At 59.7% G+C, this 59,143-nt stretch overlaps 3 protein-coding genes across 3 annotated transcripts; 2 read left to right on the top strand and 1 right to left on the bottom strand.

Moving 5' to 3' along the window:
- Positions 1 to 533: 533 nt before the first annotated feature.
- Positions 534 to 7,973, bottom strand: PLP2 (proteolipid protein 2). The gene is made up of 5 exons (XM_090126811.1): positions 7,857 to 7,973; positions 4,956 to 5,111; positions 2,882 to 2,977; positions 2,685 to 2,772; positions 534 to 571 (listed from the first exon to the last, which is right to left on the bottom strand). The coding sequence occupies exons 1-5, from the start codon at positions 7,962 to 7,964 to the stop codon at positions 552 to 554; spliced, it is 468 nt and encodes a 155-aa protein (XP_089982937.1). The 5' UTR covers positions 7,965 to 7,973; the 3' UTR covers positions 534 to 551.
- GPKOW (G-patch domain and KOW motifs) lies at positions 7,847 to 23,129 on the top strand. Its single transcript, XM_090126805.1, has 12 exons — positions 7,847 to 7,944; positions 8,993 to 9,299; positions 9,603 to 9,850; positions 9,945 to 10,042; positions 12,406 to 12,509; positions 13,870 to 14,077; positions 14,223 to 14,319; positions 16,423 to 16,537; positions 18,362 to 18,464; positions 19,350 to 19,419; positions 22,451 to 22,536; positions 22,629 to 23,129. The coding sequence occupies exons 2-12, from the start codon at positions 9,124 to 9,126 to the stop codon at positions 22,749 to 22,751; spliced, it is 1,428 nt and encodes a 475-aa protein (XP_089982931.1). The 5' UTR covers positions 7,847 to 7,944; positions 8,993 to 9,123; the 3' UTR covers positions 22,752 to 23,129.
- An 863-nt stretch (positions 23,130 to 23,992) lies between these two features.
- WDR45 (WD repeat domain 45) lies at positions 23,993 to 58,132 on the top strand. The gene is made up of 10 exons (XM_090126806.1): positions 23,993 to 24,258; positions 25,145 to 25,219; positions 26,955 to 27,059; positions 28,912 to 29,011; positions 30,553 to 30,647; positions 32,559 to 32,638; positions 33,563 to 33,771; positions 37,779 to 37,880; positions 39,798 to 39,937; positions 57,968 to 58,132. Exons 1-10 carry the CDS (start codon positions 24,210 to 24,212, stop codon positions 58,075 to 58,077), a joined length of 1,065 nt encoding a protein of 354 aa, XP_089982932.1. The 5' UTR covers positions 23,993 to 24,209; the 3' UTR covers positions 58,078 to 58,132.
- Positions 58,133 to 59,143: the final 1,011 nt, after the last annotated feature.

Raw genomic sequence — 59,143 nt, 5'->3', positions numbered from 1 at the left:
GCGCTACAGGAACCCTATAGGGACCATACATGGACCTCAGAGCCATATTCCCCCTTCCTCAGCCCTTATATGGTCCCTATAGAGACCCCCAGCGCCATACCCACCCCCTCCCCATTTCCCATGCCCTATAGGGACGCCCAGAGCCACATCTCCATGGAGTTTATAGGTTCTATAGGGTCATGCCGCAGAGGAATAATAGCAGTAAGAATAACAATAATAACAATATTAATAATAAAATTTCTTTATTTATTTCCCAAATATTTCGCTCTCCCCCTTGAACCCCCCCTCCCACCCCCCCAAAAAAATAGGTTTTCCCCTGCGCTATAGGGGAACCCTAAAGCAAAAAGTGGGGGTGGGGGTCCCACAGGGGAAAACTGAGGCACAGGGGGCTATGTTGGGGGGGGGGGGGGAGAAGACCCCCACCCCAATAATTTAAACACTCCCCCAAAATTTGGGGGGGGTCTGAGGCAGATCAGGAGGTGAAGCCCCCCCTTCCCACCCCACATTACCCCCTGGGGGTGTCTCTGTTTATGTGTGTGGGGGGGGGGTGATCAGGGGCCTTCCGGGGTCTCTGAGGGGAGAAATGGGGAGAGGTTAGGGGAGGAGCTCCCAGTGCCCCCCAGTCCATCCCAGTGCCCCCCCCCAGGGCTCCCAGTGCCCCCCAGTCCATCCCAGTGCCCCCCAGTTCCTCTCCCAGTGCTCCCCATATATCCCAGTGCTCCCCAGTAACCCCCAGTCCATCCCAGTGCCCTCCCAGTGCCCCACTCCATCCCAGTCCTCCCCCAGTGTCCTCTCACTGCCGCTCCCTTGCCCCATAGCTCCCTTTCTGGCCCCCCAGTGCCTCCCAGTCCATCCCAGTGCCCCCCCAGTAACCCATGTGCCTTCCCAGTACCCCCCAGTCTCTCTCCCAGTGCCCCCCAGTCCATTCCAATCCTCCCCATCCCCCCCAGCCCCCTTACTGCCCCCCAATACCTCCAGTCCCTCTCCCAGTGTCCCCCAGTCCATCCCAGTGACCCCCCATCCTCCTCAGTACCCCTAGTCCCTCTCCCAGTACTTCCCAGTCCCTCTCCCAGTACCCCCCCAGCTCCCTTGCTGTCCCCCTAAGACCTCCCAGTCCATCCCAGTGCCCCCCCCAGTACCCCCATGTGCCCTCCCAGTACCTCCCAGACCCTCTCCCAGTGCCCCCCAGTCCATCCCAGTCCTCTCCCAGCACCCCCCATCCTCCTCACTGCCCCCCAGTACCCCCCATGTCCCCCCCAGACCATCCCAACCCTCTCCTAGTACCCCCCCACTCCCCCTAATGCCCCCCAGTCTCCCTATGCACCCTCCCAGTACCCCTCCAGTCCATCCCACTGCCCCCCAGTCCCTCTCCCAGTACCCCCCAGTACCTCCCACTCCATCCCAGTACCCCCCACTGCCTCCCCAGCCCCCTTACTGCCCCCCCAGTGCCCCCAGTCCCTCTCCCACTACCCCCCCACTCCCCCCTAACACTCCCTCAATCTACCCCTACTGCCCCCCACCCCCTCCCTGCGGCCCCCCCAGTCCCCCTATGCAACCTTCCAGTGACACCAGTCCATCCCAGTGCCCCACAGCCCCTCTCCCAGTACCCCCCAGTACCTCCCACTCCATCCCAGTACCCCCCACTGCCTCCCCAGCCCCCTTACTGCCCCCCCAGTGCCCCCAGTCCCTCTCCCACTACCCCTCCACTCCCCCCTAACGCTCCCTCAAACTACCCCACTGCCCCCCACCCCCTCCCTGCGGCCCCCCCAGTCCCCCTTATGCACCCTCCCAGTGACACCAGTCCATCCCAGTGCCCCCCAGTCCCTCTCCCAGTACCCCCCACTGCCTCCCCAGCCCCCTTACTGCCCCCCCAGTGCCCCCAGTCCCTCTCCCACTACCCCCCCACTCCCCCCTAACACTCCCTCAATCTACCCCTACTGCCCCCCACCCCCTCCCTGCGGCCCCCCCAGTCCCCCTATGCAACCTTCCAGTGACACCAGTCCATCCCAGTGCCCCACAGCCCCTCTCCCAGTACCCCCCAGTACCTCCCACTCCATCCCAGTACCCCCCACTGCCTCCCCAGCCCCCTTACTGCCCCCCCAGTGCCCCCAGTCCCTCTCCCACTACCCCTCCACTCCCCCCTAACGCTCCCTCAAACTACCCCACTGCCCCCCACCCCCTCCCTGCGGCCCCCCCAGTCCCCCTTATGCACCCTCCCAGTGACACCAGTCCATCCCAGTGCCCCCCAGTCCCTCTCCCAGTACCCCCCACTGCCTCCCCAGCCCCCTTACTGCCCCCCCAGTGCCCCCAGTCCCTCTCCCACTACCCCCCCACTCCCCCCTAACACTCCCTCAATCTACCCCTACTGCCCCCCACCCCCTCCCTGCGGCCCCCCCAGTCCCCCTATGCAACCTTCCAGTGACACCAGTCCATCCCAGTGCCCCACAGCCCCTCTCCCAGTACCCCCCAGTACCTCCCACTCCATCCCAGTACCCCCCACTGCCTCCCCAGCCCCCTTACTGCCCCCCCAGTGCCCCCAGTCCCTCTCCCACTACCCCCCCACTCCCCCCTAACGCTCCCTCAATCTACCCCACTGCCCCCCACCCCCTCCCTGCGGCCCCCCCAGTCCCCCTTCACACCCTCCCAGTGACACCAGTCCCTCCCAGTGCCCCCCCCATACCCACCGGTGGGCGCGGCGCTGTGCCCCCCCCGGGTGGGCAGGCTGATGTAGGCATCGTAGCCCAGCAGGAGCCCTGCCAGCAACCCAAACACCTGGGGAATGAGGGGGGGGGGACACAAAGGAACGTCAGTGACCCCTCCCCAAATACACCCACCCCCCCCATTCTCCCCCAGGACCCCCCCAGGATCCCCCCCCCCTCACCCCCGCAGCGGTTCCGGCACCGTCGCGATGCCCGATGATGACGATGAGGGAGGTGATGAGGAAGAGCAGGCAGCCCACCACGCAGCGGAGGAAGTCCTAATTGGGGAGGGGGATCCCATTAATAATCCCACCCCCCATCAACGATTTCCCCCCCCCCCCCCCAAATGTATAGGGACCCCCCCAAGCCCATAGAGACACCTCAACCCCATAGGGAGACACAGGAGACTCATCATGATACCCCCAGATCCCCCCCCCCCAAATCCCCATTGATCCCCTCAGATCCCAATTAAACCCCCTTGAAGACCCTCCTCCCACCTCCCTAATTCCTATTAACTCTCCAAATCCCCATTAACACCCCCCCCCCCCAACACCTCCCAGATCACCATGAACACCCCCCAGTGACCCCCAGATCCCCCCCCAGGGACCCCAAACCCCCCCTCTTAACCCCAGATAGCCCCCCCCAGCCCCCACTAGCTCCCCATTAACCCTCCCACATCTCTGTAAATCCTCTATTAACTCTCCACCCCCCCCAAATGCCCTATTAACCCCCCCCAAACCATCTTAAGCCCCCCATTAAGCCCCCCATCCCCCGAAACACCCCATTAAACCCCTCCCAATCCCCATTAAGTCCCCATTAAGCCTCTCAAACTCCCACCAAGCCCCCATTAAATCCCTCTAAACCCCCATTAGCCCCCCCAAAACCCCATTAATGCTCCCCAAACCCCACTAATCCCCCATTAAACCCCTTCCAAACTCCCCATTAAACCCCTCCAAACCCCCCATTAGCCTACCCCCCCCAAATCCCCTTTAAGCCCCCCTTTAACTCCCCCACCCTCCCCATAAGCCCCCCAAATCCCCCTGAAGCCCCCCATTAACCCCCCCAAACACCCCATAAACCCCCCAAATCTCCCTTAAGTCCCCCATTAATGCCCCAAAACACCCCATAAGCCCCCCAAATCCCCCTTAAGCTCCCCATTAACCCCCCCAAACACCCCATAAAACCCCCAAATCCCCCTTAAGAGCCCCATAGAGCCCCCAAATCCCCCTTAAGCCTGCATTAACCCCTCCCAAACACCCCATAAAACCCCCAAATCCCCCTTAAGTCCCCCATAATCCCCCACAAACACCCAAACACCCCCCAAATCCCCCTTAAGAACCCCATAGAGCCCCCAAATCCCCCTTAAGCCCCCCATTGACCCCCCAAACACCCCCCAAATTCCCCTTAAGTCCCCCATTAACGCCCCCAAAACACCCCATAAACCCCCAAATCCCCCTTAAGCCCCCCATTAACTCCCACAAACACCCCATAAAACCCCCAAACCCTCCTTAAGCCCCCCATTGACCCCCAATCATCCCATAAACCCCTCCAGTTCCCCCTTAAGCCCCCCATTGACCCCCCAAACTCCCCCCAAATCCCCCTTAAGAGCCCCATTGACCCCCCAAACACCCCATAAACCCCCCAAATCCCCCTTAAGCCCCCCATTGACCCCCAATCATCCCATAAACCCCTCCAGTTCCCCCTTAAGCCCCCCATTGACCCCCCAAACTCCCCCCAAATCCCCCTTAAGAGCCCCATTGACCCCCCCAAACACCCCATAAACCCCCCAAACCCCCCTTAAGCCCCCCATTGACCCCCAATCATCCCATAAACCCCTCCAGTTCCCCCTTAAGCCCCCCATTGACCCCCCAAACTCCCCCCAAATCCCCCTTAAGAGCCCCATTGACCCCCCCAAACACCCCATAAACCCCCAAACCCCCCTTAAGCCCCCCATTGACCCCCAATCATCCCATAAACCCCTCCAGTTCCCCCTTAAGCCCCCCATTGACCCCCCAAACTCCCCCCAAATCCCCCTTAAGAGCCCCATTGACCCCCCAAACACCCCATAAACCCCCCAAATCCCCCTTAAGCCCCCATTGACCCCCCAAACACCCCATAAACCCCCCAAATCCCCCTTAAGCCCCCATTGACCCCCAAACACCCCATAAACCCCCCAAACCCCCTTAAGCCCCCCATTGACCCCCCAAACTCCCCATTAGCCCCCCTCCCCGACCCCCCCCCCCCCCCCCCACTCACCGTCCAGCCCCAGTGCACCAAAGCCACGCGCAGGTGCAGCCCGGTGATGCAGAAGACGACGGCGATGCTGGCGAAGATGAGCTCACACACAGCCAGCCCCACATAGCCGGGGGTCCGGGAGGCCCCATAGCACAGCAGGGCCACCGTGCACAGCGCCTATGGGGGACGTATAGGGGCTGTAGGAGGCTACAGCCCCCTATATAGCCTATACAGTGGGGCCCAGACAGGTTAGGGGGGGCTGGGAGCCGCAGCACCCATAGCACATCGCCTATGGGGGATGTATAGGGGTGGGCTGTGGGGCCCAGACAGGTTAGGGGGGGCTGGGAGCCACAGCACCCATAGCACATCACCTATGGGGGATGTATAGGGGTGGGCTGTGGGGCCCAGACAGGTTAGGGGGGGCTGGGAGCCGCAGCACCCATAGCACATCACCTATGGGGGATGTATAGGGGTGGGCTGTGGGGCCCAGACAGGTTAGGGGGGGCTGGGAGCTGCAGCACCCATAGCACATCGCCTATGGGGGATGTATGGGGACTGTAGGGGGGGGCTGTGGGTCCCAGACAGGTTAGGGGGGGCTGGGAGCCACAGCACCCATAGCACATCACCTATGGGGGATGTATAGGGGTGGGCTGTGGGGCCCAGACAGGTTAGGGGGGGCTGGGAGCCACAGCACCCATAGCACATCACCTATGGGGGATGTATAGGGGTGGGCTGTGGGGCCCAGTCAGGTTAGGGGGGGCTGGGAGCTGCAGCACACCACAACACAGCACCTATGGGGGACTTATAGGGACTATAGGGGGTGGCTGTGGGACCCAGTCAGGTTAGGGGGGGCTGGGAGCTGCAGCACCCCGTAACATAGCGCCTATGGGGGATGTATAGGGGCTATGGGGGGGGCTGTGGGGCCAGACAGGTTAGGGGGGGCTGGGAGCTGCAGCACCCCGTAACACTGCACCTACGTGGGATGTATAGGATCTATGGGGGGGGCTGGGAGCCACAGCACCCCGTAGCACAGTGTCTATGGGGGACGTATAGGGGCTATAGGGGGGGGGCTGTGGGGCCCAGTCAGGGGGGGGAGGACTGGGGGCCGCAGCACCCCATGGCACAGTATTTATGGGGGACGTATAGGGGTTGTGGTGGGGGCTGTGTTGCCCAGTCAGGTGTAGGGGCCCCCAGGCAGCTGGCCCCATATAGACCCTATAGAAAGTTCATACAGCTACCTTTGTAACAGCCCCATAGCAGATCCTATATAGCCTTGCAATAGACCCTATGCAGCCCCTATAGAGCCCCACAGAGCCCCCGTATGGTTCCCATTGAGCCCTAATATAGGAACCCCTAAACAGCCCCAGAGGGACCCTATAGGAACACCTATATGGCCCCATAGAGCCCCTATATGGCCCCATACGGGAACCCCATATAGCAAGCACTACATCGCCCTTATGTAGTCCCTATGGAGTCTATGGAAGTAATATAGGATCCTATAGGACACCGCTGTAAGATCCCTATAGCGTTCCCTATAGGGTTTCCCATAGAGCGCCCTATAGTGCTCTCGTGACGTCACTCTCAGGCCACGCCCCCCAGCCCCACCTCACGTGGGCGGTGGGGCGCTCCTTAAAGGGGCAGTGGCACGCGGGGTGCGGGGGAGGGGCCCACCTCTGCCTCCTCGGGGGGCTCTTAAAGGGGCAACGGCCCGAAGTGGGGGACGTGGAAATACGGGGGGGAGGGGGAGTCTCTTAAAGGGACAGCGCCCATCTCGTGCGTGCAGCACGTGGCGGGGAGGGTGGAGGGGGGGGCACGGGCCCCGCCCGAGCTGGTGCAATAACGGCTGGCACGGGAAACGCTGGGCACCGCCCTGCCCTCCCCGTGTGCCCCCCCCCGGGTTTATTTCAAACCCTAACTCTGCACCAATCAGAGCCGAGATTCCTCCGCTAAGCCCCGCCTCCCTTTTAACCCTTTATCTTTCGCTTGTTTCCTAAGGGCGTTGCCCCAAAGGTCCACGCCCGGATGCTGGGGAGGGGGGCCCTGAAATGGGGCGGGGGGGGACCTAAAACGGGGCCAGTGGGGAAACAGAGCTTGTGCCCCCTCCATGAGGGTCCCAAGCATCCCAGTGCCCCCACCCCAAATAAAGGGGATTTCCAGTATCTGGGTAGCCCCTTCCATGCCCCATGCCCATCCCTCAGGGCTCTTCCTGCCCCCAAAATGGGGAATTTGGACCCCCCTCACCCCCCCCATTGGCTCCTGCCCCACAGTGTACGGTCCGAGGTCCATAGTGCTCCCACCGACCTCAAAATGGGGACATCCACCCACCTGGTAACCCCCCCCAACCCCAAATGGGGGCACTCAGACCACACCCATAGGGTTCCAGACCCTCCCAACCCCACAGGGGAGCGCTCAGACCCCCCCCCCAACCCCAAAAAAGGGGCACCCAGACCACACCCATAGAATACCAGACCCCCCCCCAACCCCAAAGGGGGCCGCTCAGACCCCACCCATCTGTTCCAGACCCCCCCAACCCCAAAAGGGGGCACTCAGATTCCACCCACGGGTTTCAGACCCTCCCAACCCCAAATAGGGGCACTCAGCCACCCCCCTCCCCCCCCCATTGACTCCCACCTTCCTGGTGCCCCACCCAACCCCAAAAAAGAACCTCCTAAGCCCCCCAAAAACCTCCCCCAGCCCCCCCAAAAAGGGGCACTCAGAAACCCCACCATAGGACCCTGTTCCCCCGTACCCCCCCACCCCCTAAAAACAGGCACTCAAACCTCTCCCATAGACTCCTACCCCCCCAAGCCCCCCCCTTACATCCCCCCCAAATTGGCACCCAGCCTCTCCCCACTGGGCTGCCACCCCCCGATTTTGACTCCCACCCCCCCCTTTGGGGTCCCCCCTCCCCCCTCAACTCACGATCTCCCCCAGCAGCACCAGCCCTTTTCGGGACCTCAGGAAGGCAGCGCAGCCCCCCGCACACCCCCGGTTCCCGCTGGACTCCATGGTACGGGCAGAGGGTGGCATGAAGTGGGGGGGGCCGAGGGGGGGGGGGGGCCGGGGGCGCGGGAAACACGCGGCGGGGCGGGGCCTGGAGGCTGAGAAACCACGCGATTGGTTGGCAAAGAGAAGGGGGCGGGGCCAATAGGGGGTTTCCCCGTCGGGAGGGGGCGTGGTTTAATGGTCGAAGGGAAACCCAGCGTTGATTGGTCAGTGGGCGGGGCTTGGAGAGCAGGGGGAATCCCTTTCGTTGATTGGTTGAGGGGCGGGGTTTAGCGAGTAGTCCCGCGGTGATTGGTTAAGGGGCGGGGTTTGGGTGGTTGAAATAGGGGGAGGGGGAAGCGCCGCTCTGATTGGTTGAGGTAGTGGGGGAAGCCCCGCAGTGATTGGTGGAAGAGATGGGGGAAACCCCTTGGGAGGGGGGGAAGTGGGGAAGCCCCTGGGGGCGTGGCTTCTGGCTGGTTTGGCGCGAAAAGAAGGAAGAGGTCCTGGGGTGGGTAGAAGGCGTATCGAGGGGCTCCAAACCCATCTAGGGACCCCCTATAGAATAAAAGGGGGACTCATAGAACTACGTAAGACTCATATAAGGACCCCTCAAGCCCATAAAGGGCTTCTATAAACCCTCATAGGGAGCTTTCAGGTTCATAGAGAGCCCCCAGACCCATTTAGGGACCCCTCCCCCCTATATATATTTCCCCGGATCTATAGAAGCACCTCATATACCTATATGGCGCCTAACCAAACCCATATGGATTCGTTCCAGAACCATATAGAAACCCCACAGACCTTTCTAGGGTCCCCACGCCCGTATAGGTCCCCCATGTGCTTCTTGGGGGGGCTCAGAGCTGGATTTTGGGGGACCCTGGACTGTACCAATTATTTGGGGGTGCGACCTGATGCAATGTAGGACTGTGTTCTGTACAGGAGGGCCCTGGGCTGCACCACAGCACGGGGGGGCGAGGGGGGAGGGCGCAATGGGGGGGGGTCCCTGTTCGGTTTCGGGGGTTTATGGGCCGTTCTCTTCCTTTCATTCTTTTCCCCTCCCGTCGCTTCAGGCTCAGCGCAATCTGATTGGCCGCCGCTCCACCAATCAGCGTCCGAGTCTCCGCGCAAAGCCTGCTGGGAGCTGTAGTAGTCGGCACCGGAAGTGCCCTCCCCTTTCCCACAAGACTCCGCAGCCAGGAAGATGGCGGCGAGCAGCGGTAGCGCCGGTTCCACAGGCCCAGCGGGTCCGGTGTCGTTCGGCTTCAGCCGAAAAGCGGAGCGGAGGCGGCTGCTGGCGGCCGGGCCTTGCTCCGAACCGGAGAGCGACGGTGCGGACATCGATTACCTCAAGGCGGTAGAAGACCGCGAGTTATTGAGGTACGCATGCGCGGGGTGCCCGGGAGCGCAGAGGGCGCATGCGCTGGGTTGGAACGTTAATTGTGCGCATGCGTGATTTGAGAAGAGCGCGTTCTACGAATGTATGTTATTTTGCGCATGCGTGGACTGTATGTTGCGTAACGCGCATGCGCTGCGCCCTTAGCTGAGAAGCATGAGTGATTGCGCATGCGCAATAGGGCGGTTTTGCGTGAAGGCGCCGTGGTATGGGAGGTTGACCGCGCTTTTTGATTGGTCGGTTGGTGATGATGAGGGTGTGGTTAACTCGTTGGCCACGCCCATCAGTGCCAAGCCGGCCCCGCCCCCTCCGAAGGAACTCGTGATCCCCCTTCGCCCCGCCCACCGCTGGAGGAACCCGGAAGCGCCAAGCTCCGCCCCCTCCTCGCCAGGCCACGCCCCAACCGCAACAAACCACGCCTCCTCGCCAGACCCCGCCCCCTCTGCAACAAACCACGCCCCCGATGCCGCAGGCCACGCCCCCGAGGGGGGCCCCGTTACCTTGGAAACGGCGGCAGTGCAGGAGCTGCTGCGGGGTGAGGGCTTTTGGGGTGAATCTGGGGGGATTTGGGGGCATTCTGGGGGACGGGGTTTGGGGAGGGGGTCTCAGCCCCGTCGTTTCCCCCACAGAGGCACGGCAGAGCCAGGAGCAGGGCCAGGAGACCCCCAGTGCAGCCCCCATCCCCATGAGGATGAAGGAGGAGAACGTGGGCAGCGGTGCTCTGCCCGTGAGTTGGGGGTCTGGAACCCCCAGCGACCCCCCTAAGACCCCCTATGACCCCCCCCAGCACTCCCAACCCTCCCCACAAGACCCCCAGAACCCCCCTCAGGATCCAAAACCTCCCATAACTCCCTCAGGACCTCCCAGGAACCCTCCAAGATCCCCAAAGGACCCTCAAAACCCCCCAGGACCCCTCAACCCCCCCTATAACCCCTCCAAGATCCCCTCAGGACCCACAAAATTCCCCATAGCGCCCCTAGAACCCCCTCAGAACCCCTCCAGAACCCCTCAAAATCCCCCAGGACGCTCCCAAGACTCCCCAAAGATCCCCCCAAGTCTCTCAAAGCCCCCCAAGACCCTCCCAGGACCCTGAAAACCCCCCATAACCCCTCCAGGTTCTCCCCAGGACCCCCAAAACCCCCCAGGACCACCCCCAGCACCCTTCAAACCTCCCATAACTTCCCCAAAATCTCCCCAGACCCCCCCAAACCCCACAAGATCACTCTGCAGGACCCTCACAATCCACAGTGACCCCTCCAAGATCTCTCCAGACTCCCCAAAACCCCCCAAGACCACCCTGCAGGACCCTCAAAACTCCCCATAACCCCTCCAAGATCCCCCAGGACCCCCAAGACTACCCCGCAGGACCCTTCAAAGCCCCTGTAACTCCTCCAAAATCCCCCCAGGACCCCCAAAACCTCCCCAAGACCACCCCCAGGACCCTTCAAACCCCCCATAACTCCCCCAAAATCCCCCCAGGACCCCCAAAGTCCCCCAAGACCACCCCCAGGACCCTTCAAACCCCCCGTAACTCCCCCTAAATCCCCCCAGGACTCCCCAAAACCCCCCCAAGACCACCCCCAGGACCCTTCAAACCCCCCATAACTCCCCCAAAATCCCCCCAGGACCCCCAAAGTCCCCCAAGACCACCCCCAGGACCCTTCAACCCCCCCGTAACTCCCCATAAATCCCCCCAGGACCCCCAAAACCCCCCAAGACCACCCCCAGGACCCTTCAACCCCCCCGTAACTCCCCCAAATCCCCCCAGGACCCCCAAAACCCCCCCAAGACCACCCCCAGGACCCTTCAACCCCCCGTAACTCCCCCAAAATCCCCCCAGGACCCCCAAAACCCCCCAAGACCACCCCCAGGACCCTTCAAACCCCCCATAACTCCCCCAAAATCCCCCCAGGACCCCCAAAGTCCCCCAAGACCACCCCCAGGACCCTTCAAACCCCCCTAACTCCCCCAAAATCCCCCTAGGACCCCCAAAACCCCCCAAGACCACCCCCAGGACCCTTCAAACCCCCCTAACTCCCCCAAAATCTCCCCAGGACCCCCAAAACCCCCAAAGATCCCCCCAGGACCCTTCAAACTCCCCATAACTCCCCCTAAATCCCCCCAGGACCCCAAAAACCCCCCAAGACCACCCCCAGGACCCTTCAAACCCCCCGTAACTCCCCCTAAATCCCCCCAGGACCCCCAAAACCCCCCCAAGACCACCCCCAGGACCCTTCAACCCCCCGTAACTCCCCCAAAATCCCCCCAGGACCCCCAAAACCCCCCAAGACCACCCCCAGGACCCTTCAAACCCCCCTAACTCCCCCTAAATCCCCCCAGGACCCCCAAAACCCCCCAAGACCACCTCCAGGACCCTTCAAACCCCCCGTAACTCCCCCAAATCCCCCCAGGGCCCCCAAAACCCCTCAAGACCACTCCCAGGATTCTTCAACCCCCCCGTAACTTCCCCTAAATCCCCCCAGGACCCCCAAAACCCCCCCAAGACCACCCCCAGGACCCTTCAAACCCCCCGTAACTCCCCCTAAATCCCCCCAGGACTCCCCAAAACCCCCCCAAGACCACCCCCAGGACCCTTCAAACCCCCCGTAACTCCCCCTAAATCCCCCCAGGACCCCCAAAACCCCCCCAAGACCACCCCCAGGACCCTTCAACCCCCCGTAACTCCCCCAAAATCCCCCCAGGACCCCCAAAACCCCCCAAGACCACCCCCAGGACCCTTCAAACCCCCCGTAACTCCCCCAAAATCCCCCCAGGACCCCCAAAACCCCCCCAAGACCACCCCCAGGACCCTTCAAACCCCCCTAACTCCCCCTAAATCCCCCCAGGACCCCCAAAGTCCCCCAAGACCACCCCCAGGACCCTTCAAACCCCCCATAACTCCCCCCAAAACCCCCCCAGGACCCCCAAAACCCCCCAGGACCCTTCAAACCCCCCATAACTCCCCCCAAAACCCCCCAGGACCCTTCAAACCCCCCGTAATTCCCCCCAAATCCCCTCAGGACCCCCCTAGTCCTGCTCCCCACCCCTTTGTGACCCCCAAATCACCCCCCAAGCCCCCCCCATTTGCAGACCCCCGAGGACTACGCAGCGGTGCCTGTGGCTGCCTTTGGGATGGCGATGCTGCGGGGGATGGGCTGGAAACAGGGGGAGGGCATCGGGCGCACCTTTAAGAGGTAACCCCCACATTTTGGGGGGGGGGCAGGGGGGGTCACGGGTCCCATTCCCCCTCAAATAACCCCTCTTTGGGGATAGGAAGGGATTAGTAATCCTAGTATTCTAGGAGGATACTTCAGGGGTCTTGAGGAGGTTCTGGGGGAGTTAAAGGTGGTTTTGGGGGTCCTGGGGGGGGAGTTATGGAAAATTTGGGGGGGTCCTGAGGGAGTTATGGGGAGTTGTTGGGGTTTTGAGGGGTGGTCTTGGGGGAGTTATTGAGGATTTGAGGGATTCTGAGTGGGTCCTGGGGAGGCTGTGGGGGGTTTTAGAGGTCCTGGGGGGATCCTGGGGGGGGGGGGGGGGTGTTTGACTGGTTGTGGGGGAATTATGGGAGTTTCGGGGGGGTCCTGAGGGGGTCCTGGGTGAGTTATGGGGGGTTTTGAGGGTCCCAGGGGGAGGTTGTTGGGATCTTTGGTTGTTGGGAGTTATTTGGGGTCTTTGGGGGGGAGTATGGGGGAGTTAAGGGGGGTTTTGTGGGTCCTAGGGGGTCTTGGGGGGCAGTTGGGGGTCTTTGGAGGGTTTTGGGGGGTTTATTGAGGATTTAGGGGGTCCTGCGAGGGTCTTTGGGGGTTTTGGGGGTTGTGGGATGGAGTTATGGGGAGTTTGGGGGGGGCTCCTGGGGGTACTATTGAGGATCTGGGGGGTTCTGGGGGTATTCTGGGGAGGTTGTGGGGGGCTTTGGGGGTCCTGGAGGGATTCAGGGGGGGACTTGATGGTCCTGGTGGGATTTTGGGGGGGGTTATGGGGGAGTTAAGGGGGGTTTTGTGGGTCCTGGGGGGGGGTTGGGGGTCCTTGGAGGGTTTTGGGGGGTTTATTGAGGATTTGGGGGGTCCTGGGAGGGTCTTTGGGGTTTTTGGGGTCATGGGAGGGTCTTGCTGGAGTTATGGGGAGTTTGGGGGGGTCCTGGGGGGGTTATTGAGGATCTGGGGGGTCCTGAGGGTATTCTGGGGAGGTTGTGGGGGGCTTTGGGGGTCCTGGGGGGATCCAGGGGGGGACTTGAGGGTCCTGGTGGGATTTTGGGGGGGATTATGGGAGAGTTAAGGGGGGTTTTGTGGGATATGGGGGGATCCTGGGGGGGGGGTTGGGGGTCCTTGGAGGGTTTTGGGGGGTTTATTGAGGATTTGGGGGATCCTGGAAGAGTCTTTGGGGGTTTTGGGGGTCATGGGAGGGTCTTGCTGGAGTTATGGGGAGTTTGGGGGGGTCCTGGGGGAGTTATTGAGGATCTGGGGGGTCCTGGGGGGGGGAATCTTGGGGAATTTTAGGGGTTCTTGGGCGAATTATGGGGGATTTGAGCTTTTCAATTTGGGGGGGGGTCCGCAGGGTGGTGAAGCCTTTGGAGCACCGCCTCCGCCCGCGTGGTTTGGGGCTGGGGGCCGAACCCGCCCCCCCTTCCTCCTCCGGCCCCCCAAATTCGAGTGGGGGGGTGGGGGGGCGGCGAGAAGACCCCCACTCAGCCACGGGGGGGGGACTGAAGGTGGGGGACGACGTCCGCATCGAATCCGGCCCCCACCGCGGCGTCTGCGGAAAGGTAAGCAGGACCCCCCCCAAAATCCTTACTCCCACCCCCCAAAATCCCAATTTTTCACCCCAAAACATCCCACGGAGGGGGAGCCTAAATTGAGGGGGGGGTCTCTAAGTGATGTTGGGGGTCTTTTTCCCCCCTCCCCCCCCAGGTGGAGGCTTTGGACCCCGAGACGGCGCGGGCGGTGGTGCGGCTGCAGCTGGGGGGGCAGGCGGTCACCGTCAGCCAGCACAGCCTCACGGCGCAGCGTGAGTGCTCCCAGTAACACCAGTAACACCAGTAACACCAGTAACGCCCACCACGACCCCCCCCAGCACCTCAAACGACACCAGGGTCCCCCCCTCCCACTCTGTCTCCCCCTCCCCGGTATTTTCTGCCTAACTCCCAGTGCCTCCCAGTCATCCCAGTGCTTCCCAGTTGCCTTCTAGGTGTTCTTCAGTAGTATCCCCCCAGTACCTCCCAGTTACCCCCCAGTACCTCCCAGTATCCCCCCAGTTCCTCCCAGTTACCCCTCAGTGCCTCCCAGTTACCCCCAGTTCCTCCCAGTATCCTCCAGTACTTCCCAGTTACCCCTCAGTACCTCCCAGTATCCTCCAGTATCTCCCAGTATCCCCCCAGTACCTCCCAGTTTCCCCTCAGTGCCTCCCAGTATCCTCCAGTATCTCCCAGTTACCCCTCAGTGCCTCCCAGTTACCCCCAGTTCCTCCCAGTTACCCCTCAGTGCCTCCCAGTTACCCCCAGTTCCTCCCAGTATCCTCCAGTACTTCCCAGTTACCCCTCAGTACCTCCCAGTATTCTCCAGTATCTCCCAGTATCCCCCCAGTACCTCCCAGTTTCCCCTCAGTGCCTCCCAGTTACCCCCAGTTCCTCCCAGTTTCCCCTCAGTGCCTCCCAGTTACCCCCAGTTCCTCCCAGTATCCTCCAGTATCTCCCAGTTACCCCTCAGTACCTCCCAGTATTCTCCAGTACCTCCCAGTTACCCCCAGTACCTCCCAGTTCCTCCCAGTGCCCCCAGTTACCCCCGATTCCTTCCCAGTGCTCCCAGTTACCCCCCAGTACCTCCCAGTTACCCCCATTGCCCCCCAGTTACCCCCAATTCCTTCCCAGTTCCCCCCCCAGTTCCTTCCCAGTGCTCCCAGTTACCCCCCATTCCCCCCCAGTTACCTCTTAGTGCCCCCCATTGCCCCCCAGTTCCTCCCAGTGCTCCCAGTTACTCCCCATTGCCCCCCATTGCCTCCCAGTTCCTCCCAGTGCTCCCAGTTACCCCCCCAGTTCATTCACAGTACCTCCCAGTGCCCCCCAGTTCCTCCCCAGTGCTCCCAGTTACCCCCCATTCCCCCCCAGTTACCTCTTAGTGCCCCCCAGTGCCCCCCAGTTCCTTCCCAGTGCTCCCAGTTACCCCTCAGTGCCCCCCAGTTACCTCCCAGTGCCCCCAGTTCCTTCCCAGTGCTCCCAGTTACCCCCAGTTCCTTCCCAGTTACCCCCCCATAGCCCCCCAGTTACCTCTTAGTGCCCCCCATTGCCCCCAAGTTCCTTCCCAGTGCTCCCAGTTACCCCCCAGTACCTCCCAGTTACCCCCATTGCCCCCCAGTTACCTCTTAGTGCCCCTCATTGCCCCCCAGTTCCTTCCCAGTGCTCCCAGTTACCCCCCAGTACCTCCCAGTTACCCCCATTGCCCCCCAGTTACCTCTTAGTGCCCCTCATTGCCCCCCAGTTACCCCCAATTCCTTCCCAGTTCCCCCCCCTAGTTCCTTCCCAGTGCTCCCAGTTACCCCTCAGTGCCCCCCAGTTACCTCTGAGTGCCCCCCAGTGCCCCCCAGTTCCTCCCAGTGCGCCCAGTTAACCCTCATGCCCCCCAGTGCTTCCCAGTTACCCCCAATTCCTTCCCAGTTACCCCCCCAGTTGCTCCAGTGCCCCCCAGTTACCCCTTAGTGCCCCCCCAGTGCCCCCCAGTTCCTTCCCAGTGCTCCCAGTTACCCCTCAGTGCCCCCCAGTTACCTCCCAGTGCCCCCCCAGTGCCCCCAGTTCCTTCCCAGTGCTCCCAGTTACCCCCAGTTCATTCCCAGTACCTCCCAGTGCCCCCCAGTTCCTCCCCAGTGCTCCCAGTTACCCCCCATTGCCCCCCAGTTATCTCTTAGTGCCCCCCCAGTGCCCCCCAGTTCCTCCCCAGTGCTCCCAGTTACCCCCAGTTCATTCCCAGTACCTCCCAGTGCCCCCCAGTTCCTTCCCAGTGCTCCCAGTTACGCCCCATTGCCCCCCAGTTGCCTCTTAGTGCCCCCCAGTGCCCCCCAGTTCCTTCCCAGTGCTCCCAGTTCCCCCCAGTTCCCCTCAGTGCCCCTCTCCCCCCACAGGCACCCCCAGTGCCCCCCCCCAGCGCCCCCCCGGAGCGGAGGAGGGGCCGCAGCCCCCACCCCCCCCCACCCCCAACAGCGGCACTGGGAAACGGAGGCGGAGCCCCGAGGAGAGGTGAGGGGGGGGGTCCAAAATCCTATGGGGGGGGGGGTCCTAAATCCTATAAGGAGGGGGCCAAAATCCTATGGGGGGGGGGCAAAATCCTATGGGGGAGCCAAAATCCTATGGGGGGGGGGAAATCCTTTGGGGGGGGTCCTAAATCCTATAGGGAGGGGGCCAAAATCCTATGGGGGGGGGCAAAATCCTATAGGGGGGGTCCTAAATCCTATAGGGAGGGGGCCAAAATCCTATGGGGGGGGGCAAAATCCTATAGGGGGGGTCCTAAATCCTATAGGGAGGGGGCCAAAATCCTATGGGGGGGGGCAAAATCCTATAGGGGGGGTCCTAAATCCTATGGGGGGTGGGCAAAATCCTATGGGGGGTGGGCAAAGTCCTATAGGGGGAGCCAAAATCCTAATGGGGGGGGGGCAAAATCCTATAGGGGGGGTCCTAAATCCTATAGGGAGGGGGCAAAATCCTATGGGGGGGTCCTAAATCCTATAGGGAGGGGTCCTAAATCCTATGGGGGACAGGTCCTAAATTCTATAGGGGGGAGTCGTTAATCCTATAGAGGGGGGGGGTCATTAATCCTATAGAGAGGGGACCAAAATCCTATGGGGGGGGTCCTAAATCCTATAGGGGGGCCAAAATCCTATGGGGGGGTTCCTAAATACTATAGGGGGGAGTTCTAAATGCTATGGGGGAGAGTCCTAAATTCTATAGGGGGGGGTCCTAAATCCTATAGGGGGGGTCCTAAATCCTATAGGGGGGGGCAAAATTCTATAGGGGGGTCCTATATTGTATAGGGGGGAGTCGTTAATCCTATAGAGGGGGGGGTCATTAATCCTATAGAGAGGGGGCCAAAATCCTATGGGGGGGGGCAAGATCCTATAGGGGGGGGTCCTAAATCCTATAGGGAGGGGGCAAAATCCTATGGGGGGGTTCCTAAATACTATAGGGGGGGGTCCTAAATCCTATGGGGGAGAGGTCCTAAATTCTATAGGGGGGAGTCGTTAATCCTATAAAGGGGGGGGGTTATTAATCCTATAGAGAGGGGACCAAAATCCTATGGGGGGGGTCCTAAATCCTATAGGGGGGCCAAAATCCTATAGGGGGGGTCCTAAATCCAAGGGGAGGGGGAGAGGTCTTTGATCCTATATGGGGGGTGGGGGGGAGTTTAAAATCCTGCGTGGGGGGTCCTAAATTGTATGGGGGGGGGGGGGGTGCTTCAATCCTATATGGGGGGGCTGAAATCTTATAGGGGAGGGCTGAAATCCTATAGCGGCACTGGGGGGGGGGTCCTTAACCCTAAATGGGGGGGGGAACGGGGTCTTAAGTTCTATGGGGATATGGGGTGGGGGCCTCAATTTTATAGGGCTGAGGGGGGGTCTCTGTGTTTTATGGGTAGTGGTAATGGGGGGGGGGGGTCTTAAAACCTGTAGGGATGGGGTGGGGGTCCTTATTATGGGGGGGGGGGTCTCTGCTCTATGGGGATATGGGGGGGGTCCCTATTAGGGCAGGGGTCTTTGTGCCCTATAGGGATATGGGGGGGGGGTGATTCCTATTATGGGGGGGGAATTCCTATTGTGGGGGGGGGATTCCTATTATGGGGTGGGGTCTCCCTTCCCTATAGGGATATTGCATTCTATAGGGAGATTTCGGGGGGGGGGGGTGCACCTATCGAGGGGGGGTCCCTAAATCCTATAGGACAACGGGGACGCCCACACTCCCTCTATAAGATATTATGGGATGGGGGGGAGGGGAAGGGGGGGTTGGGGGGGTTTTGTATCCTTTTGGGGGGGGGGTCTGTAACCCTGTGCTCTCCCCCCCCCCCCCCAGGACAACGAAGCAGAGCCGCGCCCCCCCCCATTGGCTGCGGAGGGACCTGAGGGTGCGATGCGTCGATCGTGGCTTCCGGGGGGGCCGCTTCTACAACTGCAAGGTGGGGGGCTGTGCCCCATAAGTGGGGGTCTGTGCCCCATAAGTGGTTCTGTGGGGCGGGATGGGGGGTTCTGTGCCCCATAAGTGGGGTTCTGTGCCATATAAGGGGGGGTCTGTGCTCCATAAGGGGGGTTCTGTGCCCCATAAGGGGGGGTTTGTGCCATATAAGGGGAGGGTCTGTGCCCCATAAGTGGTTCTGTGGGGTGGAATGGGGGATTTCATGCCCCATAAGGGGGGGTCTGTGCCCCATAAGTGGGGGTTTGTGCCATATAAGGGGGGGTCTGTGCCCCATAAGTGGTTCTGTGGGGCGGGATGGGGGTTTCCGTGCCCCATAAGTGGGGTTCTGTGCCCCATAAGGGGGGGTCTGTGGGGCAGGATGGGGGGTTCTGTGCCCCATAAGTGGGGTTCTGTGCCCCATAAGTGGGGATCTGTTCCCCATAACTGGTTCTGTGGGGTGGGATGGGGGGTTCCGTGCCCCATAAGTGGGGATCTGTGCCCCATAAGTGTGGGCCTGTGCCCCATAAGTGGTTCTGTGAGGCAGGATGGGGGGTTCCGTGCCCCATCAGTGGTGTTATGGGACAGAATTGGGGTTCCTTGTGCCCCATAAGTGGTTCCACAGGGCAGGGTGGGGGTCCCAGTGCCCCATAAGTGGTCCCTTGTGCCCCATAAGTGATTCCGTGGGGCAGGATGGGGGGTCCCTGTGCCCCATAAGTGGTTCCTTGTGACCTGTGAGGAGTGATATGGGACAAAATTGGGGTTCCTGTGCCCCGTAAGTGGTTCCTTCTGCCCCATAAATGGTTCCGTGGGGCAGGGTGGGGGTCCCAGTGCCCCATAAGTGGTTCATGTGGGGCAGCCCCCCCTGACCCGACGCACCCCGGCCCCACAGATGCAGGTGGAGGATCTCCTGTCCACAGACAGCTGCGTGTGTCGCACCGACGACGGCCGCCTGGTAGAGGGTGAGTGTGGGAACGGCACCGCAACACCCCAGAAACAGCCCTATAACACCCCAAAAACAGCCCTGCAGCACCCCAAAAACACCCCAAAAACAGCCCTGCAGCACCCCAAAAACAGCCCGATAACAGCCCTACAGCACCCCGAAAACAGCCCGATAACAGCCCTACAGCACCCCAAGAACACCCCAAAAACAGCCCTGCAGCACCCCAAGAACAGCCTGATAACAGCCCTACAACACCCCAATAACAGCCCTGCAGCACCCCAAAAACACCCCAAAAACAGCCCTACAGCACCCCAAAAACAACCTGATAACAGCCCTACAGCACCCCAATAACACCCCAAAAACAGCCCTGCAGCACCCCAATAACAGCCTGATAACAGCCCTACAGCACCCCAAAAACACCCTGATAACACCCCAAAAACAGCCCTACAGCACCCCAAAAACAGCCCCATAACAGCCCTACAGCACCCCAAAAACAGCCTGATAACAGCCCTACAGCACCCCAAAAACACCCCAAAAACAGCCCTACAGCACCCCAAAAACAACCTGATAACAGCCCTACAGCACCCCAATAACACCCCAAAAACAGCCTGATAACAGCCTGATAACAGCCCTACAACACCCCAAAAACAGCCCTGCAGCACCCCAAAAACAGCCTGACAACAGCCCTACAGCACCCCAAAAACACCCTGATAACACCCCAAAAACAGACCTACAGCACCCCAAAAACAGCCCTGTAGCACCCCAAAAACAGCCTGAGAACACCCCAATAACACCCTGACAACACCCCAATAACAGCCCTATAACACCCCAGTAACACCCCAAAAACAGCCCTACAACCCCTGGACTGACAACAGCCCAACAACTGGACTGATAACAGCCCAACCCCTGGACTGATAACAGCCCACATCTTCATTGATAACAGCCCAATATTTGGACTGATAACAGCCTAACCATCCCCTGATAACAGCTCAACACTGTGACTGATAACAGACCAACACTGTGATTGATAACAGTCCAACACCTGGACTGATAACAGCCTAACCATCCCCTGATAACAGCTCAACACTGTGACTGATAACAGTCCAACACCTGGACTGATAACAGCCTAACCATCCCCTGATAACAGCCCACATCTTGACTGATAACAGTCCAATAGTTGGACTGATAACAGCCCAACACTGTGACTGATAACAACCCAACCATCCCCTGATAACAGCCCAGCACACACCCAACACACCACCAAACCCACACTCAACAGAAACCCCCCAAAACCATCAGAAAAAAACCCTCAAAAAGCCCCTAATTGCCCCCCAAATTTCCCCCACATCCCCTACCCCCCCATCCCAGAACCCCCCAACCCCCCCAGCAAAAAAAAGAAACCCACCAAAAACCCCAATTCCCCCCCAAATTCTCCCTCCCCCCCAAAAAAACCCCAATTCTCCCCCCAAAAAACCCCAATCCCCCCCCAAATTTCCCCCCCATCCCCTACCCCCCCCATCCCAGAACCCCCCAACACCCCCAGCAAAAAAAGAAAACCACCAAAAACCCCAATTCCCCCCCCAAAAAATCCCAATTCCCCCCCCAAATTATCCCTTCCCCCCAAAAAACCCCCAATTGACCCCGAAATTATTCCTTTCCCTCCCAAAAAACCCCAATTCCCCCCCAAAATTCCCCCAAATTTCCCCCAAACCCCCAACCCCCCCCATCCCAGAACCCCCCAACCCCCCCAGCCAAAAAAAAAAACCCACCAAAAACCCCAATTCCCCCCCAAATTATCCCTCCCCCCCAAAAAACCCCAATTCCCCCCCAAATTAACCGTCCCCCCCAAAAAAACCCCAATTCCCCCCCAAATTACCCCTCCCCCCAAAAAAACCCTAATTCGCCCCCCCCAAATTATCCCTCCCTCCCAAAAAACCCCAATTCCCCCCCCAAATTTCCCCCCCATCCCCTACCCCCCCCATCCCAGAACCCCCCAACCCCCCCAGCAAAAAAAAAACCACCAAAAACCCCAATTCCCCCCCAAATTATCCTTCCCCCCCCCCAATTATTCCTCCCACCCAAAAACCCCCAATTCCCCCCCAAATTATTCCTCCCCCCCAAAAAAAACCCAATTCCCCCCCAAATTTCCCCCACATCCCCTACCCCCCCCATCCCAGAACCCCCCAACCCCCCCAGCAAAAAAAAAACCTACAAAAACCCCAATTCCCCCCCAAAAAAATCCCTATTCCCTCCCAAATTATCCTTTCCCCCCCCCAATTATTCCTCCCTCCCAAAAACCCCCAATTCCCCCCCAAATTATTCCTCCCCCCCAAAAAAAACCCAATTCCCCCCCAAATTTCCCTCCATCCCCTACCCCCCCCATCCCAGAACCCCCCAACCCCCCCAGCAAAAAAAAAACCACCAAAAACCCCAATTCCCCCCCCAAAAAATCCCAATTCCCCCCCAAATTATCCTTTCCCCCCCCAATTATTCCTTTCCCCCCCAAAAAACCCCAATTCCCCCCCAAATTTCCCCCCCATCCCCAACCCCCCCCATCCCAGAACCCCCCAACCCCCCCAGCCAAAAAAAAAAACCCACCAAAAACCCCAATTCCCCCCCAAATTATCCCTCCCCCCAAAAAAAACCCCAATTCTTCCCCAAATTATCCCTCCCCCCCAAAAAAACCCCAATTCTTCCCCAAATTATCCCTCCCTCTCAAAAAAACCCAATTCCCCCCTAAATTTCCCCCCCATCCCCTACCCCCCCCATCCCAGAACCCCCCAACCCCCCCAGCCAAAAAAAAAAACCCACCAAAAACCCCAATTCCCCCCCAAATTATCCCTCCCCCCCAAAAAACCCCAATTCTCCCCAAATTATCCCTCCCTCTCAAAAAAACCCAATTCCCCCCCAAAAAACCCCAATTCCCCCCCAAATTTCCCCCCCATCCCCTACCCCCCCCATCCCAGAACCCCCCAACCCCCCCAGCCAAAAAAAAAAACCCACCAAAAACCCCAATTCCCCCCCAAATTTCCCCCCCCCCCCCCCCCCAGGGCTGCAGGAGGCGATGCTGGAGACGGTGATCCCTCGCGGCCCCACCGACCGCGTGATGGTGGTGCTGGGCGAGCACCGCGGCCAGGTACCTCATTAATTAATCATCGTTACCCCTAATTAACCCCCCTCACCCCCCCCTAAGACCCCAAATGGGCTTTTTTTCACCCCATTTTGCAGGTGGGACGCATCCTGGAGCGCGACCCCGAGCGCGGGAGGGCGGTGGTGCAGCTGCGGGGGGGGGTCGTGGAGCTGGGCTACGATTGGCTCTGCCATTACCTGGGGGGGGACGAGGACGACTGATGGAAGCCCCCAAAATCGCCTTTTTTCACCTCAAAAATCCACGGCGTGGAAATAAAGCGGTGTCCCCACGGTTGGGATTGGAAAAAAACCAACAAAAAACGGTGTTTTCTGGCCCCAAAACGGCTTTTTTTTGGGTGCAAATCGTGTCTTCTCACCCCAAAATCGTCGCTTCTGAGAACAAAGCTGCCCTTTTCGGTCCCAAAATGATCCTTTTTAGTCCCCAAATCGCCTTCTTTGACCCCAAAACCACCACTTCTTTTCTGAAAATCACGCTTTCTGACCCCAAAATCGCTTCTTCTGACCCCAAAATCGCTTCTTCCGACCACAAAATCGCTTCTTCCGACCCCAGAATGGCCCTTTTTTGTCTCAAAGTGGCTCTTTTGAGTCCAAAATCATCTTTTCTGACCCCAAAATGGCACTTTTTGTCCCAAAATCACCTTTTCTGGTTGCAAAACGGCCCTTTCTGTCCGAAAATCACCTTTTCTGACCCCAAAATGGCCCTTTTTAGTCCCAAAATCACCTTTTCTGATCCCAAAATGGCCCTTTCTGTCCGAAAATCACCTTTTCTGACCCCAAAAGGGCCCTTTTTAGTCCCAAAATCACCTTTTCTGACCCCAAAATGACCCTTTTTAGTTCCAAAATCACCTTTTCAGACCCCAAAACGGCCCTTTCTGTCCCAAAATCACCTTTTGTGACCCCAAAATCGCCCTTTCTGACCTCAAAATGACCCTTTTTAGTCCCCAGGTCGCTTTCTCTGACCCCAAAATCACCTTTTTTGACCCCAAAATCTCCTCACCCTAAAGTGGCCCTTTCTAGTCCCAAAATCGTGTATCGCTCAGAAACCGTCACTTTTTGTCCAAAATTCCTCACTTCTGTCCCCCAAAGCGCCCTTCTTAGTCCCCAAATCACCTTTTCCGACCCCCAAAATGCCACTTTTTGTCCCCAAATCACAAACGCATCACTTCCGGTGCGTTGCTAGGGTTGCTGTTTTGCACTTCCGGCGCGTTGCTAAGGAGAACGGGCCTCACTTCCGGTGCTGGATCGCTGTTAGGTAGATGCCACTTCATTTCCGGTCTTACCGATACGTTGCTATGGAGAAATCAACTCACTTCCGGTTGTTCCCGGGCGTTCCTACTGGCTGCTGTACGTCACTTCCGTCGCGTTGCTATGGAGATGTCGTTCTACTTATTGTCCCCCCCCCTTCTGGAGCGTTGCTAGGGCGACGCAGCCTCACTTCCGGCTTTCCAAATATGGCGGTCAGTTGGAGTTGTTTTGCCGGAAGTCATCTACCAGCTGACAGGAAGTTTGCTCTAGCCGCGTCGTCTGGCTGGGACTCTATGGTGTAACCGGGATCGGAGCGCTCCGGGGGGGCAAAAAAGCCCCAAAAAGGCCCCAAAAAAGGACAGATTGGGTCGGGGGGGTCCCGGGGACAGCCCCCCCCCGTGCCCGCCCGCCGCCATGGCGCAGGGCCGCGGGGTCAACAGTCTGCGCTTCAACCAGGACCAGAGTGAGTGCGGGCGGCCCCAAAATCGCCGGGTTTTCACCCAAAATCGGCCCTTCTGATCCCAAAACTGCCCCTTTTGGCCCCAAAATCGGCTCTTCTGACCCCAAAATCCCCCTTTTGGCCCCAAAATCGGCCCTTTTGTCCCCAAAACTGCCCCTTTTGGCCCCAAAATCGCACTTCTGACCCCAAAACTGCCCCTTTTGGCCCCAAAATCGCACTTCTGACCCCAAAACTGCCCCTTTTGGCCCCAAAATCGGCCCTCCTGATCCCCAAACTGCCCCTTTTAGCCCCCAAATCGGCTCTTCTGACCCCAAAACTGCCCCTTTTGGCCCCAAAATCGGCCCTTCTGACCGAAAAATCGCCCCTTCTGGCCCCAAAATTGCTCTTTTTGGCCCCAAAACCTCATTTCCTAGCCCCAAAATTGCCCTTTCCCACCCCAAAATCTCATTCCCTTGTCCCAAAATTACTCTTTCTTGGCGCCAAATCGCCTCTTTTTGCCCCAAAATGATTCTTTCTGGCTGCAAATCTGCTCTATTGCCCCTAAATTTGCCTTTTCTGACCCCAGAATCTCACTGTCTTGTCCCAAAATTGCCCTTTTAAACTCAAAATCACCCTTTCTGACCCCAAAATTGCCCTTTATGTCCCAAATTTACACTTTTTGTTCCCAAAACTGCCCCTTTTTGCCCCCAAATCGCCCCATTTGGTCCCAAAACCGCCCCATTTTCATCCCAAAATCCCACTTCCACCCCCAAAATCGCCCTTCCTTGACCCAAAATCGCCCTTTCTGACCCCAAAATCGCCCTTTCTGACCCCCCAAAATCCCATTTTCCATCCCCACCATCGCACCCCGCTGACCCAAAATCGCCCTTTTTTGCCCCAAAACTCTCAGGCTGTTTCTGCGTGGCCATGGACTCCGGGGTGCGGATCTTCAACGTGGAGCCGCTGATGGAAAAGGGGCACCTGGGTGAGGGGGGGGGGGAGTTTTTTGGGGTCAGAAATGGTGGATTTGGGGCATTTGGGGTGGATTTGGGGTCTTTTGGGGGGGAGATTTGGGGTCATTTTAGGGGGATTTGGGGTCTTTTGGGGGAAATTCGGGTCATTTGGGGGGGGAATTTGGGGTCATTTGGGGTCTTTTGGGGGAAATTGGGGTCATTTTGGGGAGGCGTTTTGGGGTCATTTGGGGTGGATTTAGGGTCATTTTGGGGGAAATTGGGGTCTTTTAGGGGTTGGATTTGGGACATTTGGGGTGGATTTGGGGTCTTATGGGGGAAATTGGGGTCATTTTGGATGGATTTGGGGTCATTTTGGGGAAATTGTGGTCATTTTGGGGGTAATTTGGGGTTTTTTAGGGGTGGATTTGGGGTCTTTTGGGAGATGTGGGGATTTGGGGGGGATTTGGAGGGGATTTGTGGGATTTTGGGGGGATTTGGGGTCATTTTGGGGGGATTTGGGGTATTTTAGGGGTGGATTTGGGGTCTTTTGGGAAATTGTGGGGATTTGGGGTGATTTGGGGATATTTGGGGTGGATTTGGGGTATTTTGGGGGGTTGATTTGGTGTCATTTTGGGGGGATTTGAGGTCTTTTGGGGGATTGATTTGAGGTTTTTTAGGGGGTGGATTTGGGGTCTTTTGGGGGAAACGGGTCAATTTGGGATAATTTGGGGTCTTTTAGGGAGGGAATTTGGGGTCATTTTGGGGAAATTGAGATTATTTTGGGAGGATTTGGGTTCATTTTGGGGAATTTGGGGTCATTTTGGGGGAGATTTGGGGTCAATTTAGGGGGATTTGGGGTCTTTTGGGGGAAATTTGGGATAATTTGGGGTCTTTTAGGGGTTGGTTTTGGGGTCTTTTGACGGCGAGATTTGGGGTCAATTTAGGGGGATTTGGGGTCTTTTGGGAGAAACCGGGGTCATTTTGGGGGGGATTTGGGGTTAATTTGGGATAATTTGAGGTCCTTTATGGGGTGGATTTGGGGCATTTTGGGTGGGTTTGGGGTCTTTTGGGGGGGAGATTTGGGGTCATTTGGGGGGATTTGGGGTCTTTTGGGGGAAATCGGGGTCATTTGGGGGGGATATGGGGTCAATTTGGGGGGATTTGGGGTCTTTTGTTGGGGAGATTTGGGGTCATTTGGGTCCGATTTTGGGTTTTTTTGGGGTCATTTGGGGGAATTTGGGTCATTACGAATATTAATTTGGGGGGGGGGTCCCACTAATTGCCCCCCCCCCACCCCAAAACCCCCCCATTTTCCAACCTTCTGTGGGTCGGGGGATGTGGGGGGGAGGGCAGTAATTATGAATATTAATTAGGGGGGGGTTCCACTAATTGCTCCCCCCCAGTTTTATAAACTTCTATGGGTGTGAGTATGTGTGTGTGATGGGGGGAGGGGTCCCACTAATTGCCCCCCCCGCCCCAAAACCCCCCCATTTTCCAACCTTCTGTGGGTCTGGGGATGTGGGGGGAGGGCAGTAATTATGAATATTAATTAGGGGGGGGGGGGTCCTGTTAATTACTCCCCTCCCCACCCCAGTTCTTCCAAACTTCTATGGGTCTGTGTGTGTGATGAGGGGGGTCCCACTAATTGCCCCCCCCACCCCAAAACCCCCCCATTTTCCAACCTTCTGTGGGTCTGGGGATGTGGGGGGGGAGGAGCAGTAATTATGAATGTTAATTAACTGCAGCTAATTAACTTCCCCCCCCCAGATGCGGAGCAGGTGGGCAGCGTGGGGCTGGTGGAGATGCTGAACCGCTCCAACCTGCTGGCCATCGTGGGGGGGGGCAGCAACCCCAAATTCCCCGACGTCTCAGGTACCGCCCTCGTTAATTAACGGCCTGCTAATTAAGTCATTAATTGGCTCTCATTCATTAATTTCGCCCCCGCCGTGTTTTGGGGTGAAAGATGGGGCCTGGGGGGGGGGAAATATGGAGGTTTGGGGGTGGAAAAAGGAGGTTTTGGGGGTGGAATGTGGAAATTTGGGGTGGAAAGGTGGAATTTTAGGGTGGAAAGGTGCAAATTTGGGGTGAAAAAGTGGAATTTTGGGGTGAAAGGGTGGAAATTTGGGATGAAAAAGTGGAAATTTGGGGTGAAAGGGTGGAAATTTGGGGTGAAAGGGTGGAATTTTGGGGTGGAAAGGTGGAAATTTGGGGTGAAAAAGTGGAATTTTGGGGGTGAAAAGGTGGAATTTTTGAGTGAAAAAGTGGAATTTTGGGGTGAAAGGGTGGAAATTTGGTGTGAAAAAGTGGAATTTGGGGGTGAAAGGGTGGAAATTTGGGGTGAAAGGGTGGAAATTTGGGGTGGAAAGGTGGAATTTTGGGGGTGGAAAGGTGGAAATTTGGGGTGAAAAGGTGGAAATTTGGGGGGGAAAGGTGGAAATTTGGTGTGAAAAAGTGGAATTTTTGAGTGAAAAAGTGGAAATTTGGGGGTGAAAAGGTGGAAATTTGGGGGTGAAAAGGTGGAATTTTTGAGTGAAAAAGTGGAAATTTGGTGTGAAAAGGTGGAAATTTGGGGTGAAAAGTGGAATTTTGGGGTGGAAAAATGGAATTTGGGGGTGAAAATTTGGAGCCTTAGGTTGAAAAATGAGGGTTTTTGGGGGGCGGTGAAAAAGTGGAATTTTTGGGGTGAAAAATGACGTTTTGGGGGCAAAAGAAGTGAATTTTGGGGGTGAAAAAGTGGAATTTGGGGGTGAAAAAGGATGTTTTGGGGGTAAAAAAGTGCATTTTTAGGGTGAAAAAGCGGGGATTGGGGGTGGAAGGGGGGTTTTGGGGTCGAAAGTGTGGAGTTGGGGGTGAAAAATTGGAGCTTTAGGGTGAAAATGTGGAATTTTTGGGGTGAGGAAGTGGAGTTTTTGGGTTAAAAAAGCGGGATTTGGGGTGGAAATGTGGGTTTTTTTGGGATGAAAAGTGAGGTTTTGGGGGTGGAAAAATGGGATTTGGGGTGGAAATAGGGGGGTTTGGGGGTAAAAAATGGCATTTTGGGGTGAAAAAGTGGAGTTTTGGGGTGAAAGAGTGGGGTTTGGGGGGAGGAAAAATGCCATTTTGGGGTAAAAATGATGTTGTGGGGGATGAAAAAGGGGTGTTTTGGGGGTAGAAATGGGATTTGGGGTGAAAACGTGGAGTCTTGGGGTGAAAATTTTGGGTTTTGGGGGTGAAAAGGGGTTTGGGGCTGAAACATGGGATGCTGGGGTGGAAAAGTGGGAATTTGGGGGTGAGAAAGTGGGGATTTGGGGTGAGGGTTTTTGGGGTGAAAAAGAAGGATTTTGGGGTGAAGAGGTGGCATTTTGGGGTGAAAAACTGAGATGTGGGGTGGTGATATGGGGAGTTTGGGGTGGAAAGGGGGAATTTGGGGGTGGGAGATTGGAGCTTTAGGGTGAAAATGTGAGGAAGTTGGGTTTTGGGGTAAAAAAAGGGGGAATTGGGGTGGAAATGTGGGGTTTTTTGGGATGAAAAGTGAGGTTTTGGGGGTGAAAAATGGGATTTGGGGGTGGAAAAAAATGGGATTTGGGGTGGAAACGGGGCTTTTGGGGGTAAAAAAAACCCGGCGTTTTGGGGTGAAAAAATGGAATTTTGGGGTGAAGGAGTGGGATTTTGGGGGTGAAAAAAAAAAAAAGGCGTTTTGGGGTGAAAATGTATTTTTTTGGTGTTTTTTTTGCCCCCCCCCCAGTTTTAATTTGGGACGATGCCCGCGAGGACCCCAAGGACAAACTGGTGCTGGAGTTCACCTTCCCCAAACCCGTCCTGGCCGTCCGCATGCGCCACGATAAGTGAGACCCCCCCCACCAAAAGGACCCCCCCCCAAATAAAAGGGACCCCCCCCTCCCCCCCCTCCAGAGTCCCTTTTATTGCCCCCCCCCCCGAGTCCCTGTCCCTTTTCTTGCCCCCCCCCCCAGAGAGAGGGGCAATAAATTAGGGGGTGGGTGGGGTTTATAAAGGGGGTGAGGGGTGTTTTGGGGGGGGGAGTAAAGTCCCTTTTCTTGCCCCCCCCCCAGAGGGGAGGTGATAAATTGGGGGGGGGGGTTTATAGAGGGGTTGGGGGTGTTTGGGGGGGGGGAGCAAAGTCCCTTTTCTTGCCCCCCCCCAGAGGGGAGGTGATAAACTGGGGGGGTGGTTTATAGAGGGGTTGGGGGTGTTTGGGGGGGGGAGTAAAGTCCCTTTTCTTGCCCCCCCCCCCCAGAGGGGAGGTGATAAATTGGGGGGGGTGGTTTATAAAGGGGTTGGGGGGTGTTTTGGGGGGGGGGAGCAAAGGGTCATCGAGGGGTTTGGGATAAGCACAAAGGTGGGGGGGGGGGCACCCAAAATGGGTAGAAATAATTGGGGGGATTTGGCAGGGGGGGGGGGAATAAAGAGGGTTGGGGGGGAGTGAAGGATCATAGAGGGGTTTGGGATAACCCCAAAGGTGGGGGGGGGGAGGGGGGCACTCAAATTTGAGGGGGGGGACACCCAAAATAGGGGGGGGCAGAAATGATTGGGGGGGCGATAAGGTGGTTGGGGGGGAGTAAAGGATTATGGAGGGGTTTGGGATAACCCCAAAGATGGGGGGGGCACCCAATTTTGAGGGGGGGACACCCAAATTTGAGGGGGGGGCACCCAAAATAGGGGGGGGAAGAAATGATTGGGGGGGGGCAATAAGAGGGTTGGGGGGGAGTAAAGGGTCATGGAGGAGTATGGAGGGGGGGGTTGGGATAATCCCAAAGGTGGGGGGGGGGACACCCAAATTTGAGGGGGGAGACACCCAAAATAGGGGGGGGGGGGAAGAAATGATTGGGGGGGGGCAATAAGAGGGTTGGGGGGGAGTAAAGGATCATGGAGGGGTACGGAGGGAGGGGTTGGGATAACCCCAAAGGTGGGGGGGGGACACCCAAATTTGAGGGGGGGGACACCCAAATTTGAGGGGGGAGACACCCAAAATAGGGGGGGGGAAGAAATGATTGGGGGGGCAATAAGAGGGTTGGGGGGGAGTAAAGGATCATGGAGGGGTACAGAGGGGGGGGTTGGGATAACCCCAAAGGTGGGGGGGGACACCCAAATTTGAGGGGGGGGACACCCAAATTTGAGGGGGGAGACACCCAAAATAGGGGGGGCAGAAATGACTGGGGGGGAGTAAAGGGGGCAGAAATTATTGGGGGGGGGGGGGCAATAAGAGGGTTGGGGGGGAGTAAAGGATCATGGAGGGGTTTGGGATAACCCCAAAGGTGGGGGGGGGGGACAGCCAAAGATGGAGGGGGGGGGGGGGGCACGAATTTGGGGGACCCTGAAATTGATGCCCCCCCCTTTTGCCCCCCCCCCCCCCCGACATCCCCTACAGGTTGGTGGTGGTGCTGCGCAGCCGCATCTACGTCTTCTCCTTCCCTGATAACCCCACGAAGCTCTTCGAGTTCGACACCAGGGATAACCCCAAAGGTGGGGGGGGGCACCCCAAAGGTGGGGGGGGGCACCCGAAATTGGGGGGGGGCACGCAAAATTGGGGGGGGCGCAAAATTGGGGGGGCAGAAATTATTGCGGGGGGGAATAAAGGGGTTGGGGGAGAGGAAGGGATCGTAGGGATGGAGGGGGGTTGGGATAAGCCCAAAGGTGGGGGGGGGGCACCCGAAATTGGGGGGGGGGGCACCCGAAATTGGGGGGGGGGCAAATTTGGGGGGGCAGAAATTATTGGGGGGGCAATAAAGGGGTTGGGGGAGAGCAAGGAATCATAGGGATGGAGGGGGGTTGAGATAAGCCCAAAGGTGGGGGGGGCACCCGAAACTGGGGGGGGGGCACCCAAAATTGGGGGGGGCACCCAAAATTGGGGGGCGGCAAAATGGGGGGGGGCACAAATGGGGGGGGGCAGAAATGATTGGGGGGGGGGGCAGGAAAGGGGTTGGGGGGGGCAAAGGATCATAGAGGGATATGGGGAGGGTTTGAGATAAGCCCAAAGGTGGGGGGGGGGGGCACCCAAAATTGGGGGGGGTCTTTTGGTGGAGGAGGGGACAGAGGATTCTGGGAGGGGGGGGTCGGTCCTGGGGGTTTTTTATTTGGGGGGGGTGACAATGGGATGAATTTTTTTTGGGGGGGGGTCCTGGGGGTCTTTTATTTGGGTGGGTGACAATGGGATGATTTTTTTGGGGGGGGGTCTTTTATTCCGGGGGGGTGACAATGGGATGATTTTTTTTGGGGGGGGTCCTGGAGGTCTTTTATTTTGGGGGGTGACAATGGGATGAATTTTTTTTGGGGGGGGTCCTGGAGGTCTTTTATTTTGGGGGGTGACAATGGGATGAATTTTTGGGGGGGGGGGTCCTGGGGGTCTTTTATTTTGGGGGGTGACAATGGGATGAATTTTTTTTGGGGGGGGGTCCTGGGGGTCTTTTATTTGGGGGGGTGACAATGGGATGAATTTTTGGGGGGGGGGGTCCTGGGGGTCTTTTATTTGGGGGGGTGACAATGGGATGATTTTTTTTGAGGGGGGGTCTTTTATTCTGGGGGGGGGACAATGGGATGAATTTTTTTGGGGGGGGGTCCTGGGGGTCTTTTATTTGGGTGGGTGACAATGGGATGATTTTTTTGGGGGGGGGTCTTTTATTCCGGGGGGGTGACAATGGGATGAATTTTTGTGGGGGGGTCCTGAGGGTCTTTTATTTTGGGGGGGTGACAATGGGATGATTTGGGGGGGGGTCCTGAGGATCTTTTATTTGGGGGGGTGACAATGGGATGATTTTTTTTGGGGGGGGGTCCTGGGGGGGTGACAATGGGATGATTTTTTTGGGGGGGGGGGTCCTGAGGGTCTTTTATTTTGGGGGGGTGACAATGGGATGATTTTGGGGGGGGGTCCTGGGGGTCTTTTATTTTGGGGGGGGTGACAATGGGATGATTTTTTTGGGGGGGGGGTCCTGGAGGTCTTTTATTTTGGGGGGGTGACAATGGGATGGTTTTTTTGAGGGGGGGTCTTTTATTTTGGGGGGGTGACAATGGGATGAATTTTTTGGGGGGGTCCTGGGGTCTTTTATTTTGGGGGGGTGGAAATGGGATGATTTTTTTTGAGGGGGGGTCTTTTATTTGGGGGGGGGGACAATGGGATGATTTTTTTGGGGGGGGGGTCCTGGGGGTCTTTTATTTGGGGGGGTGACAATGGGATGATTTTTTTGGGGGGGGGGCATCCTGAGGGTCTTTGAGAGAAAAGGGTGGGACAGAATTCTGAGGGGGGGGGTCCCCAGGGCTGGTTTTGGGGAGGGGCTTGTGGGGGGGGGGGCACTTTGGGGTTTTTTGGGGGTGTGAGGTTTTATTTGGGGGGGGGGTCTCTTAGTGTGACCCCCCCCCTCCTCTCTGTCCCCCCCCCAGGGATCTGCGATCTGTGCCCCAGTCTGGAGAGGCAGCTGTTGGTGTTTCCTGGGCACAAATGTGGGAGTCTGCAACTGGTGGTGAGGGGGGGGCAACTGGGAGGGACTGGGGGGGGCACTGGGAGGGACTGGGATGGACTGGGAGGTCCTGGAAGGGCACATTGAGGACCTGGTGGGCACTGGGATGCGCTGGGATGGACTGGGAGGTCCTGGAAGGGCACAGTGAGGTCCTAGGGGGGGTCTTGATGGGCACTGGGAGGTCCTGGAAGGGCACATTGAGGACCTGGTGGGCACTGGGATGTACTGGGAGGTCTTGGGGGGCACTGGTAGGTACTGGGATGGACTGGGAGGTCCTGGAAGGGCACAGTGAGGTCCTGGGGTGGGTCTTGATGGGCACATTGAGGTCCTGATGGGCACTGGGAGGTCCTGGAAGGGCACATTGAGGTCCTGATGGGCACTGGGATGGACTGGGAGGTCCTGGAAGGGCACAGTGAGGTCCTGGGGCGGGTCTTGATGGGCACTGGAAGATCCTTATGGGCACTGGGAGGTCCTGGAAGGGCACAGGGGGGGGTCCTGATGGGCACATTGAGGTCCTGGTGGGCCCTGGGATGCACTGGGAGGTCCTGGAAGGGCACAGTGAGGTCCTGGGGGGGTCCTGATGGGCACATTGGGGTCCTGGTGGGCCCTGGGATGGACTGGGAGATCCCGATGCGCACATTGAGGTCCTGGGGGGGGTCTTGATGGCACTGGGATGCACTGGGATGTACTGGGAGGTCCTGGAAGGGCACATTGAGGACATGGTGGGCACTGGGATGCACTGGGAGGTCCTGGAAGGGCACAGTGAGGTCCTGGTGGGCCCTGGGATGCACTGGGAGGTCCTGGAAGGGCACAGTGAGGTCCTGGTGGGCCCTGGGATGCACTGGGAGGTCCTGGAAGATCCCGATGCGCACGGCCAGGTCCTGGGGTGGCCCCCGGAGGTCCAACGCGCTGCCGTTCCCCTTGCAGGACCTGGGCAGCGCGGCTCCCGGCACGTCGGTGGCTCCGGTGACGATCAACGCCCACCAGAGCGAGGTGGGCTGCGCGGCTCTCAGCCCCCCCGGGGCGCTGCTGGCGTCGGCGTCGCGCCGAGGGACCCTGCTGCGCCTCTTCGACACCCAGAGCCGCCTGCGGCTGCTGGAGCTGCGCCGCGGCACCGACCCCGCCACGCTCTACTGGTAGGGAAGCCCAAAATGGGGCTTTTTTCACCCAAAATGGGCGGCTGTGGGGCACAAATTGGGCGGTTTTCACCCCAAAATGGGCAGTTTTGGCACCAGAATGGTCATTTTGGACCCCAAATGGGCTCCTTTAGACCCAAAGTGGTCACTTTTCAACCCAAACCATCTTCTTTAGCCCCAAAACGGTCATTTTTCACCCCAAAATGGGCAGTTTTGACCTCAGAATGGTCACTTTTGGACCCAAAATGGTCATTTTTGGACCCCAAATGGTCAATTTTCACCCAAAGTGCTCATTTTTGACCCAGAATGGTCAGTTTTGGACCCAAAATGGGCTCCTTTAGACCCAAAGTGGTCACTTTTCACCCCAAAGTGCTCATTTTTGGACCCAAAGTGGTTGTTTTTGACCCAGAATGGTCATTTTTGGACCCAAATCGGCCATTTTTCACCCCAAAATGGTCATTTTTGGACCCCAATTGGGGATTTTTGGACCCCAAGTGGGGATTTCTGGCCCCAAAATGCTCATTTTTGGCCCCAAAATGCTCATTTTTGAGCCTCTTCGACACCCAGAGCCGCCTGCGGCTGCTGGAGCTGCGCCGCGGCACCGACCCCGCCACGCTCTACTGGTAGGGAAGCCCAAAATGGGGCTTTTTCCACCCAAAATGGGCGGCTGTGGGGCACAAATTGGGCGGTTTTCACCCCAAAATGGGCAGTTTTGGCACCAGAATGGTCATTTTGGACCCCAAATGGGCTCCTTTAGACCCAAAGTGGTCACTTTTCAACCCAAACCATCTTCTTTAGCCCCTAAATGCCCATTTTTCACCCCAAAACGGTCATTTTTGGACCCAAAATGGGCAGTTTTGACCTCAGAATGGTCACTTTTGGCACCAGAACGGACATTTTGGGACCCCAAATGGTCATTTTTGGACCCAAAGTGGTCACTTTTCACCCCAAAATGGGCAGTTTTGACCTCAGAATGGTCATTTTTGGCACCAAAATGGTCAGTTTTGGACCCCAAATGTTCTCCTTTAGACCCAAAGTGGTCACTTTTCAACCCAAACCATCTTCTTTAGCCCCAAAACGGTCATTTTTCACCCCAAAATGGGCAGTTTTGACCTCAGAATGGTCACTTTTGGGACCAAAATGGTCATTTTTGGACCCCAAATGGTCACTTTTCACCCCAAAGTGGGCAGTTTTGACCCCAAAACGGTCAGTTTTGGACCCAAAATGGGCCCCTTTAGACCCAAAGTGGTCACTTTTCAACCCAAACCATCTTCTTCAGCCCCAAAACGGTCATTTTTGGACCCAAAGTGGTCATTTTTCACCCCAAAATGCTCATTTTTGGATGCAAAATGGTCATTTTTGGACCCCAAATGGTCACATTTCACCCCAAAATGCTCATTTTTGACCCCAGAATGATCACTTTTGGACCCAAAATAGTGTCCTTTAGCCCCAAAATGCTCATTTTTCACCCCAAAGTGTTCATTTTTGACCCCAAATGGTCATTTTTCACCCCAAAATGCTCATTTTGGACCCAAAATGCTCCTAATGCCTATTTTCCGGAATTGCCCAAATCCGCCCTTTTTCACCCCAAACCCAAATCCCCCCAATTCCACCCTTTTCCCCCCAAAACCTCCTTCCCCCCCCCCAATCCCCCCATTTTCACCCCAAATTCCCCCTCCGCCCCCATTCCCAAAAACGCCCATTTCCCAAATTGCCCAAAATCACCCTTTTTCACCCCAAAATCCCTTCTTCCCCAAATCCCCCCAGTTCCACCCTTTCCCCCCCCCAAATCCCCCTTTTCACCCCAAACCCCCCATTTTCCCCCCAAATTCCCCCTCCCCCCCATTCCCAAAAATGCCCATTTCCCAAATTGCCCAAATCCGCCCTTTTTCACCCCAAAATCCCTTCTTCCCCAAATCCCCCCAAATCCCCCCAGTTCCACCCTTTTCCCCCAAAAACCTCCTTTTTTCACCCCCCAAACCCCCCATTTTCACCCCAAATTCCCCCTTCTTTCCCACTCCGCCCCCCTCCCCCCCATTCCCAAAAACGCCCATTTCCCAAATTGCCCAAAATCACCCTTTTTCACCCCAAAATCCCTTCTTTCCCCAAATCCCCCTTTCCCCCCAAAAACCCCCAATTTTCCCCCCAAACCCCCCCTTTTCCCCCCCAAATCCCCCATTTTTACCCCAAATTCCCCCTCTCCCCCCATTCCCAAAACCGCCCATTTTTCCAAATTGCCCAAAATCACCCTTTTTCACCCCAAAATCCCTTCTTTCCCAAATCCCCCCAAACCCCCCCTTTTCACCCCAAATCCCCCTATTTTCCCCCCAAACCCCCCCTTTTTTACCCCAAAACCCCCCGTTTTCACCCCAAATTCCCCCTCTCCCCCCATTCCCAAAAACGCCCATTTCCCAAATTGCCCAAAATCACCCTTTTTCACCCCAAAATCTCTTCTTCCCCAAATCCCCCCAAATCCCCCCAGTTCCACCCTTTCCCCCCCAAAAAACCTCCTTTTTTCCCCCCCAAACCCCCCCTTTTCCCCCCCCAAACCCCCCATTTTCACCCCAAATTCCCCCTCCCCCCCCACTCCCCAAACCGCCCATTTCCCAAATTGCCCAAAATCGCCCTTTTTCACCCCAAAATCCCTTCTTCCCCAAATCCCCCTTTTTCACCCCAAAACCCCCTTCCCCCCCCCAAATCCCCCCAAAAAACCTCCTTTTTTCACCCCCCAAACCCCCCATTTTCCCCCCAATTTCCCCCTCCCCCCCCACTCCCCAAACCTCCCATTTTCCCAAATTGCCCAAATCCGCCCTTTTTCACCCCAAAATCCCTTCTTCCCCAAATCCCCCTTTTTCACCCCAAAACCTCCTTTTTTCAGCCTAAAATCCCCCTTTTCCCCCCCAAACTCCCCCTTTTCCCCCCAAAACCCCCATTTTCCCCCCAAATCCCCCCTCCCCCCCCCTCCCCAAACCGCCCATTTCCCAAATTGCCCAAAATCGCCCTTTTTCACCCCAAAATCCCTTCTTCCCCGTTTCCCCCAAATCCCCCCAAATCCCCCTTTTTCCCCCCCCAAACCTCCCCCTTTTCCCCCCAAATTCCCCCTCCCCCCCTCCCCCCCCATTCCCAAAAACGCCCATTTCCCAAATTGCCCAAAATCACCCTTTTTCACCCCAAAATCCCTTCTTCCCCAAATTCCCCTTTCCCCCCCCAAAACCCCCTATTTTCCCCCCAAACTCCCCCTTTTCCCCCCCCAAATCCCCCATTTTTCCCCCAAATCTCCCCTCCCCCCCCCACTCCCCAAACCGCCCATTTTCCCGCATTGCCCAAATCCACCCTTTTTCACCCCAAAATCCCTTCTTCCCCAAATCCCCCTATTTTCCCCCCAAATCCCCCCTTTTCCCCCCCAAGCCCCCCATTTCCACCCCAAATTCCCCCCCCCTCCCCCCCCATTCCCAAAAACGCCCATTTCCCAAATTGCCCAAAATCACCCTTTTTCACCCCAAAATCCCTTCTTCCCCGTTTCCCCCAAATCCCCCCCAAATCCCCCCAGTTCCCCCCCCGCAAATCCCCCCTTTTCACCCCAAAACCCCCATTTTCCCCCCAAATCCCCCCTCCCCCCCCACTCCCCAAACCTCCCATTTTCCCAAATTGCCCAAATCCGCCCTTTTTCACCCCAAAATCCCTTCTTCCCCGTTTCCCCCAAATCCCCCCAAATTCCCCCAAACCCCCCCTTTTCCCCCCAAAACCCCCCATTTTCCCCCCAAATCCCCCCCTCCCCCCCCACTCCCCACACCCCCCGTTTTCCCGCATTGCCCAAATCCGCCCTTTTTCACCCCAAAATCCCTTCTTCCCCGTTTCCCCCAAATCCCCCCAAATTCCCCCAAACCCCCCCTTTTCCCCCCAAAACCCCCCATTTTCCCCCCAAATCCCCCCCTCCCCCCCCACTCCCCACACCCCCCGTTTTCCCGCATTGCCCAAATCCGCGTTTTTCCGCCCCAAAATGGCAGCCTGTCGTTCAGCGCCGACTCGTCGTTCCTGTGCGCGGCCAGCGACAAAAGCACGCTGCACGTCTTCGCCCTGCGCGACACCCGCCTCAACCGCCGCTCCGCGTGAGTCGCGCCGCCCTAATTAGCGCTAATTAGCGCTAATTAACGGCCCCGCGGGACGACGGGCGGGGGGTCGCGAGGTTCGGGGGTGGCGGGACGGGGCGGTAATGAGGGGGGGAGGGCGGTAATTGGGGGGGGGGGCGTTAATTAGGGGGAGAGGTCATTAATGGGAGTGGGAGGTCGTTAATTAGTGGGATTGGGTGTTAATTGGGGGGGGGGCCGTTAATAAGTGGGGGAGGCACTTAATTAGTGGGGGAGGGCATTAATTGGGGTGGGGGGCCGTTAATTAGTGGGGAAGGCCCTTAATTAGTGGGTGAGGGCGTTAATTGGGGTGAGAGGCCATTAATTAGGGGGAGAGGGTGTTAATTGGGGTGGGGGGCCGTTAATTAGAGGGAGAGGGCCTTAATTGGGTTGGGAAGCTGTTAATTAGTGGGGGAGGCACTTAATTAGTGGGAGAAGAACTTAATTAGTGGGTGAAGGAGTTAATTGGGGTGAGAGGCCATTAATTAGGGGGAGAGGGTGTTAATTGGGGTGGGGGGCCGTTAATTAGAAGGAGAGGGCGTTAATTGGGGTGGGAAGCTGTTAATTAGTGGGGGAGGCACTTAATTAGTGGGAGAGGCACTTAATTAGTGGGAGAAGAACTTAATTAGTGGGTGAAGGCGTTAATTGGGGTGAGAGGCCATTAATTAGGGGGAGAGGGTGTTAATTGGGGTGGGGGGCCGTTAATTAGAGGGAGAGGGCACATAAGTAGTGTGAGAGGCACTTAATTAGTGGGAGAAGCACTTAATTAGTGGGGGAGGGTGTTAATTGGGGTGGGGGGCTGTTAATTAGTGGGATTGGGTGTTAATTGGGGTGGGAGGTCATTAATTAGTGGGAGAGGGCGTTAATGGGGGTGGGAGGTCATTAATTAGTGGGATTGGGTGTTAATTGGGGTGGGGGGCCGTTAATAAGTGGGGGAGGCACTTAATTAGTGGGAGAGGGCGTTAATTGGGGTGGAAGGCTGTTAATAAGTGGGGGAGGCCCTTAAGTACTGGGTGAGGGCGTTAATTGCGGTGGGAGGCTGTTAATAAGTGAGGGAGGCACTTAATTAGTGGGAGAGGGCGGTAATTGGGGTGGGAGGCTGTTAATTAGTGGGGAAGGCCCTTAATTAGTGGCTGAGGGCATTAATTGGGGTGGGAGGCCGTTAATTACTGGGGAAGGCCCTTAATTAGTGGGTGAGGGCGTTAATTGGGGTGGGAGGCCGTTAATTAGTGGGGGAGGCACTTAATTAGTGGGAGAGGCACTTAATTAGTGGGAGAAGCACTTAATTAGTGGGGGAGGGCGTTAATTGGGGTGGGAGGCCATTGATTAGTGGGAGAGGGCGTTAATTGGGGTGGGGGACTGTTAATAGGGAGGCACTTAATTAGTGGGTGAGGGTGTTAATTGGGGTGGGAGGCTGTTAATTAGTGGGGGAGGCACTTAAGTAGTGGGAGAGGCACTTAATTAGTGGGAGAGGGGGGTAATTAGTGGGAAAGGCAGTAATTGGGGTGGGAAGAGGTACTAATTAACGGGGGAGGCCATTACTTATTGGAGAAGGCCATTAATTAGTGCTTAATTAACGAGGCAACGAGTTAACTGACTCGATTAGCTTGTTAATTGCACTAATTAACTAACGGCACATTGGGGGGGGGAACGAGAAAGCCAAGTGAACTCCTGCCTCCATTAATCGCTTCACGACTTCACAACTTAAAGACGGCGTTAATTACGCCGCTAATTAGCTTAATTACGGCGCTAATTAGCCGCACGCAAGGGCGGAAAACCCCCTCCCCACACAGGAGGAAAAGCGCGCGGTCGGGTAGCCCGGCGCACGGCACGACGGCGCTAAAGAGGAGGGCTAATTAACGTTAATTAACGCTAATTAACGAGGCCGGCCGCTTGCAGGCTGGCGCGGGTGGGCGGCGTGGGTCCCGTGCTGCGGCCCTACGCCGAGTCGCAGTGGTCGCTGTGCAGCTTCGCGCTGCCCGAGGGGCCGGCACAGTGCGCCTTCGGCACCGCGCCCCACGGACCCACGTCTGTCGTAGGTGTGTATGGCTGCCCCATAGCGACCCATAGCTGCCCCATAGCGACCCATAGAGACCCATAGCTGCCCCATAGAGACCCATAGCTGCCCCATAGGGCCGGCACAGTGCGCCTTCGGCACCGCGCCCCACGGACCCACGTCTGTCGTAGGTGTGTATGGCTGCCCCATAGAGACCCATAGCTGCCCCATAGCGACCCATAGAGACCCATAGAGACCCATAGCTGCCCCATAGAGCCCCATAGCTGCCCCATAGGGCCGGCACAGTGCGCCTTCGGCACCGCGCCCCACGGACCCACGTCTGTCGTAGGTGTGTATGGCTGCCCCATAGCGACCCATAGCTGCCCCATAGCGACCCATAGAGACCCATAGCTGCCCCATAGAGACCCATAGCTGCCCCATAGGGCCGGCACAGTGCGCCTTCGGCACCGCGCCCCACGGACCCACGTCTGTCGTAGGTGTGTATGGCTGCCCCATAGCGACCCATAGCTGCCCCATAGCGACCCATAGAGACCCATAGAGACCCATAGCTGCCCCATAGAGCCCCATAGCTGCCCCATAGGGCCGGCACAGTGCGCCTTCGGCACCGCGCCCCACGGACCCACGTCTGTCGTAGGTGTGTATGGCTGCCCCATAGCGACCCATAGCTGCCCCATAGCGACCCATAGAGACCCATAGCTGCCCCATAGAGACCCATAGCTGCCCCATAGGGCCGGCACAGTGCGCCTTCGGCACCGCGCCCCACGGACCCACGTCTGTCGTAGGTGTGTATGGCTGCCCCATAGCGACCCATAGCTGCCCCATAGCGACCCATAGAGACCCATAGCTGCCCCATAGAGACCCATAGCTGCCCCATAGGGCCGGCACAGTGCGCCTTCGGCACCGCGCCCCACGGACCCACGTCTGTCGTAGGTGTGTATGGCTGCCCCATAGCGACCCATAGCTGCCCCATAGCGACCCATAGAGACCCATAGCTGCCCCATAGAGACCCATAGCTGCCCCATAGGGCCGGCACAGTGCGCCTTCGGCACCGCGCCCCACGGACCCACGTCTGTCGTAGGTGTGTATGGCTGCCCCATAGCGACCCATAGCTGCCCCATAGCGACCCATAGAGACCCATAGCTGCCCCATAGAGACCCATAGCTGCCCCATAGGGCCGGCACAGTGCGCCTTCGGCACCGCGCCCCACGGACCCACGTCTGTCGTAGGTGTGTATGGCTGCCCCATAGCGACCCATAGCTGCCCCATAGCGACCCATAGAGACCCATAGAGACCCATAGCTGCCCCATAGAGCCCCATAGCTGCCCCATAGGGCCGGCACAGTGCGCCTTCGGCACCGCGCCCCACGGACCCACGTCTGTCGTAGGTGTGTATGGCTGCCCCATAGCGACCCATAGCTGCCCCATAGCGACCCATAGAGACCCATAGAGACCCATAGCTGCCCCATAGAGCCCCATAGCTGCCCCATAGGGCCGGCACAGTGCGCCTTCGGCACCGCGCCCCACGGACCCACGTCTGTCGTAGGTGTGTATGGCTGCCCCATAGCGACCCATAGCTGCCCCATAGCGACCCATAGAGACCCATAGCTGCCCCATAGAGACCCATAGCTGCCCCATAGGGCCGGCACAGTGCGCCTTCGGCACCGCGCCCCACGGACCCACGTCTGTCGTAGGTGTGTATGGCTGCCCCATAGCGACCCATAGCTGCCCCATAGCGACCCATAGAGACCCATAGCTGCCCCATAGAGACCCATAGCTGCCCCATAGGGCCGGCACAGTGCGCCTTCGGCACCGCGCCCCACGGACCCACGTCTGTCGTAGGTGTGTATGGCTGCCCCATAGCGACCCATAGCTGCCCCATAGCGACCCATAGAGACCCATAGCTGCCCCATAGAGACCCATAGCTGCCCCATAGGGCCGGCACAGTGCGCCTTCGGCACCGCGCCCCACGGACCCACGTCTGTCGTAGGTGTGTATGGCTGCCCCATAGCGACCCATAGCTGCCCCATAGCGACCCATAGAGACCCATAGCTGCCCCATAGAGACCCATAGCTGCCCCATAGGGCCGGCACAGTGCGCCTTCGGCACCGCGCCCCACGGACCCACGTCTGTCGTAGGTGTGTATGGCTGCCCCATAGCGACCCATAGCTGCCCCATAGCGACCCATAGAGACCCATAGCTGCCCCATAGAGACCCATAGCTGCCCCATAGGGCCGGCACAGTGCGCCTTCGGCACCGCGCCCCACGGACCCACGTCTGTCGTAGGTGTGTATGGCTGCCCCATAGCGACCCATAGCTGCCCCATAGCGACCCATAGAGACCCATAGAGACCCATAGAGACCCATAGCTGCCCCATAGAGACCCATAGCTGCCCCATAGGGCCGGCACAGTGCGCCTTCGGCACCGCGCCCCACGGACCCACGTCTGTCGTAGGTGTGTATGGCTGCCCCATAGCGACCCATAGCTGCCCCATAGCGACCCATAGAGACCCATAGCTGCCCCATAGAGACCCATAGCTGCCCCATAGGGCCGGCACAGTGCGCCTTCGGCACCGCGCCCCACGGACCCACGTCTGTCGTAGGTGTGTATGGCTGCCCCATAGCGACCCATAGCTGCCCCATAGCGACCCATAGAGACCCATAGCTGCCCCATAGAGACCCATAGCTGCCCCATAGGGCCGGCACAGTGCGCCTTCGGCACCGCGCCCCACGGACCCACGTCTGTCGTAGGTGTGTATGGCTGCCCCATAGCGACCCATAGCTGCCCCATAGCGACCCATAGAGACCCATAGCTGCCCCATAGAGACCCATAGCTGCCCCATAGGGCCGGCACAGTGCGCCTTCGGCACCGCGCCCCACGGACCCACGTCTGTCGTAGGTGTGTATGGCTGCCCCATAGCGACCCATAGCTGCCCCATAGCGACCCATAGAGACCCATAGCTGCCCCATAGAGACCCATAGCTGCCCGAGGGGCCGGCACAGTGCGCCTTCAGCACCGCGCCCCACGGACCCACGTCTGTCGTAGGTGTGTATGGCTGCCCCATAGCGACCCATAGCTGCCCCATAGCGACCCATAGAGACCCATAGCTGCCCCATAGAGACCCATAGCTGCCCCATAGGGCCGGCACAGTGCGCCTTCGGCACCGCGCCCCACGGACCCACGTCTGTCGTAGGTGTGTATGGCTGCCCCATAGCGACCCATAGCTGCCCCATAGCGACCCATAGAGACCCATAGCTGCCCCATAGAGACCCATAGCTGCCCCATAGGGCCGGCACAGTGCGCCTTCGGCACCGCGCCCCACGGACCCACGTCTGTCGTAGGTGTGTATGGCTGCCCCATAGCGACCCATAGCTGCCCCATAGCGACCCATAGAGACCCATAGCTGCCCCATAGAGACCCATAGCTGCCCCATAGGGCCGGCACAGTGCGCCTTCGGCACCGCGCCCCACGGACCCACGTCTGTCGTAGGTGTGTATGGCTGCCCCATAGCGACCCATAGCTGCCCCATAGCGACCCATAGAGACCCATAGCTGCCCCATAGAGACCCATAGCTGCCCCATAGGGCCGGCACAGTGCGCCTTCGGCACCGCGCCCCACGGACCCACGTCTGTCGTAGGTGTGTATGGCTGCCCCATAGCGACCCATAGCTGCCCCATAGCGACCCATAGAGACCCATAGCTGCCCCATAGAGACCCATAGCTGCCCCATAGGGCCGGCACAGTGCGCCTTCGGCACCGCGCCCCACGGACCCACGTCTGTCGTAGGTGTGTATGGCTGCCCCATAGCGACCCATAGCTGCCCCATAGCGACCCATAGAGACCCATAGCTGCCCCATAGAGACCCATAGCTGCCCCATAGGGCCGGCACAGTGCGCCTTCGGCACCGCGCCCCACGGACCCACGTCTGTCGTAGGTGTGTATGGCTGCCCCATAGCGACCCATAGCTGCCCCATAGCGACCCATAGAGACCCATAGCTGCCCCATAGAGACCCATAGCTGCCCCATAGGGCCGGCACAGTGCGCCTTCGGCACCGCGCCCCACGGACCCACGTCTGTCGTAGGTGTGTATGGCTGCCCCATAGCGACCCATAGCTGCCCCATAGCGACCCATAGAGACCCATAGCTGCCCCATAGAGACCCATAGCTGCCCCATAGGGCCGGCACAGTGCGCCTTCGGCACCGCGCCCCACGGACCCACGTCTGTCGTAGGTGTGTATGGCTGCCCCATAGCGACCCATAGCTGCCCCATAGCGACCCATAGAGACCCATAGCTGCCCCATAGAGACCCATAGCTGCCCCATAGGGCCGGCACAGTGCGCCTTCGGCACCGCGCCCCACGGACCCACGTCTGTCGTAGGTGTGTATGGCTGCCCCATAGCGACCCATAGCTGCCCCATAGCGACCCATAGAGACCCATAGCTGCCCCATAGAGACCCATAGCTGCCCGAGGGGCCGGCACAGTGCGCCTTCAGCACCGCGCCCCACGGACCCACGTCTGTCGTAGGTGTGTATGGCTGCCCCATAGCGACCCATAGCTGCCCCATAGCGACCCATAGAGACCCATAGCTGCCCCATAGAGACCCATAGCTGCCCCATAGGGCCGGCACAGTGCGCCTTCGGCACCGCGCCCCACGGACCCACGTCTGTCGTAGGTGTGTATGGCTGCCCCATAGCGACCCATAGCTGCCCCATAGCGACCCATAGAGACCCATAGCTGCCCCATAGAGACCCATAGCTGCCCCATAGGGCCGGCACAGTGCGCCTTCGGCACCGCGCCCCACGGACCCACGTCTGTCGTAGGTGTGTATGGCTGCCCCATAGCGACCCATAGCTGCCCCATAGCGACCCATAGAGACCCATAGCTGCCCCATAGAGACCCATAGCTGCCCGAGGGGCCGGCACAGTGCGCCTTCAGCACCGCGCCCCACGGACCCACGTCTGTCGTAGGTGTGTATGGCTGCCCCATAGCGACCCATAGCTGCCCCATAGCGACCCATAGAGACCCATAGCTGCCCCATAGAGACCCATAGCTGCCCCATAGGGCCGGCACAGTGCGCCTTCGGCACCGCGCCCCACGGACCCACGTCTGTCGTAGGTGTGTATGGCTGCCCCATAGCGACCCATAGCTGCCCCATAGCGACCCATAGAGACCCATAGCTGCCCCATAGAGACCCATAGCTGCCCGAGGGGCCGGCACAGTGCGCCTTCAGCACCGCGCCCCACGGACCCACGTCTGTCGTAGGTGTGTATGGCTGCCCCATAGCGACCCATAGCTGCCCCATAGCGACCCATAGAGACCCATAGCTGCCCCATAGAGACCCATAGCTGCCCCATAGGGCCGGCACAGTGCGCCTTCGGCACCGCGCCCCACGGACCCACGTCTGTCGTAGGTGTGTATGGCTGCCCCATAGCGACCCATAGCTGCCCCATAGCGACCCATAGAGACCCATAGCTGCCCCATAGAGACCCATAGCTGCCCGAGGGGCCGGCACAGTGCGCCTTCAGCACCGCGCCCCACGGACCCACGTCTGTCGTAGGTGTGTATGGCTGCCCCATAGCGACCCATAGCTGCCCCATAGCGACCCATAGAGACCCATAGCTGCCCCATAGAGACCCATAGCTGCCCCATAGGGCCGGCACAGTGCGCCTTCGGCACCGCGCCCCACGGACCCACGTCTGTCGTAGGTGTGTATGGCTGCCCCATAGCGACCCATAGCTGCCCCATAGCGACCCATAGAGACCCATAGCTGCCCCATAGAGACCCATAGCTGCCCCATAGGGCCGGCACAGTGCGCCTTCGGCACCGCGCCCCACGGACCCACGTCTGTCGTAGGTGTGTATGGCTGCCCCATAGCGACCCATAGCTGCCCCATAGCGACCCATAGAGACCCATAGCTGCCCCATAGAGACCCATAGCTGCCCCATAGGGCCGGCACAGTGCGCCTTCGGCACCGCGCCCCACGGACCCACGTCTGTCGTAGGTGTGTATGGCTGCCCCATAGCGACCCATAGCTGCCCCATAGCGACCCATAGAGACCCATAGCTGCCCCATAGAGACCCATAGCTGCCCCATAGGGCCGGCACAGTGCGCCTTCGGCACCGCGCCCCACGGACCCACGTCTGTCGTAGGTGTGTATGGCTGCCCCATAGCGACCCATAGCTGCCCCATAGCGACCCATAGAGACCCATAGCTGCCCCATAGAGACCCATAGCTGCCCCATAGGGCCGGCACAGTGCGCCTTCGGCACCGCGCCCCACGGACCCACGTCTGTCGTAGGTGTGTATGGCTGCCCCATAGCGACCCATAGCTGCCCCATAGCGACCCATAGAGACCCATAGCTGCCCCATAGAGACCCATAGCTGCCCCATAGGGCCGGCACAGTGCGCCTTCGGCACCGCGCCCCACGGACCCACGTCTGTCGTAGGTGTGTATGGCTGCCCCATAGCGACCCATAGCTGCCCCATAGCGACCCATAGAGACCCATAGCTGCCCCATAGAGACCCATAGCTGCCCCATAGGGCCGGCACAGTGCGCCTTCGGCACCGCGCCCCACGGACCCACGTCTGTCGTAGGTGTGTATGGCTGCCCCATAGCGACCCATAGCTGCCCCATAGCGACCCATAGAGACCCATAGCTGCCCCATAGAGACCCATAGCTGCCCCATAGGGCCGGCACAGTGCGCCTTCGGCACCGCGCCCCACGGACCCACGTCTGTCGTAGGTGTGTATGGCTGCCCCATAGCGACCCATAGCTGCCCCATAGCGACCCATAGAGACCCATAGCTGCCCCATAGAGACCCATAGCTGCCCCATAGGGCCGGCACAGTGCGCCTTCGGCACCGCGCCCCACGGACCCACGTCTGTCGTAGGTGTGTATGGCTGCCCCATAGCGACCCATAGCTGCCCCATAGCGACCCATAGAGACCCATAGCTGCCCCATAGCGACCCATAGAGACCCATAGCTGCCCCATAGAGACCCATAGCTGCCCCATAGGGCCGGCACAGTGCGCCTTCGGCACCGCGCCCCACGGACCCACGTCTGTCGTAGGTGTGTATGGCTGCCCCATAGCGACCCATAGCTGCCCCATAGCGACCCATAGAGACCCATAGCTGCCCCATAGAGACCCATAGCTGCCCCATAGGGCCGGCACAGTGCGCCTTCGGCACCGCGCCCCACGGACCCACGTCTGTCGTAGGTGTGTATGGCTGCCCCATAGCGACCCATAGCTGCCCCATAGCGACCCATAGAGACCCATAGCTGCCCCATAGAGACCCATAGCTGCCCCATAGGGCCGGCACAGTGCGCCTTCGGCACCGCGCCCCACGGACCCACGTCTGTCGTAGGTGTGTATGGCTGCCCCATAGCGACCCATAGCTGCCCCATAGCGACCCATAGAGACCCATAGCTGCCCCATAGAGACCCATAGCTGCCCCATAGGGCCGGCACAGTGCGCCTTCGGCACCGCGCCCCACGGACCCACGTCTGTCGTAGGTGTGTATGGCTGCCCCATAGCGACCCATAGCTGCCCCATAGCGACCCATAGAGACCCATAGCTGCCCCATAGAGACCCATAGCTGCCCCATAGGGCCGGCACAGTGCGCCTTCGGCACCGCGCCCCACGGACCCACGTCTGTCGTAGGTGTGTATGGCTGCCCCATAGCGACCCATAGCTGCCCCATAGCGACCCATAGAGACCCATAGCTGCCCCATAGAGACCCATAGCTGCCCCATAGGGCCGGCACAGTGCGCCTTCGGCACCGCGCCCCACGGACCCACGTCTGTCGTAGGTGTGTATGGCTGCCCCATAGCGACCCATAGCTGCCCCATAGCGACCCATAGAGACCCATAGCTGCCCCATAGCGACCCATAGAGACCCATAGCTGCCCCATAGAGACCCATAGCTGCCCCATAGGGCCGGCACAGTGCGCCTTCGGCACCGCGCCCCACGGACCCACGTCTGTCGTAGGTGTGTATGGCTGCCCCATAGCGACCCATAGCTGCCCCATAGCGACCCATAGAGACCCATAGCTGCCCCATAGAGACCCATAGCTGCCCCATAGGGCCGGCACAGTGCGCCTTCGGCACCGCGCCCCACGGACCCACGTCTGTCGTAGGTGTGTATGGCTGCCCCATAGCGACCCATAGCTGCCCCATAGCGACCCATAGAGACCCATAGCTGCCCCATAGAGACCCATAGCTGCCCCATAGGGCCGGCACAGTGCGCCTTCGGCACCGCGCCCCACGGACCCACGTCTGTCGTAGGTGTGTATGGCTGCCCCATAGCGACCCATAGCTGCCCCATAGCGACCCATAGAGACCCATAGCTGCCCCATAGAGACCCATAGCTGCCCCATAGGGCCGGCACAGTGCGCCTTCGGCACCGCGCCCCACGGACCCACGTCTGTCGTAGGTGTGTATGGCTGCCCCATAGCGACCCATAGCTGCCCCATAGCGACCCATAGAGACCCATAGCTGCCCCATAGAGACCCATAGCTGCCCCATAGGGCCGGCACAGTGCGCCTTCGGCACCGCGCCCCACGGACCCACGTCTGTCGTAGGTGTGTATGGCTGCCCCATAGCGACCCATAGCTGCCCCATAGCGACCCATAGAGACCCATAGCTGCCCCATAGAGACCCATAGCTGCCCCATAGGGCCGGCACAGTGCGCCTTCGGCACCGCGCCCCACGGACCCACGTCTGTCGTAGGTGTGTATGGCTGCCCCATAGCGACCCATAGCTGCCCCATAGCGACCCATAGAGACCCATAGCTGCCCCATAGAGACCCATAGCTGCCCCATAGGGCCGGCACAGTGCGCCTTCGGCACCGCGCCCCACGGACCCACGTCTGTCGTAGGTGTGTATGGCTGCCCCATAGCGACCCATAGCTGCCCCATAGCGACCCATAGAGACCCATAGCTGCCCCATAGAGACCCATAGCTGCCCCATAGGGCCGGCACAGTGCGCCTTCGGCACCGCGCCCCACGGACCCACGTCTGTCGTAGGTGTGTATGGCTGCCCCATAGCGACCCATAGCTGCCCCATAGCGACCCATAGAGACCCATAGCTGCCCCATAGAGACCCATAGCTGCCCCATAGGGCCGGCACAGTGCGCCTTCGGCACCGCGCCCCACGGACCCACGTCTGTCGTAGGTGTGTATGGCTGCCCCATAGCGACCCATAGCTGCCCCATAGCGACCCATAGAGACCCATAGCTGCCCCATAGAGACCCATAGCTGCCCCATAGGGCCGGCACAGTGCGCCTTCGGCACCGCGCCCCACGGACCCACGTCTGTCGTAGGTGTGTATGGCTGCCCCATAGCGACCCATAGCTGCCCCATAGCGACCCATAGAGACCCATAGCTGCCCCATAGAGACCCATAGCTGCCCCATAGGGCCGGCACAGTGCGCCTTCGGCACCGCGCCCCACGGACCCACGTCTGTCGTAGGTGTGTATGGCTGCCCCATAGCGACCCATAGCTGCCCCATAGCGACCCATAGAGACCCATAGCTGCCCCATAGAGACCCATAGCTGCCCCATAGGGCCGGCACAGTGCGCCTTCGGCACCGCGCCCCACGGACCCACGTCTGTCGTAGGTGTGTATGGCTGCCCCATAGCGACCCATAGCTGCCCCATAGCGACCCATAGAGACCCATAGCTGCCCCATAGAGACCCATAGCTGCCCCATAGGGCCGGCACAGTGCGCCTTCGGCACCGCGCCCCACGGACCCACGTCTGTCGTAGGTGTGTATGGCTGCCCCATAGCGACCCATAGCTGCCCCATAGCGACCCATAGAGACCCATAGCTGCCCCATAGAGACCCATAGCTGCCCCATAGGGCCGGCACAGTGCGCCTTCGGCACCGCGCCCCACGGACCCACGTCTGTCGTAGGTGTGTATGGCTGCCCCATAGCGACCCATAGCTGCCCCATAGCGACCCATAGAGACCCATAGCTGCCCCATAGAGACCCATAGCTGCCCCATAGGGCCGGCACAGTGCGCCTTCGGCACCGCGCCCCACGGACCCACGTCTGTCGTAGGTGTGTATGGCTGCCCCATAGCGACCCATAGCTGCCCCATAGCGACCCATAGAGACCCATAGCTGCCCCATAGCGACCCATAGCTGCCCCATAGCGACCCATAGAGACCCATAGCTGCCCCATAGAGACCCATAGCTGCCCCATAGGGCCGGCACAGTGCGCCTTCGGCACCGCGCCCCACGGACCCACGTCTGTCGTAGGTGTGTATGGCTGCCCCATAGCGACCCATAGCTGCCCCATAGCGACCCATAGAGACCCATAGCTGCCCCATAGAGACCCATAGCTGCCCCATAGGGCCGGCACAGTGCGCCTTCGGCACCGCGCCCCACGGACCCACGTCTGTCGTAGGTGTGTATGGCTGCCCCATAGCGACCCATAGCTGCCCCATAGCGACCCATAGAGACCCATAGCTGCCCCATAGAGACCCATAGCTGCCCCATAGGGCCGGCACAGTGCGCCTTCGGCACCGCGCCCCACGGACCCACGTCTGTCGTAGGTGTGTATGGCTGCCCCATAGCGACCCATAGCTGCCCCATAGCGACCCATAGAGACCCATAGCTGCCCCATAGAGACCCATAGCTGCCCCATAGGGCCGGCACAGTGCGCCTTCGGCACCGCGCCCCACGGACCCACGTCTGTCGTAGGTGTGTATGGCTGCCCCATAGCGACCCATAGCTGCCCCATAGCGACCCATAGAGACCCATAGCTGCCCCATAGAGACCCATAGCTGCCCCATAGGGCCGGCACAGTGCGCCTTCGGCACCGCGCCCCACGGACCCACGTCTGTCGTAGGTGTGTATGGCTGCCCCATAGCGACCCATAGCTGCCCCATAGCGACCCATAGAGACCCATAGCTGCCCCATAGAGACCCATAGCTGCCCCATAGGGCCGGCACAGTGCGCCTTCGGCACCGCGCCCCACGGACCCACGTCTGTCGTAGGTGTGTATGGCTGCCCCATAGCGACCCATAGCTGCCCCATAGCGACCCATAGAGACCCATAGCTGCCCCATAGAGACCCATAGCTGCCCCATAGGGCCGGCACAGTGCGCCTTCGGCACCGCGCCCCACGGACCCACGTCTGTCGTAGGTGTGTATGGCTGCCCCATAGCGACCCATAGCTGCCCCATAGCGACCCATAGAGACCCATAGCTGCCCCATAGAGACCCATAGCTGCCCCATAGGGCCGGCACAGTGCGCCTTCGGCACCGCGCCCCACGGACCCACGTCTGTCGTAGGTGTGTATGGCTGCCCCATAGCGACCCATAGCTGCCCCATAGCGACCCATAGAGACCCATAGCTGCCCCATAGAGACCCATAGCTGCCCCATAGGGCCGGCACAGTGCGCCTTCGGCACCGCGCCCCACGGACCCACGTCTGTCGTAGGTGTGTATGGCTGCCCCATAGCGACCCATAGCTGCCCCATAGCGACCCATAGAGACCCATAGCTGCCCCATAGAGACCCATAGCTGCCCCATAGGGCCGGCACAGTGCGCCTTCGGCACCGCGCCCCACGGACCCACGTCTGTCGTAGGTGTGTATGGCTGCCCCATAGCGACCCATAGCTGCCCCATAGCGACCCATAGAGACCCATAGCTGCCCCATAGAGACCCATAGCTGCCCCATAGGGCCGGCACAGTGCGCCTTCGGCACCGCGCCCCACGGACCCACGTCTGTCGTAGGTGTGTATGGCTGCCCCATAGCGACCCATAGCTGCCCCATAGCGACCCATAGAGACCCATAGCTGCCCCATAGAGACCCATAGCTGCCCCATAGGGCCGGCACAGTGCGCCTTCGGCACCGCGCCCCACGGACCCACGTCTGTCGTAGGTGTGTATGGCTGCCCCATAGCGACCCATAGCTGCCCCATAGCGACCCATAGAGACCCATAGCTGCCCCATAGAGACCCATAGCTGCCCCATAGGGCCGGCACAGTGCGCCTTCGGCACCGCGCCCCACGGACCCACGTCTGTCGTAGGTGTGTATGGCTGCCCCATAGCGACCCATAGCTGCCCCATAGCGACCCATAGAGACCCATAGCTGCCCCATAGAGACCCATAGCTGCCCCATAGGGCCGGCACAGTGCGCCTTCGGCACCGCGCCCCACGGACCCACGTCTGTCGTAGGTGTGTATGGCTGCCCCATAGCGACCCATAGCTGCCCCATAGCGACCCATAGAGACCCATAGCTGCCCCATAGAGACCCATAGCTGCCCCATAGGGCCGGCACAGTGCGCCTTCGGCACCGCGCCCCACGGACCCACGTCTGTCGTAGGTGTGTATGGCTGCCCCATAGCGACCCATAGCTGCCCCATAGCGACCCATAGAGACCCATAGCTGCCCCATAGAGACCCATAGCTGCCCCATAGGGCCGGCACAGTGCGCCTTCGGCACCGCGCCCCACGGACCCACGTCTGTCGTAGGTGTGTATGGCTGCCCCATAGCGACCCATAGCTGCCCCATAGCGACCCATAGAGACCCATAGCTGCCCCATAGAGACCCATAGCTGCCCCATAGGGCCGGCACAGTGCGCCTTCGGCACCGCGCCCCACGGACCCACGTCTGTCGTAGGTGTGTATGGCTGCCCCATAGCGACCCATAGCTGCCCCATAGCGACCCATAGAGACCCATAGCTGCCCCATAGAGACCCATAGCTGCCCCATAGGGCCGGCACAGTGCGCCTTCGGCACCGCGCCCCACGGACCCACGTCTGTCGTAGGTGTGTATGGCTGCCCCATAGCGACCCATAGCTGCCCCATAGCGACCCATAGAGACCCATAGCTGCCCCATAGAGACCCATAGCTGCCCCATAGGGCCGGCACAGTGCGCCTTCGGCACCGCGCCCCACGGACCCACGTCTGTCGTAGGTGTGTATGGCTGCCCCATAGCGACCCATAGCTGCCCCATAGCGACCCATAGAGACCCATAGCTGCCCCATAGAGACCCATAGCTGCCCCATAGGGCCGGCACAGTGCGCCTTCGGCACCGCGCCCCACGGACCCACGTCTGTCGTAGGTGTGTATGGCTGCCCCATAGCGACCCATAGCTGCCCCATAGCGACCCATAGAGACCCATAGCTGCCCCATAGAGACCCATAGCTGCCCCATAGGGCCGGCACAGTGCGCCTTCGGCACCGCGCCCCACGGACCCACGTCTGTCGTAGGTGTGTATGGCTGCCCCATAGCGACCCATAGCTGCCCCATAGCGACCCATAGAGACCCATAGCTGCCCCATAGAGACCCATAGCTGCCCCATAGGGCCGGCACAGTGCGCCTTCGGCACCGCGCCCCACGGACCCACGTCTGTCGTAGGTGTGTATGGCTGCCCCATAGCGACCCATAGCTGCCCCATAGCGACCCATAGAGACCCATAGCTGCCCCATAGAGACCCATAGCTGCCCCATAGGGCCGGCACAGTGCGCCTTCGGCACCGCGCCCCACGGACCCACGTCTGTCGTAGGTGTGTATGGCTGCCCCATAGCGACCCATAGCTGCCCCATAGCGACCCATAGAGACCCATAGCTGCCCCATAGAGACCCATAGCTGCCCCATAGGGCCGGCACAGTGCGCCTTCGGCACCGCGCCCCACGGACCCACGTCTGTCGTAGGTGTGTATGGCTGCCCCATAGCGACCCATAGCTGCCCCATAGCGACCCATAGAGACCCATAGCTGCCCCATAGAGACCCATAGCTGCCCCATAGGGCCGGCACAGTGCGCCTTCGGCACCGCGCCCCACGGACCCACGTCTGTCGTAGGTGTGTATGGCTGCCCCATAGCGACCCATAGCTGCCCCATAGCGACCCATAGAGACCCATAGCTGCCCCATAGAGACCCATAGCTGCCCCATAGGGCCGGCACAGTGCGCCTTCGGCACCGCGCCCCACGGACCCACGTCTGTCGTAGGTGTGTATGGCTGCCCCATAGCGACCCATAGCTGCCCCATAGCGACCCATAGAGACCCATAGCTGCCCCATAGAGACCCATAGCTGCCCCATAGGGCCGGCACAGTGCGCCTTCGGCACCGCGCCCCACGGACCCACGTCTGTCGTAGGTGTGTATGGCTGCCCCATAGCGACCCATAGCTGCCCCATAGCGACCCATAGAGACCCATAGCTGCCCCATAGAGACCCATAGCTGCCCCATAGGGCCGGCACAGTGCGCCTTCGGCACCGCGCCCCACGGACCCACGTCTGTCGTAGGTGTGTATGGCTGCCCCATAGCGACCCATAGCTGCCCCATAGCGACCCATAGAGACCCATAGCTGCCCCATAGAGACCCATAGCTGCCCCATAGGGCCGGCACAGTGCGCCTTCGGCACCGCGCCCCACGGACCCACGTCTGTCGTAGGTGTGTATGGCTGCCCCATAGCGACCCATAGCTGCCCCATAGCGACCCATAGAGACCCATAGCTGCCCCATAGAGACCCATAGCTGCCCCATAGGGCCGGCACAGTGCGCCTTCGGCACCGCGCCCCACGGACCCACGTCTGTCGTAGGTGTGTATGGCTGCCCCATAGCGACCCATAGCTGCCCCATAGCGACCCATAGAGACCCATAGCTGCCCCATAGAGACCCATAGCTGCCCCATAGGGCCGGCACAGTGCGCCTTCGGCACCGCGCCCCACGGACCCACGTCTGTCGTAGGTGTGTATGGCTGCCCCATAGCGACCCATAGCTGCCCCATAGCGACCCATAGAGACCCATAGCGACCCATAGAGACCCATAGCTGCCCCATAGAGACCCATAGCTGCCCCATAGGGCCGGCACAGTGCGCCTTCGGCACCGCGCCCCACGGACCCACGTCTGTCGTAGGTGTGTATGGCTGCCCCATAGCGACCCATAGCTGCCCCATAGCGACCCATAGAGACCCATAGCGACCCATAGAGACCCATAGCTGCCCCATAGAGACCCATAGCTGCCCCATAGGGCCGGCACAGTGCGCCTTCGGCACCGCGCCCCACGGACCCACGTCTGTCGTAGGTGTGTATGGCTGCCCCATAGCGACCCATAGCTGCCCCATAGCGACCCATAGAGACCCATAGCTGCCCCATAGAGACCCATAGCTGCCCCATAGGGCCGGCACAGTGCGCCTTCGGCACCGCGCCCCACGGACCCACGTCTGTCGTAGGTGTGTATGGCTGCCCCATAGCGACCCATAGCTGCCCCATAGCGACCCATAGAGACCCATAGCTGCCCCATAGAGACCCATAGCTGCCCCATAGGGCCGGCACAGTGCGCCTTCGGCACCGCGCCCCACGGACCCACGTCTGTCGTAGGTGTGTATGGCTGCCCCATAGCGACCCATAGCTGCCCCATAGCGACCCATAGCTGCCCCATAGAGACCCATAGCTGCCCCATAGGGCCGGCACAGTGCGCCTTCGGCACCGCGCCCCACGGACCCACGTCTGTCGTAGGTGTGTATGGCTGCCCCATAGCGACCCATAGCTGCCCCATAGCGACCCATAGAGACCCATAGCTGCCCCATAGAGACCCATAGCTGCCCCATAGGGCCGGCACAGTGCGCCTTCGGCACCGCGCCCCACGGACCCACGTCTGTCGTAGGTGTGTATGGCTGCCCCATAGCGACCCATAGCTGCCCCATAGCGACCCATAGCTGCCCCATAGAGACCCATAGCTGCCCCATAGGGCCGGCACAGTGCGCCTTCGGCACCGCGCCCCACGGACCCACGTCTGTCGTAGGTGTGTATGGCTGCCCCATAGCGACCCATAGAGACCCATAGAGACCCATAGCTGCCCCATAGAGACCCATAGCTGCCCCATAGAGACCATAGAGACTGATAGCTGCCCCATAATGACCCATAGTGCTGTCCCGTAGCGCTGCCCCATAGTGACCCATAGCACTGCCCCATAGCTGCCCCATAGCGACCCACAGCACTGCCCCATAGCCTCCCATTGCCCCCCCCCACACCTCCTACACCCTTCAGCCCCCCCCATTGCCCCCCTTATGCCCCCCAGACCCCCCATCCCATAAGTACCCCCCAAAGGACCCCCCCAGACCCCCCTATTGCCCCCCCCCAGATCCCCCATTACCCCCTCCAAACCCCCTATGATCACATTGCCCCCCCCAGACCCCCCTACACCCCCCAAGCCCCCATTACCCCCCCATTGACCGCCCTACGACCCCCTATTGCCCCTTCCTGACCCCCCTACACCCCCCGGACCCCCCATTGCCCCCCCCAGACCCCTCCCACTACCCCCCCAGACCCCCCTACGACCCCATTGCCCCCCCCAGACCCCCCTACGACCCCCCCTACTGCCCCCCCACACCCCCCTATGACCCCTTATTGCCCCCCCCAGACCCCCTTGCACCCCCCAGACCCCCTATGATCCCATTTCCCCCCCCCAGACCCCCCTACGACCCCCCATTGCCCCCCCCTGGACCCCCCTACGACCCCACTGCCCCCCCATTACCCCCCCCAGACCCGCCTACACCCCCCAGACCCCCCTACGACCCCCCATTGCCCCCCCCGGACCCCCCCACGACCCCACTGCCCCCCCCATTACCCCCACCAGACCCCCTATGACCCATTTTCCCCCCCCAGACCCCCCTATACACCCCCCAGACCCCCTATGACCCCCATTGCCCCCCCCAGACCCCCCTACGACCCAACTGCCCCCCCATTACCCCCCCCAGACCCCCTATGACCCATTTCCCCCCCCCAGACCCCCCTACGACCCCCCATTGGCCCCCCCTACGACCCCATTGTCCCCCCATTACCCCCCCAGACCCCCCTACACCCCCCAGACCCCCTACGACCCCCATTGCCCCCCCCCCAGAACCCCATTGCCCCCCCCTGGACCGCCTACGACCCCCATTGCCACCCCTGGACCCCCCTACACCTCCCAGACCCCCCATTTCCCCCCCCCAGACCCCCTACGACCCCCCATTACCCCCCCCAGAGCCCCCACTGCCCCCCCATTACCCCCCCCAGACCCCCCTACACCCCCCAGACCCCCTATGACCCCCCATTTCTCCCCCCCCAGACCCCCCTACAACCCCCAGACCCCCTATGACCCCATTTCCCCCCCCCAGACCCCCTTACGACCCCCCATTTCACCCCCCCAGATCCCCCTATAAACCCCCCAGACCCTCCTACGACCCCCCATTGCCCCCACCCAGACCCCCCATTGCCCCCCCCTGGACCCCCCTATGACCCCATTCCCCCCCATTACCCCCCCAGACCCCCCTACACCCCCCAGACCCCCTATAACCCCCCATTTGCCCCCCCCAGACCCCCCTATGACCCCATTGCCCTCCCCTGGACCCCCCTACGACCCCACTGCCCCCCCATTACCCCCCCCCAGACCCCCTATGACCCCCCATTTACCCCCCCCAGACCCCCCTACGACCCCCATTGCCCCCACCCAGACCCCCCCATTGCCCCCCCCCCAGACCCCCCTACGACCTCACTGCCCCCCCATTACCCCCCCCCAGACCCCCTATGACCCCCCATTTACCCCCCCCAGACCCCCCTACGACCCCCCATTGCCCCCCCGCAGACCGCCCTACGACCCCCATTACCCCCCTCCGGCCCCCCATTGCCCCCCCCTGGACCCCCCTACGACCCCACTATCCCCCCATTACCCCCCCCCAGACCCCTCTACACCCCCCAGACCCCCTATAACCCCCCCCCAGACCCCCCTACGACCCCCATTGCCCCCCCCCGGATCCCCCTACGACCCCACTGCCCCCCCATTACCCCCCCAGACCCCCCTACACCCCCCAGACCCCCTATGACCCCCCATTTCTCCCCCCCCCAGACCCCCCTACGACCCCCCATTACCCCCCCCAGACCCCCTATGACCAATTTCCCCCCCCCAGACCCCCTATAACCCCCCATTTCCCCCCCCCAGACCCCCCTACGACCCCCCATTACCCCCCCCAGACCCCCTACGACCCCCCATTACCCCCCCCAGACCCCCCTATGCCCCCATTGCCCCCCCCCCCCCCCAAACTAACCCCCCCGCTGCCCCCCCCAGCCGTGTGTGCGGATGGAACCTTCCAGAAGTTTCTGTTCAGCCCCGGCGGGAGCTGCAACCGCGCGGCCTTCGACGTCTTCCTGGACATCTGCGACGACGACGACTTCTGAGACCCCCCCCCTAATTAAGGACCCCCCCCTTAATTAAAGCTCCCGCCTTAACGAGGGGCTGCGCTGCTCATGGAGGGGAAAAATGGGATCAATGACCTCAAATCAAAGAGGGACCCCCCCCCCAAAATGGGGTCATTGACCTCGAATAGAGACCCCCCCCCAATTAAAGACCCCCCCCCAATTAAGGACCCCCCCCTTAATTAAAGCTCCCGCCTTAACGAGGGGCTGCGCTGCTCATGGAGGGGAAATAGGAGGTCATTGACCTCAAGTCATAGAGGGACCCCCCCCAAATGGGGTCAGTGACCTCAAATGGAGACCCCCCCCCCCAAAAAAGACCCCCCCCCCAAGTGGGGTCAATGACCTCAAATAGAGACCCCCCCCAATGGGGTCAATGACCTCAAATAGAGACCCTCCCCCATAAAAGACCCCCCCAAAGTCGGGTCAATGACCTCAAATAGAGACCCCCCCCCCAAAAATGACCCCCCCCCCTCCAAAGTGGGGTCAATGACCTCAGATAGAGACCCCCCCCTCAAAATAGAAACCCCCCTCCAAAAAGACCCCCCCAAAGTGGGGTCAATGACCTCCAATAGAGACCCCCCCCCCTCAAAATAGAGACCCCCCCCCAAAGTGGGGTCAATGACCTCCAATAGAGACCCCCCCCCTCAAAATAGTGACCCCCCCCCAAAGTGGGGTCAATGACCTCAGATAGAGACCCCCCCCAAAAAAAAGACCCCCCCCCAAAGTGGGGTCAATGACCTCCAATAGAGACCCCCCCCCTCAAAATAGAGACCCCCCCCCCAAAAAGACCCCTCCCCCAAAGTGGGGTCAATGACCTCAAATAGAGACCCCCCCCCCGATAAAAGACCCCCCCCAAAGTGGGGTCAATGACCTCAGATAGAGACCCCCCCCTCAAAATAGAGACCCCCCCCCCCCAAAGTGGGGTCAATGACCTCAAGTAGAGACCCCCCCCCCAATGAAACCTCTTCAATGAGCGTTGAGCTCCCCCCATAATAACCTCCCCCAATTAAGCCCCCCCCCCAATTAACCCCCCCGTTAATTAACCCCC

This window comes from Phasianus colchicus, chromosome 29 (genome assembly GCF_987193195.1).
Source record: "Phasianus colchicus chromosome 29, bPhaCol1.hap1.1, whole genome shotgun sequence".
NCBI lineage: Eukaryota > Metazoa > Chordata > Aves > Galliformes > Phasianidae > Phasianus > Phasianus colchicus.
This window is presented reverse-complemented; position numbering and strand designations above follow the sequence as displayed.

Bases quoted from the DNA above. Each gene is read 5' to 3' on its own strand.
- WDR45 (XM_090126806.1), top strand. From the start codon at position 24,210: ATGGCGCAGGGCCGCGGGGTCAACAGTCTGCGCTTCAACCAGGACCAG. The intron at 29,012-30,552 runs GTGAGACCCCCC...CATCCCCTACAG, and splicing joins GTCCGCATGCGCCACGATAA to GTTGGTGGTGGTGCTGCGCA. The intron at 33,772-37,778 runs GTAGGGAAGCCC...CCAAAATGGCAG, and splicing joins GACCCCGCCACGCTCTACTG to CCTGTCGTTCAGCGCCGACT.
- PLP2 (XM_090126811.1), bottom strand. From the start codon at position 7,964: ATGCCACCCTCTGCCCGTACCATGGAGTCCAGCGGGAACCGGGGGTGT. The intron at 5,112-7,856 runs GTGAGTTGAGGG...CGTCCCCCATAG, and splicing joins TGGTGCTGCTGGGGGAGATC to GCGCTGTGCACGGTGGCCCT. The intron at 572-2,684 runs GTGGGTATGGGG...TTCTCCCCTCAG, and splicing joins GCACAGCGCCGCGCCCACCG to AGACCCCGGAAGGCCCCTGA.
- GPKOW (XM_090126805.1), top strand. From the start codon at position 9,124: ATGGCGGCGAGCAGCGGTAGCGCCGGTTCCACAGGCCCAGCGGGTCCG. The intron at 14,078-14,222 runs GTAAGCAGGACC...CTCCCCCCCCAG, and splicing joins ACCGCGGCGTCTGCGGAAAG to GTGGAGGCTTTGGACCCCGA. The intron at 19,420-22,450 runs GTGAGTGTGGGA...CCCCCCCCCCAG, and splicing joins CGACGGCCGCCTGGTAGAGG to GGCTGCAGGAGGCGATGCTG.